The 72,089-nt window shown below is 47.7% G+C and overlaps 1 long non-coding RNA gene and 1 pseudogene across 1 annotated transcript; both read right to left on the reverse strand.

Annotated features, from left to right (window-relative positions):
- Nucleotides 1–2,836: 2,836 nt before the first annotated feature.
- On the reverse strand, nucleotides 2,837–4,820 carry LOC103637928 (uncharacterized). The gene is made up of 3 exons (XR_002265049.1): nucleotides 4,460–4,820; nucleotides 3,349–3,421; nucleotides 2,837–3,264 (listed from the first exon to the last, which is right to left on the reverse strand). It is a non-coding gene; the product is annotated as an uncharacterized lncRNA (long non-coding RNA).
- A 7,825-nt stretch (nucleotides 4,821–12,645) lies between these two features.
- LOC103637929 (uncharacterized) lies at nucleotides 12,646–27,238 on the reverse strand (annotated as a pseudogene).
- Nucleotides 27,239–72,089: the final 44,851 nt, after the last annotated feature.

The raw sequence follows: 72,089 nt of genomic DNA on the forward strand, positions 1-72,089 counted from the left end.
GGAAAATTTGCAATGCTAGATTTATCAAATGCACGTGCTAATCTCCTATAGTCGTTTTGCATACCCCCTATGATATTTTGCATTTGTTCTCGCTGCTCATCTACATAATTCTTAAGAGATTGCAGCTCGTTAGTATTACTTACATTAGGGATATCTGGTGTGGGTCGGAGCGAAGCCGAATCCGTCGCCCGATGTCGGACGACTTTGTTGTTCCTGTCCACTTTGAAGTTGGCCAAGAACTTTGCTTTTGCCTCCTGGATCATCTGCTCCTTGTGCTCCTCGAACTGGAGCTGTTCGTCGACCGACAAGGTTTTCCAAGTCGGCTCTATAATGTTGCTGGGGGAGACTTCAAAGCTATCCCTTGAACCGGCCATTGAGGGCCGATTTGATGAGTCTGAATGTGTCTTCCCCAGCAGAGTCGCCAAAAAGTATGTTGACGCCTTTTTGGAGCGCCAAACACTCAACAAGAACCGTGGCGGTGCCCTCTGCACAGGGGCGGACAGTCCGCAGCCTGGTGCGAGGCACGGCGGTGCTCTCTGCATAGGGGCGGACGGTCCGCGCGCAGGGGCCGGACGGTCCACGGCCTGGTGCGAGGCTAGGGCTCCTGCCTGACGACCGGACGGTCCGCGCCCTAAGGCCAGACGGTCCGCGCGTGCGCAGGGGCGGCGGAAGATCGCCGACGACGCCTGGATCTCGCTCTCGGGAGGGACCCCGTCGGGGAGGAGAGATCCTAGGAGTTGTCTAGGCTCGGGTCGGCCGACCTAGACTCCTCTAATCGACGTAGAGTCGAAGAGAAGCGGAGAATTTAGGGATCGAGAGGCTAAAGTAGAACTAGACTAGAACTACTCCTAATTATACGGAAATAAATGCGAAATAGAAGTGGTATTGATTCGATTGATGATGTACAAATCGGCCGTATACCTCTCTATTTATAGAGGAGGGGGACTGGACCCTTTACACAACTGATTTCCGACCCTAATTCCGCGAATCTAGCTAACAACCGTAGCACAAAACTTGGAACCCTAATCCGCTCTGCGCACGCGCGGACCGTCCGGCCCACAGGCGCGGACCGTCCGGCCTCAAGGCCGGACTGTCCGCACCTCATTTTGGTGCCAAACACGATGGGAAGAGCATGGTCATGACGAAGGTTGCCGCTGCTCCGAAGCAACGCGCAAGGGAGCTTCGGCTCAATCGCAGAAAAAGGAACCAACTTAAAGGGAAAAAGGCTATCTAGTCCTCGTAGATTTATCTATAAGTCAATAATAAATGTAAAGGGCATGAATGTAATTTCTCATAGGCTGCGTCTTGTGCCTATAAATAGATGAACAGTACCCCGTACTGTTCACGCTGACTTGTGCTTGCTCTTACGTCACACTTGTACTTTCTTACCTTCCATCAAGCCGAAGGTTCTTTTGTAATTCAATATTGTTCCTGTCTTTCCATAATTATATAATTAAGAATGGATTATTAATGTTACATGATTTTTTATGTTGTTTCCTATATGTCATATGTCTCTTCTTTTATTTGACATATACAACGATGATGAAGGTATGACCTTCATGACCTTCATCTGAAGATCATTATATCTTAAGGGAAATAACGCTTTGAAGGACGAAGGGCATTAACATTCAACATCTCGTGTTGCCTTGTTATTGATTCATAGCATTTGAGAACAAGTCTCCAACAGTGTGCTTCAATTTGGCATGTTGCGTCTGCTTCTTACTATGTATCTTGAATGAAACTGTCAACCATATTGAATCCTTTTAGCCAATGCCACAAGGTAGTCTTATAAAGATTCTTTTTTTTGTGTGAAACCAAGACATATTTGAGATGTCGTAATTTAGGACTGTCTGTCATGACTGCTGCACAGACAACACTGTTTATTCTAGGTTTTCAATTACCTTGTTTTGCCCAAATGTTCACATCCGCACCTGTTAAACATTCATGTGAAGAATCAGTCTTAGCTTTCTACATATGTGCCTTGTCCTTGAGATCTTATAATATGTAAATGTTTCGAAGTTGGTACGAAATTTAGGCTCATTACCTAGCCTCACATTCTAAAATGAAATGGTTCATCACTTAAGGCTATGCAGTGTCTTTTGCAGTAATATTTAACACATGTTTCTCCTGTAGTAGATTTTAACAGCCTTCTATGGTGAATAGTCTCTGTTACCTTTTTTGCTTAAGGCCATGTTCGGTTCACCGGGAAACAATCCAGCGAGGAATTTGTTCCAGAGAGGGATTGAGTTAATCCCCTTATGTCACTTAAACCCCTTGGGGTATAATCCCCTTCGGATTATAATCCCTGGCACTAAAATGTTGTTCGGTTAATCCAGTGATAGAGAAAATACTTTAAACAAGCGGCACTAACTAAACCAAGATTGCACCTTCAGCTTCATCGAGCGTTTTGGTATCTTTAGCCCCAGTTGTCCCTTCTTTTCTCTACAGAGACCAAAGAGTCAAATGTGAGGTACGACCGTATCATCATAAATGCCTCCTAAATAGCTAGTAGATTTGTCGTGGAAGCTTGCTGGTTGGAACCAACCGTTTGTATAGTGCAATTTTAGGTGTCTATTAGGACTACAACTACCACATATAATCTCATGGTCATGTGCAATGCCTTTTCAAACAACCAGCACAATAATCTCATGGTCTGTTAACACTAATAAGTTGCAAAATACTACATCGCCAGTGTACTGAACATGACGACATCATAGATTCAGATAATGATTCACTCTTTGACAGAACAAGTACATAAAAACCATTGAGAAGACATTCTTTCTCTAAAGATTGGAGCTGCTTCATGCATGACTAGACACTTGGAAGTCGGGAACTATCATAAAAAGAAAAATGCCATTGTAAATACATATAAGCAACTATAAGCTATTTAAACAAGGAGAATATTCAATTTATTGGTTTAAAAACAATGAACATAATGACTAAAACAAGTACCTCATGGTAGAACCAACTTTACAATTTAGTATATACCACATGACTCAATGTAGAGCAAAAAAAACTTGCCAACGATTTGAAAATTTCAGGCTCCATCTTGAACGCTACCCGACAGTTGTTCAAATGACCTTAAAGCAACTCCTGAACATGTTCTTCACCACTTAACTTTGATGTATGCCTTCGCTTCTTTTCCGTTGCTATGTTTGAACTAGAGCCCAATATATGTAGCATAGGGGAAAACAGTATCATATCATCATCATCCTCATCTCTTCTCTTTCTAAGGTGATCTCTTAGTGCCACATCAATTGGTAACTAAAAAGAAATTCATAAGAGAAAATAAATACCAACAAAAACAGAACATGATATAATAGAGAACATTTAGGATATAACAAGTACCTAAAAGAGAGAGTATAGAGTCCCAAGACAGTGGAAGTTCGTCTTCTCCAACTCGAACTGGTGCAGGGATAATCTAGAAATATAATAGGTTTTTGTTAGAAATACATCTAGACAAGTACAAGTAAAGATATGTACTCTGAATCGAAACATTAAACATTTTTTGTTATTTATTAGATACATCTAATAGAATAAACGAAATCTGGGAGAATAAATGAGAGCCCAATAATAATAAACAAAAGAGGAAACATATAAAGTATTGTAATGGTAGTGCTGTCGTGCTATGGAATGAACTAAGTGTAGCTCATTTGCCATGCCATAATAGGTGACTGAATTTAGATGGCTACGTAGTCTGCTATGGGATCAATGGAGGTTCGTTTAGGCTGAAAGCAGTAACCTCTAAATTCAGTTACTGCTCTCAGTGCATCAAATACTGATACTGGCTTGGCTGATACAACAGATTGTATGTTTATTTAAAACATGTTGTCTGTTTATTTAAAACTATACAACTGGTTTTAAACAGGTGACTGGTACTGGCTTGGCTGGCTACACCTACACCATCCATAAAAGCATCAAATACAGGAAACATAAGCAAGCTCGTGATACTGAACATAGTAATGAAATCAAATAAGAATTGCATACGAATTTGATAATGAACATAAACAAGCTTCAAGGCAAACGGAGGCCATTCAGCCTACTCATTGGCAATTATTATCAAGTGGAGGCCAGCTCATAAGGTTGTTTATGTTCAGTATTTTAAACGTAGGCCATCTAGCTAACGGAGGTCAGCTCATAAGCTGGAAACATAAGCTTGTTTATGTTTAGTATCAAATACTGGAAATGAAGGCCATCCAGCCAAGCTTGATATTCAGCAAACGGAGGTCATCCAGCCGACTCTGCCGCTGCGAGTCCAGACGATGTGGTCCTGCAGCAGGAAGTGGCAGACCAGACTTGTCGGCGTGGCAAGATTTCCGCATCGACTCAAGAACCCAAGAACACAACGAACCGAGAACTTAACGCCCAAAAAATAGATTTCTGCATCGACTTAAGAACCCTAGCACCAAGATTTCTAGTGCGTGGTAGAAAGAAAGGAGTTAGAGGAGGATGTGAGTACCAGCGAGAAACAGGCACCAAAGGGATTGCACGGATCCGTGTCGTAGCCGCCTCCCTGGACCGTCGTAGCTGCCGCCGCCACCTCACACCGTCGCACGTCTCTGCGTCGTAGCGCTCACGTGTCGTGGTTTCGTTCGATTGCACGGATCTATGTCGTAGCCGCCTCCATCGACCGTGTAGCCGCCGCCACCTCGCGTCGTTGCGCGGCTGTGTCGTAGGGATCACACGCTCGCTTGTCGTGGTTTCGTTCCACTACCAGGAGACGAGGGAGATTTCCCGGTGAGGGTTGGGCTGAGATTAGCTGGGGTGGACTGGGGTCGACGCCCGGGCGGGGTTAAACGAACAATTGTTTTGTTGTGGGCCGACATCTTTCCAGACCGGGTTGATCCAGGGGGAAATCGGCCCGAACCCCGCCGGGAATAGCTTAAACGAATAAGGCATAATACACACAGGAAAATCCATTATATATCTCACGTACGCTGAACCTCGATTTGTAATGTAACCGGCCAGAGCAACTCTACTTTGCATGCTTTCAGTATCTGCAAGACACAAGATAGCCCACATTTTATGTTTTCAGCTGCATATATATAAAACCAATAATCTTGAACATCATTGCATGCAAAAAGGTATATCATGCATGTAAAAAACACTGATCTGTATACTAGAACTATATATAGTTTTGAAATACTTTTGTCTCGATCGAAACACCCTCTCCTAGTTTGTTGCACTGGTAGTTATCACGGTGTTTTGGAGTATTATTTAAGTATCACGTTTTGAGGTACTTTGTCCCTAAACTAAACACCCCAAAATTGTTCACTCCGGGACTGTTCACCATGGACGAGGAGACAGGAGAGCAGCTGCACAGCCACACACGCACAACGCACCTCGCCCATATAGCCGTCGCCGCCAGCAACTGCTCCGATCGATCGCGAGTCACCAGGATTATGACGCCGGCCGCGGCGTCGCCTATTTGTTGGCGAAGGATAGTCTGGATAGATATCTCCTACGCGCATTATTTAGGCTGCGTTTGGGACGGCTCCTTAACAGCTCCGGCTCCGGCTCGCGGGCGGAGCTCTCCCAAACGTCCTCACGGAAACGGCTTCTAACAGAGAGCAGGAGCCAGAAGTGCCCCAGGAGCCGGAGCCCCAAATTTCTGGCTTCGACCTGCTCCCACAGGCAGCGCCTTTCTCTCCGATCCGCCGTCCTCTTCGGGGCCGTTTGGGAGGGCTCCGGCTCCTATGAAAATGGCTCCAGCTCCGGCTCCTCTGAAGGAGTAGCTCCTCTGCAGGAGCCCGTGCTTTTTGCAAATTGTTTGGTAGAAATCAGCTCCTTGTATATGTTGTCCTCATCATCATCAACGTTAATGAATTTATACATCACAATTCATATATCACTTGAATATTTGAAAATCAATATTCGAAAAGCATTTGCACATCACAATTAATAAATCAATATTCGAAAAGCATTTGCACATCACAATTCATAAATCAATATTCGAAAAACTTTTGCACATCACAATTCATACACAAGTCATATATCACTTGGATGATTACCTAGAAAGAAAGATCGCTCTTGCGATGTCATCACGAAACCTATCCATCGTACGATCATTAGAGTATGGACATGATGAATAAGTTGTATTTCTATATCTAGAAGGTATAGTGGGCACATAATCTGGATTCCGGTCGCACTTATGGAAATCTTTGTCTTCTCGATGGTTCTCACGAATATAATTATGAAGGCACATGGTAGCTGCAACAATCATCTTTTGCTTTTCCATGGAGTAGCTTGGCATCTTAAGAAGTATACGCCACTTCATTTTCCACACACCAAATGTGCGTTCTACGACGTTCCGAATACTTGAATGCAAATGGTTAAAATGTTCTTGCTCACCATTTGGTGGAGGTCCCCTTCTCCAATCAGGAACATGGTACCGTTCACCCTTGTATGGAGCTAAGTACCCAGGACGATTGGGATAGCCCGCATCTACAGTATAATATTTTCCTAGAACAATGTCCAAAAGTATATACTTTTTAGCACAAAGAAAAACGATACTTCTTATTCTACTGATTTATATATATGACAATAAAAAAAATACCTGATGGAGGGTGTGGAAACAAGTCTGCATCACGCTCCAATGCATTAAACAATACACTTGTGTCATGCATTGATCTAGGTTGTCCAATAGATGAATATGTGAACCGTAGGTCAAAATCAACAACAGCAAGCACATTTTGGGTTGCCCTTCCACTTCTACCAATGTATCTAATTTGGTCATGTGAGGGTGGTACTGCTGCAACGTGAGTGCCATCTATTGCACCAATGCAATCTTTGAAAAAAGGCATCATCCTACGATCCTTGGTAATTCTAGGGTGTGTAGTACAAAAGTTTGGATCAATTGGCCTTATATATTCCTCACACATACCCACCACACAATGCAATACCTCCTCAAATTTTCGGCTAATGGTCTCTCCAGAATGCTTAAAGACATGTTGTGCACCACTATTAGACCAACCATGACCACATGTAACCAAGAAAATGGCAAGAGACTCCATTGAATTGATATGAAGAGAAGATTTGAGCCCATAGTTACTCACTAGCAAGTCATGCAAACTATAGAAAAGAGATGCATCCATCCGGAACATCTTGTGGCTTCCTCCTGGATTAGTCAACGTTTCCCTCACCCAAGCATATCATTGCGAGTCACCAGCAACTGCTCCGATCGATCGCGAGTCACCAGGATTATGACGCCGGCCGCGGCGTCGCCTATTTGTTGGCGAAGGATAGTCTGGATAGATATCTCCTACGCGCATTATTTAGGCTGCGTTTGGGACGGCTCCTTAACAGCTCCGGCTCCGGCTCGCGGGCGGAGCTCTCCCAAACGTCCTCACGGAAACGGCTTCTAACAGAGAGCAGGAGCCAGAAGTGCCCCAGGAGCCGGAGCCCCAAATTTCTGGCTTCGACCTGCTCCCACAGGCAGCGCCTTTCTCTCCGATCCGTCGTCCTCTTCCTCTCCCGCAGTCCTCTTCCTCTCCGATCCGCCGCCGCCCTTCCTCAACACCTCGCTGCTCCTTCTCCAACGCAGCTGCGTCGACGGCCATGGACCCCCGCGCTCGCTCCGACGCAGATCCACTCCCCCGCAGCCATGGATCCGTGGTGGCCGGGTCCGGATCTGGTGGGCACACGTCCATACGGGCGCCCCCCATCCACGGCGCGCTCGGGGCTGGCCGAGGCTATGCCGCCGGCCTGGCCGCCGCACACGGCGGCGTGCACGGGCTATCCTTCACCAACTCCACATTCTTGCCCACCGCCCCCTCCATCGCTGCGTTCTTCCATGGTGCGGCGCACGGGGGTGGACCACGGTGCGTTCTTCCAAACACATATTATCATGCCTGAGTCATGGTGGAAGAAGATGTCTAATGTAGGTCTCTCATTCATTTTCTTATTGTTCCATTAATTTGCAAATAATAGTCCTCACACATTATCATTGCCATACAATATATGCAGGTAGTGAAAGGTTCATCCAAGTTTAGGCATAGAGGCCTTTTAAATTTAGATAAACTAGAAATAATGTTTGAAGACATTCGCAACACTGGTGATGACCACTGGAATCCTTGTAGTGGTGTTGCACCTACCCAACATGAGCATACTCCAGTGTCATCGTCACAAATCAACATTGATGATGATGAGGAAGAAGTTAACTATAATGATGATAGTGAGCCAGAGGATGTGACACCCACAAGCTCTAGATCAGTGAGAGCAAGAGTGACCTCACAAGGCAAGGGGAAGAAGCGAAAAACCAGTGGTGGCCGATGGTTTCAGGATAAGATCGGAGAGCTTGTTGCTATGAATGAGAGGACCACTGCTTCTTGTGAATCAATGGCATTGGCTAGTAAGGAGCCAAAATCTGATTTTTCTATTAAAGAAGTCATGGCATTGGTGAAGGCATGTGGTGCCACCCCTGGGACAAATGAGCATTTCATTGCGACATGTCTCTTCACCAAGAAAGCTGATAGGGAGATGTTCATGACTTTAGACACTCCTGGAGAGAGGTTTGAATGGTTAAAAAGGAAGCATGAATGGATGTCTAGAAATGATGTGGCTAAGTAGAAGTTTCAGTTTCAGTTTAGAAAAACAGTTTCATTTTCAGTTTCAGTTTAGAAAATACAGTTTTAGTTTCAGTTTGGTTTCAGTTTTAGTTTCAGTTTGGTTTCAGTTTCAGTTTAGAAAAACAGTTTCAGTTTAGAAAATACAGTTTCAATTTGGTTTCAGTTTTAGTTTTAGTTTAGAAAAACAGTTTCAGTTTCAGTTTTAGTTTAGAAAAATAGTTTCAGTTTCAGTTTAGTAAAATGCAGTTTTAGTTTCAGTTTAGTAAAATGCAGTTTAGTTTAGTTTAGTAAAATGCAGTTTAGTTTAGTAAAATTCAGAATTGTGGTTTTAGTTTCACAAGGCAAAATTCAGTGCTGCTGCCGCCCTATCCCCTGCCTTTTGTTTCTCCTGGAATGGGAATAGCTCCACTCAAAATTCAAAATTGTGAACCAGATGGTGCTGATGCAGTTTCACAGCTGATGCAGTTTCAGACAGATGAATAGCATGGGCAATAGTTGGTCTCCTTGCCAGACTCCTGATCTACCAAATCTTGTCACTCAAATCTTGTCACTCAAATCTTGTTCTTGGAAAATATTATTTCACTTATATTGACAAGAATGAGGCAAGGACCACAAGACAAAGTGGATATGCTTGGGTGAGGGAAACGTTGAGTAATCCAGGAGGAAGCCACAAGATGTTCCGGATGGATGCATCTCTTTTCTATAGTTTGCATGACTTGCTAGTGAGTAACTATGGGCTCAAATCTTCTCTTCATATCAATTCAATGGAGTCTCTTGCCATTTTCTTGGTTACATGTGGTCATGGTTGGTCTAATAGTGGTGCACAACATGTTTTTAAGCATTCTGGAGAGACCATTAGCCGAAAATTTGAGGAGGTATTGCATTGTGTGGTGGGTATGTGTGAGGAATATATAAGGCCAATTGATCCAAACTTTTGTACTACACACCCTAGAATTACCAAGGATCGTAGGATGATGCCTTTTTTCAAAGATTGCATTGGTGCAATAGATGGCACTCACGTTGCAGCAGTACCACCCTCACATGACCAAATTAGATACATTGGTAGAAGTGGAAGGGCAACCCAAAATGTGCTTGCTGTTGTTGATTTTGACCTACGGTTCACATATTCATCTATTGGACAACCTGGATCAATGCATGACACAAGTGTATTGTTTAATGCATTGGAGCGTGATGCAGACTTGTTTCCACACCCTCCATCAGGTATTTTTTTTATTGTCATATATATAAATCAGTAGAATAAGAAGTATCGTTTTTCTTTGTGCTAAAAAGTATATACTTTTGGACATTGTTCTAGGAAAATATTATACTGTAGATGCGGGCTATCCCAATCGTCCTGGGTACTTAGCTCCATACAAGGGTGAACGGTACCATGTTCCTGATTGGAGAAGGGGACCTCCACCAAATGGTGAGCAAGAACATTTTAACCATTTGCATTCAAGTATTCGGAACGTCGTAGAACGCACATTTGGTGTGTGGAAAATGAAGTGGCGTATACTTCTTAAGATGCCAAGCTACTCCATGGAAAAGCAAAAGATGATTGTTGCAGCTACCATGTGCCTTCATAATTATATTCGTGAGAACCATCGAGAAGACAAAGATTTCCATAAGTGCGACCGGAATCCAGATTATGTGCCCACTATACCTTCTAGATATAGAAATACAACTGATTCATCATGTCCATACTCTAATGATCGTACGATGGATAGGTTTCGTGATGACATCGCAAGAGCGATCTTTCTTTCTAGGTAATCATCCAAGTGATATATGACTTGTGTATGAATTGTGATGTGCAAAAGCTTTTCGAATATTGATTTATGAATTGTGATGTGCAAATGCTTTTCGAATATTGATTTATTAATTGTGATGTGCAAATGCTTTTCGAATATTGATTTTCAAATATTCAAGTGATATATGAATTGTGATGTATAAATTCATTAACGTTGATGATGATGAGGACAACATATACAAGGAGCTGATTTCTACCAAACAATTTGCAAAAAGCACGGGCTCCTGCAGAGGAGCTACTCCTTCAGAGGAGCCGGAGCTGGAGCCATTTTCATAGGAGCCGGAGCCCTCCCAAACGGCCCCTTAGACGAGCGAGCGAACTAGCTAGTAGCTTCAGCTCCGCGCGGGCTGGTCGGTGCGCGGCCGGACAAATTTAAAGCTAGAGATCGTCGGAGCTGGACGGAAAGCGGGGTCTAGACGGAAGCGTGCCCATAACCATAAGAGGGACGGGGTCAAGGGCGAGCTGGCCGGGGAGGAGGCACGGGCGCAGGCGCACGGCAGGGCACACCGAGTCACCGAGGCGGCAAGTGAGGCGGAGGAACGTACGGGGCTGCTACGGTGCCGATGCCGACACCTACCTACGGCTACGGTACGGGCCTACGGGGGCGGATGCGAGGGCGCACGGCTAGGCAGCCGGTGAGGTAGTTCTGCCGGTGAGGTAGTTCAGCCGGTGAGGGCCTACGGTACGGCACGGCTAGGCAGCCGGTGAACTTACTTAGCTCTGTAGAGGGTGAGAGCCATGACCATCAGGCCGACTAGCGCCGCCGCCGCTCCAGCCGCGACCTTGGTGATGAGGAGGCGCAGGAGCTCCTGGATCGGCCCGTCTCCGGCGACGACGGCACCACCGCCACCACCCTCGCCGCCGCCGGCGCGGCGGTGCGCGACGATGATCAGCGTCATCCCCGAAAAGAACGTGCCCGTCGCCGCGGCAAGCAACGCGGGGGGATCATCAGGCAGGCCGAGCGCGCGAGCCTGCGCACCGTGATCCGCCGCACCACCACCGGCGGCCTTCGTCGTCCCGAACACGATGAGCTCGAGCGTGCCGGCGGAGACGCATAGCACGAAGATGAGAAGCCCCGAGACCGAGCGCCGCGCGTTGCCCGCGCCGGCCACGGGGACGGCGGCGACGTGGCGACCCATCACCGTCAGATGGCCGTAGGTGATTGCGACGGCGAGGAAGAGGACTGCCGCCGAAGCTAATAGCGGCAAAACCTCGGCCGCGATGTGGAGCAGTGGGGCTTCAGCGGACGCCATGGTACTGCCCGCAGCGGGCTGCGGGTCCAGGAAGGTGAGGGCCGCCAGAGACACAGGTTGACGAAGCTGAATGCGGTTAAAGCGTCGACCATAAAGGTATATATAGACATGAGTGAGAGAGCCAGAGAGAGGGAGAGGGGATGTGGGCGCTACCGCGCTAGACCGAGTTTCCGTTCCGTTCCGGTTGGTTGTGTCATTGTGTGGTGCCACGTAGCGGTAACGGCCAACCCTGGATCGGAGTATGTGACGTGGATCGCTTACGTGAGTGAGAAATAAAAAAGGAAGTTCGCCGCAGAAAGCGAACGACGAGGAAGCGTGCCTTGGATTTGAACCTAGCTCGACGAGGAAGCTTCCTCCCTCCCCGGATCGAGGATTTGAACCTAGCTCGACGAGGAAGCTTCCTCCCCGGCCGGATCGACGCGGTGGTGCTGCCGCCCAGACGACTCCCGTGGGTGGAGCTCCCTGACACGGCGATGCTGCCCCGGTAGCTCCCGCGTGCAACCTCCACCACCCAGCGGCGAAGCTAGCAAATACTGATTATCTATTAAACCTTCACTATATAACTCTTGCTATTAACATTGTTTTTCTATTAGATATTGAGAAAATCATCAGGACTAGCTGACCCTAAAAAAAGTCCGGCTTGGCCTCTGCTCCACCCACCTTCAGGGCTCGTTTGGGAAATACGGTATCAAGTGACCTTGGTCATTTAGCACCGGCAGGGTCTGTGGTGTCCGGTGGGTTTTGGGTGCCCCGTGGCCATTTGGAAACTGTTTGGCTTGTGCACCAAAAGCAAACCGATACAAGCATTTTGACTGGATCAGTTTTCGCTGAACAAAAACAGATACAAGCCAACCGAGAGTAATTCAATAAAAATTCAGTAACTAATCGACATATTTTAAAATTAGTAAAACGTGAGTAATTTAAAACGTTTAAAATATGTAAGCCAAACGTAAAAATTCAGTAGGATCAGTTTTAAAATAGTAATTTAAAACTGTAGACTACAAGTAGAGCAGACCGTCCAAACGTTTCAGTGGATCAGTTTTCTCAAAACAGAGCATGATGACAAGTTGACTACAAGTAGATACAAGAGACTGGGTTCAGACACAAGAGGATGTAGTTCATGAGACATGGCTGGCGGCTTCTTCTAGATGGCTCCCTTCCCTATGGATATGCACAGAAAATTGGCATAAAATTAATGAAAAATGAAGAGCAATAAAAAAAGACGACACACCACAACTCTGACTCTGCGAAGTTAACTCACCCTACAAGGTGCATAATCAGTTTAATAATTAGTATTCTTTCCATGCATCCATAAGAACAAAGTGCAGCAGAATCTACAATAGAATCTGAACCAACTTGAGAATGAAAGTCATCACCTTTCTAAATCCATCTCTCAAGTATACCTAAGTTTATTTCTAGCTAGCAGTGAACCAACTAACAAGTATTTTTTTTCTTTTACCATGGGTTTAGAAAGGTGAGAGGCAATACCTATATTTTGCACCGAAGCCATTAGTCACACCTTGTCCATTTCTCAAGTAGATGTAATCCTACTAAAATTAGAAGGCAAGTAAACACATAAGTTTTTGTTTAGACTTTACAAATGTTTTTAGAGAGGATGGAAGGGCATATATACATACACACACACCTTATCTTCCTCCGAAGCCAAATCAGCCGCACGTTGTGAATTGTTAGCTTCAGAAACGTCTCTCGATTCAATTCATTCTCAAACACCTCTGCTGCAATGGCCTTCTCCTCATCTGTCAAGTCCTCCATAGCTTCAAATATGCGGATACACCTATCCATAGACTCCTCTCCACGAGTCTTCTTCTCAAGGAACGCCTCCATAGTCTTATCTGTTTGGTTCTTCTTGTGCTCCAAATAGTCATCCAAAACACTTGCAACTTGACTTTTCTTCCACTTTTTTCCGCTTCCATGTACTCACATACCAGAAGGTGGTGACTGAACTTCACAAGCCTCTCGATCCAAAGTTAGTCCAGCAACATTAGTCTCACTGCCCACACTTGGTCCAGCAACATTGATCTCGTTGCCTGCTCGTGGTACATGTAGCACTGGTTCATCAACAGATGCTACATGTAGCATCGGTTCAGTAGAAATGAAACTCATGTCACCTCTAGCAATGCTCCCTATAAAAAAAGTCAAAGTGTTTCTCCTTAAAAACTCATATCAGTTTAGTAGAAGTCGGAAAGATATATGACTTTACCTTCATACAAGGCCTCACAGCTCTTAAATAGAGGAAACCCATTCTTGCGATGCTTCTTTAATTTGGGGAATTTCTGTTGAATACAACATATATTTAGTACGAAGGCATGTTTTGGAATGATACTACTTTATCAAAAGAGAGAGAATAACTTACACGTGCACACTTCTCCCACAAATCTGGTTTAGCTAATATAATCCCCATAGTCTCATTCCATCCTATACCACTCTCATTCTTTGCGTTGCTTATGGCCTTGTAGCTTGCTTTCAAATCTTTCTCCTTGTCTTGAAGTTGTTGCTTTGTGAAATGTGCTGAGGGGAATTTCTCATTGAACTTACAAGTGATGCTTCTCCAACCATCTGAGGTCCAACCATTCTGTCCCTTAAATCGGACATCAACCTTGTGCTCAGTTAATACTTCAATTAAACCCTTCTCATATAAGAAGTTCCAGTTCACCCTAGATGCTTCATTTGCCATTACTATTTTAAATTACACATAAAAATTAAATTGTGTGCAAGAAGTACATAAATAAGATACAAATATTAGGTGCATCAAGTACATAAATAACGATACAAGTGCTATCACATCAACTAAACATTGTGTGCAACCCACATCTGCATCGCAATGTCATCCCTTAAAATGTTTCCATCAACAGACTCCGAGCCGGTAGGGTAGTTGATTTCTCCCTCCGGGACATCGACATATTGAGACGGTTCAATGTTGCTTGGGAGGTGATCTAGCCACCCTTCCTAGCCATTATGCTGTTTAATTACATTATGAAAGACAGCTGCTGCCGCTGGAATCTTAACCTGAGACTGAATAGGATAGAAAGTTCTGACTTTTATAATAGGAAACCTCTTCTTCAAGACACCTATAGCCCTCTCTATATGGTTCCGAAGGATTGCGTGGCGATGGTTAAAGAGCTCTTTGTAGTTGGCATAGAAACGTCGACTCCTAAACTCGCTTAAGTGGTACTGAACTCCTCGATAAGGGGTAATGAATGATGGTGTATTTGCATATCCACCATCGACAAGATAAAACTTTCCTTCTGGCACATGGAATCCTCTGTCAAGTGCTGAACAAAGAACCCCGGCATCTGATGTGGATCCTTCCCATCCACACGAAATGAAGGTAAAGTTTAGATTAAAATCTCAAGCTACCATAACATTATGGGATAAAGACCCTTTCCTATTTCTGTATGGAGCAACCTTGTCTTCTGAAATAGTGATAGGAATATGAGTACCGTCTATGGCACCAATGCAATTCTGCATGTTCGGAAAGAGACAATTAGAGGCACACAAACCTAAGAAGGAATTAGAAATTCTTGGGTTTTATGTCTACCTGGAAAAAAGGCATGAAACGAGAGTCAGTTGCAATTTTGATGTGAGTCTGTACTGAACTTGGAAGCTTTACAAACCTACTTGTCAAGGCTGGAATTATATCAAAGACTTCATTTATCTTCCTGTGAATGGTTTCACCACTGTGTTGAAACCATTTTTGCAAATCTTGATTAGTAGCATTATGCGAGATCATGTACATAAACATGCCAAACTGTTCTTCAACAATAACACCTCGTGTGTCACGTAGAAGATCCACGGCTCTAAGAAAAGCTACTATCGCTCTGAAAATATTTGGCTCCATCCTAAACTCAACTTTGCTCCAAATTTCATGCCCTTCTAGAACTTCCTTAATCTTCATAGCGCCGGTAAGAGAAGAAGTATGGACTGCCCTTTTCTCTTCTTGCATGGCCGCGAGAACAGTAGGGACATTTATAAAGAAGAGTTCATCATCATCTTCTTCCTGGTCTAAAAGAAATTGTCTAGCAGCCTCCTCCCAGGAACTCATTATCTATTATATAGAGATATATATAATTATCATGACCAGCTCAACGTTCAGATATATAATTCGAACACAAGAAACGCTAATTCAAACATAGAAATGAAAATGAAGTGGAACTTTTATATGAGCAACAACTAATATACCACCAACAGCATCTAATATACCTTCAGGTTTGAGAGGATTTCTTAGTTGTTATACCCTGTCCCTTCAGCCTCTCAATTGATATATCCAGACTACACATAAATAAATAAAAACTAGTAGCAAGGTACTTGCCAAGGTAAAACCATCAGGACTTCCTAAACTCAACTTTGCTACAGAAAATGCAACTTTACCACAACATAATTCCTAAACTCAACTTCCTAACCATCAGGACTGTCCGGTGCGCCATGCGACTGCAGCCTTCCAACGGCCACTTTGTGGTGGTTGGGGCTATAAATACCCCAACCACCCGCACATTCAAGTCATCCAAGTTTTCCACCTTCCAACTACATTACAAGAGCTAGCATTCAATACAAGACACACCAAAGAGATCAAATCCTCTCCCAACTCCACACAAAGCTTTAGTGATTAGAGAGAGTGATTTGTTGTGTTCATTTGAGCTCTTGCGCTTGGATTGCTTCTTTTCTTTCTCATTCTTCTTGCGATCAAACTCATTTGTAAGCGAGGCAAGAGACACCAATTGTGTGGTGGTCCTTGCGGGAACTTTGTGTTCCGATTGATTGAGAAGAGAAGCTCACTCGGTCTAGGTGACCGTTTGAGAGAGGGAAAGGGTTGAAAGAGACCCTGTCTTTGTGACCACCTCAACGGGGAGTAGGTTTACAAGAACCGAACCTCGGTAAAACAAATCCTTGTGTCTCACTCTTTATTCGCTTGAGATTTGTTTTCACGCCCTCTCTCGGACTCGTTTATATTTCTAACGCTAACCCGGCTTGTAGTTGTGATTAAGTTTGTAAATTTCAGATTCGCCCTATTCACCCCCCCTCTAGGAGACTTTCAATTGGTATCAGAGCTCGGTACTTCATTAGAGCCTAACCGCTCGAAGTGATGTCGGGAGATCACGCCAAGAAGGAGATGGTGACCGGCGAGAAGCCCGCTACAAGCCACGAGAAAGCTCCATCGGGAGAGTCCTACAACAAAGGGAAGGGGAAGGAAAAGGAATCCCCTTCACACAAGTCACGTCGGAGCGGTGACAAGAAGAAGAAGATGAGGAAGGTGGTCTACTACGAGACCGACTCCTCGTCGCCATCCACCTCCGGCTCCGACACGCCGTCCGTAACTTCTAAGCGCCATGAGCGCAAGAAGTTTAGTAAGATCCCCCTACGCTATCCCCGCATTTCTAAACATACGCCATTACTTTTCCGTCCCATTAGGCAAACCACCAACGTTTGATGGTGAAGATTATGCTAGGTGGAGTGACTTGATGTGATTTCACCTAACCTTACTCCACAAAAGTATATGGGATGTTGTTGAGTTTGGTGTATAGGTACCATTTGTAGGGGATGAAGATTATGATGAGGACGAAGTGGCCCAAATCCAACACTTCAACTCCCAAGCCACAACTATACTCCTCGCCTCTCTAAGTCGAGAGGAGTATAACAAGGTGCAAGGGTTGAAAAGTGCTAAGGAGATTTGGGACACGCTAAAGACCGCGCACGAAGGAGACGAGGTGACCAAGATCACCAAGCGGGAGACAATCGAGGGGGAGCTCGGTCGCTTCCGACTTCGCCAAGGGGAGGAGCCACAAGACATGTACAACCGGCTCAAAACCTTGGTGAACCAAGTGCGCAACCTCGGGAGCAAAAAATGGGATGACCACGAAATGGTTAAGGTTATTCTAAGATCACTTGTTTTCCTTAACCCTACTCAAGTTCAATTAATTCGTGGTAATCCTAGCTATACACTAATGACTCCCGAGGAAGTAATCGGGAATTTGGTGAGCTTTGAATTGATGATCAAAGGCTCAAAGAAGATCAACGAGCTTGATGGCCCCTCCATGTCCGAAGCACAACCGGTCGCATTCAAAGCGACGGAGGAGAAGAAGGATGAGTCTACATCAAGTAGACAACCCATCGACGCCTCCAAGCTCGACAGCGAGGAAATGGCGCTCATCATCAAGAGCTTTCGCCAAATCCTCAAGCAAAGGAGGGGGAAGGACTACAAATCCCGCTCCAAGAAAGTTTGCTACAAATGTGGTAAGCCCGGTCATTTCATTGCTAAATGTCCATTATCTAGTGATAGTGACAGGGGCGATGACAAGAAGGGGAGAAGAAAGGAGAAGAGGTACTACAAGAAGAAGGGCGGCGATGCCCATGTTTGCCGGGAGTGGGACTCCGACGAGAGCTCCACCGACTCCTCCTCCGACGAGGACGCCGTCAACATCGCCGTCACCAAGGGACTCCTCTTCCCCAACGTCGGCCACAAGTGCCTCATGGCAAAAGACGACAAAAGGAAGAAGGTAAAATCAAAGTCCTCCACTAAATATGAAACCTCTAGTGATGAGGATAATGCTAGTGATGAGGAGGATAATTTGCGCACCCTTTTTGCCAACCTTAACATGCAACAAAAAGAAAAGTTGAATGAATTAATTAGTGCTATTCATGAAAAGGATGATCTCTTGGACTCTCAAGAGGACTTCTTAATTAAAGAAAATAAGAAGCATGTTAAGGTGAAAAATGCTTATACTCTAGAAGTAGAAAAATGTGAAAAATTGTCTAGTGAGCTAAGCACTTGCCATGATACTATTGCCAACCTTAGAAATGAAAATGCTAATTTAATTGCTAAGGTTGATTCAAATGCTTGTGATGTTTCAATTCCCAATCTTAGAGATGATAACATTGGTTTGCTTGCTAAGATTGAAGAATTAAACATTTCTCTTGCTAGCCTTAGGAAGGATAATGAAAAATTGATTGCTAAGGCTAAAGATCTTGATGTTTGCAATGTTACTATTTCAAACCTTAGAAGTGAAAATGATATATTACATGCTAAGGTTGTTGAATTAAAATCTTGCAAACCCTCTACATCTACCGTTGAGCATACTTCCATTTGTACTAGATGTAGAGACATTAATGTTGATGCTATCCATGATCACCTAGCTTTAATTAAAGAACAAAATGATCACATAGCTCAACTTAATGCTAAGATCAATGAGCATGACTTAGAAAATGAAAAATTTAAATTTACTAGAAGCATGCTCAATAGTGGGAGACGCCCCGGCATCAAGGATGTCATTGGCTACCAAAAGGGAGACAATGTCAAACTTAGTGCCCCTCCTAAAAGATTGTCCAACTTTGTTAAGGGCAAAGCTCCCATGCCTCAGGATAACGAGGGTTACATTTTGTACCCTGCCGGTTACCCTGAGAGTAAAATTAGGAGAATTCATTCTAGAAAGTCTCACTCTGGCCCTAATCATGCTTTTATGTATAAGGGTGAGACATCTAGCTCTAGGCAATCAACCCGTGCTAAATTGCCTAAGAAGAAAACTCCTAATGCATCAAATGATCATAACATTTCATTTAAAACTTTTGATGCATCTTATGTGTTAACTAACAAATCCGGCAAGGTAGTTGCCAAGATTGTTGGGGGCAAACACAAGGGATCAAAAACTTGTGTTTGGGTACCCAAAGTTCTTGTATCTAATGCCAAAGGACCCAAAACAGTTTGGGTACCTAAAACAAAGAACTAAACTTGTTTTGTAGGTTTATGCATCCGGGGGCTCAAGTTGGATAATCGACAGCGGTTGCACAAACCATATGACAGGGGAGAAGAAGATGTTCTCCTCCTATGAGAAAAACCAAGAGCCCCAACAAGCTATCACATTTGGGGATGGAAACCAAGGTTTGGTCAAAGGTTTGGGTAAAATAGCTATATCTCCTGACCATTCCATTTCCAATGTTTTTCTTGTAGATTTGTTAGACTACCATTTGCTTTCCGTATCTCAATTATGCAAAATGGGCTACAACTGTCTTTTCACAGATGTAGGTGTTACTGTCTTTAGAAGGAGTGATGATTCAATAGCATTTAAAGGAGTGTTAGAGGGTCAGCTATACTTAGTAGATTTTGATAGAGCTGAACTCGACACTTGCTTAATTGCTAAGACTAACATGGGCTGGCTCTGGCATCGCCGATTAGCACATGTTGGAATGAAGAATCTTCACAAACTTCTAAAGGGAGAACACATTTTGGGACTAACAAATGTTCATTTTGAGAAAGACAGGATTTGTAGCGCATGTCAGGCAGGAAAGCAAGTTGGTGTTCATCATCCACATAAGAATATCATGACGACTGACAGGCCACTCGAGCTCCTACACATGGATCTATTCGACCCGATAGCTTACATAAGCATCGGCGGGAGTAAGTACTGTCTAGTTATTGTGGATGATTATTCTCGCTTCACTTGGGTGTTCTTTTTGCAGGAAAAATCTCATACCCAAGAAACCTTAAAGGGATTCTTGAGACGGGCTCAAAATGAGTTCGACTTAAGGATCAAGAAAATTAGAAGCGACAACGGGACGGAGTTCAAGAACTCACAAATCGAAGGCTTCCTTGAGGAGGAGGGAATCAAGCATGAGTTCTCTTCTCCCTACACGCCACAACAAAATGGTGTAGTGGAGAGGAAGAATATAACTCTATTGGACATGGCAAGAACCATGCTTGATGAGTACAAGACTTCGGATCAGTTTTGGGCCGAGGCGGTCAACACCGCTTGCTACGCCATCAACCAGTTGTATCTACACCGAATCCTCAAGAAGACATCATACGAACTCCTAACCGGTAAAAAGCCCAATATTTCATATTTTAGAGTCTTTGGTAGCAAATGCTTTATTCTTGGTAAAAGAGGTAGAAAATCTAAATTTGCTCCTAAGACTGTAGAAGGCTTTTTACTAGGATATGATTCAAACACAAGGGCATATAGAGTCTTTAACAAGTCCTCAGGGCTAGTTGAAGTTTCTTGTGACGTTGTGTTTGATGAGACTAACGGCTCTCAAGTAGAGCAAGTTGATCTTGATGAGATAGGTGATGAAGAGGCTCCATGCATCGCGCTAAGGAACATGTCCATTGGGGATGTGTGTCCTAAGAAATCCGAAGAGCCTCCTAATGCACAAGATCAACCATCCTCCTCCACGCAAGCATCTCCACCAACTCAAAATGAGGATGAGGCTCAAGTTGATGAAGGAGAAGATCAAAGAAATGAGCCACCTCAAGATGACGATAATGATCAAGGGGGAGATGCAAATGATCAAGACAAGGAGGATGAAGAACCAAGGCCGCCACACCCAAGAGTCCACCAAGCAATCCAACGAGATCACCCCGTCGACACCATCCTCGGCGACATTCATAAGGGGGTAACCACCAGATCTCGTGTTGCACATTTTTGTGAGCATTACTCTTTTGTTTCCTCTATTGAGCCACACAAGGTAGAGGAAGCACTACAAGATTCGGATTGGGTGGTGGCGATGCAAGAGGAGCTCAACAATTTCACTAGGAATGAGGTATGGCATTTAGTTCCACGTCCTAATCAAAATGTTGTAGGAACCAAGTGGGTCTTCCGCAACAAGCAAGATGAGCATGGTGTGGTGACAAGGAACAAAGCTCGACTTGTGGCTAAAGGATATTCACAAGTCGAAGGTTTGGATTTCGGTGAAACCTATGCACCCGTAGCTAGGCTTGAATCAATTCGCATATTACTTGCCTATGCTACTTACCATGGCTTTAAGCTTTACCAAATGGACGTGAAAAGTGCCTTCCTCAATGGACCAATCATGGAAGAGGTCTATGTTGAGCAACCTCCCGGCTTTGAAGATAGTGAGTATCCTAACCACGTCTGTAAACTCTCTAAGGCGCTTTATGGGCTCAAGCAAGCCCCAAGAGCATGGTATGAATGCCTTAGAGATTTCCTTATCACTAATGGTTTCAAAGTCGGAAAGGTCGATCCTACTTTATTTACTAAAACTCTTGACAATGATTTGTTCGTATGCCAAATCTATGTTGATGATATTATATTTGGGTCTACTAACAAATCTACTTGTGAGGAATTTAGTAGGATCATGACACAAAAATTCGAGATGTCAATGATGGGGGAGTTGAAGTACTTCTTAGGATTTCAAGTGAAGCAACTCTAAGAGGGCACCTTCATTAGCCAAACGAAGTATATTCAAGACATTCTAAACAAGTTTGGGATGAAGGATGCCAGGCCCATCAAGGCACCCATGGGAACCAATGGGCATCTCGACCTCGACACGAGAGGTAAATCTGTCGATCAAAAGGTATACCGGTCAATGATAGACTCTTTACTCTATCTATGTGCATCTCGACCGGATATTATGCTTTCCATATGCATGTGTGCAAGATTCCAAGCCGACCCTAAGGAAGCTCACCTTACGGCCGTAAAACGAATCTTGAGATATTTAGTTCATACTCCTAAGTTTGGGCTTTGGTATCCTAGGGGATCCACTTTTGATTTAATTGGTTATTCGGATGCCGATTGGGAGGGGTGTAAGATTAATAAAAAGAGCACATCGGGAACTTGCCAGTTCTTGGGAAGATCCTTGGTGTCTTGGGCTTCAAAGAAGCAAAATTCTGTAGCTCTTTCTACCGCCGAAGCCGAGTATATTGCCGCAGGTCATTGTTGCGCGCAACTACTTTGGATGAGGCAAACCCTTAGGGACTATGGTTACAAATTAACCAAAGTTCCTCTTCTATGTGATAATGAGAGTGCAATCCGCATGGCGGATAATCCCGTTGAGCATAGCCACACTAAACACATAGCCATTCGGTATCATTTCTTAAGGGTTCACCAATAAAAGGGAGATATCGAGATTGCGTATATTAACACTAAAGATCAATTAGCCGATATCTTTACCAAACCACTTGATGAACAAACCTTTAACAAACTTAGGCATGAGCTAAATATTCTTGATTCTAGGAATTTCTTTTGATGTGTTGCACACATAGCTCATTTATATACCTTTGATCATATCTCTTTCATGTGCTATGACTAATGTGTTTTCAAGTGAATTTCAAAACAAGTCATAGATGTATTGAAAGGGAATTGGAGTCTTCGGCGAAAACAAAGGCTTCCACTCCATAACTCACCCTTCGCCATCGCTCTGAGCATCTCTCCATCTTTGGTATAATCTTCACTCACATGTTTTATTTGCCAAAGGGGATAAAGTAATTCAAGGGCTCTAATGATTCCGTTTTTGGCGATTTATGCCAAAGGGGGAGAGAGCATGAGCCCAAAGCAAAAGGACCGCACCACCACCAATTTCAAAAATTTTAGTCTTTCAATTTGGTTTTAAAGAAGTTTTTTCAAATTGATATCTTATTTGTGATATAATTTCAAATTGGTATACCCTCTTCAAAATTAACATCAAAACCCTCTTAAACACTAAGAGGAGGATTTTATCAAGGGGGAGTTTTGTTAAGTCAAAGGAAAAGTATTTGAAACAGGGGGAGAAAATTTCAAATCTTAAAAACGCTTCTCAAAATCTTATTCATTTACCTTTGACTATTTTCAAAAGAACTTTGAAAAGAATTTACAAAAGAATTTGCAAAAACAAAATAAGTGGTGCAAGCGTGGTCCAAAATGATGAAAATATAAAGAAACAATCCATGCATATCTTATGAATTTATATTGGCTCAATTCTAAGTAACCTTTGCACTTACAATTATGCAAACTAGTTCAATTATGCACTTCTATATTTGCTTTGGTTTGTGTTGGCATCAATCACCAAAAAGGGGGAGATTGAAAGGGAATTAGGCTTACACCTATTTCCTAATTAATTTTGGTGGTTGAATTGCCCAACACAAATAATTGGACTAACTATTTTGCTCTAGTCTATAAGTTCTACAAGTGCCAAAGGTTCACAATAAGCCAATAAAAAGACCAAGAAAAGGGTTCAAACAAGAGAGCAAAAGGCAACCCGAAAGGCACCCTGGTCTGGCGCACCGGATAGTGTCCGGTGCACCAGGGGACTCCAAGCTAAACTCCTCACCTTCGGGAATTCTCAGAGGCGCCCCGCTATAATTCACCGGACTGTCTGGTGCACCACCGGACAGTGTCCGGTGCCCCAAGGGAGAGCGACTCTGAACTCGCCAGCTTCGGGAATCCGCTCCGCTAAAATTCACCGGACTGTCCGGTGTGACAGTGGAGCAACGACTACTTCACGCGCAACGGTCGACTTCAACACATTAAATGCGCGCCTGCGCGCGCAGAGGAGCAGAGCACGCGCGGGTGGCACACCGGACAGCCTACAAGTCCTGTCCGGTGCACCACCGGACAGCCATGCGGACCCACAAGACAGAGCTCCAACGGTCGAACCCCAACGGTCTGACGTGGCTGACGCACCGGACAGTGTCCGGTGCACCATGCGACTGCAGCCTTCCAACGACCACTTTGTGGTGGTTGGGGCTATAAATATCCCAACCACCCCCACATTCAAGTCATCCAAGTTTTCCACCTTCCAACTACATTACAAGAGCTAGCATTCAATACAAGACACACCAAAGAGATCAAATCCTCTCCCAACTCCACACAAAGCTTTAGTGATTAGAGAGAGTGATTTGTTGTGTTCATTTGAGCTCTTGCGCTTGGATTGCTTCTTTTCTTTCTCATTCTTCTTGCGATCAAACTCATTTATAAGCGAGGCAAGAGACACCAATTGTGTGGTGGTCCTTGCGGGAACTTTGTGTTCCGATTGATTGAGAAGAGAAGCTCACTCGGTCTAGGTGACCGTTTGAGAGAGGGAAAGAGTTGAAAGAGACCCGGTCTTTGTGACCACCTCAACGGGGAGTAGGTTTTCAAGAACCGAACCTCGGTAAAACAAATCCTTGTGTCTCACTCTTTATTCGCTTGAGATTTGTTTTCACACCCTCTCTCGGACTCGTTTATATTTCTAACGCTAACCCGGCTTGTAGTTGTGATTAAGTTTGTAAATTTCAGATTCGCCCTATTCACCCCCCTCTAGGCGACTTTCAGGAATCACCAGAGTGTGGATCTAGGAGATGCTCTGAGATGTGGTGTGTTGCCCCTGACATGTTGTGGTGCTCCGAGATGTGCTGGGTGAGGGCGGTAGGTGAGGGTGGCGGCGGTGGAGCCCTATCCCTGTCCTATGGTTGAAGGAGCCCTATCCCTATCCATTGGAGGGTGGCGGCGGTGAGTAGAGGTGAGGACGAGAGAGATAGGCGTAGGACGGTGGGGGGCACACAAAACCGATGGTCAAAGGAGTGGAACCCTATCCCTGTCCAAACCGGTGGTGCGCGGGGTAAGGAAACCTGCATGGAGTCCTTCCAAACGCGCAGACAACGAGGATGTGTCTTTTTATCTGTGTTCCGCCCGTCCCGCCGAAACCGGCCAGTGTTGGTGTTCTCAAACGAAGCCTCAGCTGTCGGTGCATACTACAGTACTAGTGCCATGAAGATTTATAGAGACGACTGGTAATCTATTTATATTTCACGGAACTGGCAGCACTAAGAATAAGTATAAAAATGGCTTTGCCAATAAAAATGGTTCTGTCCAGTGGAAATTAATTTATGGTGATGGTTGAGTTAAGAAAACCACCCATACAAATTTTCAGAAAATCTATATAATAGCCTTCTCTAGCCCGATTTTCTGCCACACGGAAAACCCGCCAGTGAAATGCACGATTTGTAGAGGCGTTTTTTTTAAAAGAAAAGCCAGTGCAACGGTGTTTTCGCACGCTAGCTGTTACTGAGTTGAGCCGACCGCTTCATAGTTACGTGCCCTCGATAACCAAAACCGCATGTAGAAATTAGTATCCAACACAGACATAAAACTGTTTTCTAGTGGTAGCCGACCCACAAGTTCGTCTAAGGTAACAACACAAGAGAGGATGATGTACAGGCCCTATTTGTGTACCGTCAAAATGGCTGGTTAGTATGTTTCGGTAGTATTGTCGGAAATAATGTAAGATGTAAGTGGGCTATATAGGATGCCACGTCAGATTTACATTAGGATGCAATAGAAAAGAAAATAGATATCTCCATTCCAATTTATAATTCATTTGATTTTTTATCCTAACCGACTCGTTTTATTAAAAAAATCATCATTTAACATATCATAAAATTTAAATATGTCTTCAAATTTTTAATTTTTTTTTTTCAAAAAATTGAATAAGACAAGTTGATCAAATTTGATAAAAAAGTGAAATAAATTATAAATTGAGACGGAAGGAGCAGAAGATAAGCCAGCTAAGACCTTACCAGCAGCCAAGACACAGACTTAAAAAGTTCCTAAGAGAATGACATAGACTACTATGTAGTAATAATGTGATATGTATTAAAATCTACAGTAACTAGTACTGGAGTGCATGGCACTTATATGTACCCACCAGCAAGCGACCAGTTAAATTATTAGCCATGTTTTGGGGCGAGATTTTCAGTGGTCATCATTAACTACCAAGTGAACTTTGTACATGTGTGAAGGTCAGTTGTTGTATTCCCTTCGACGACTCCAATATGATTGTTGAGCACCATATTTGACACCTGGATATGGTCGGACGGTCCTTACCCTCGCCGCCAGATTAGCACGGACGAGAATACTTGTAACTCTAGTGTTTAGTGCTGGATCGACGTCAAAAGTGATGTACTCCAAATTTCTTTTCTGATTGTGTGGTGGTGATAAACTTCAAACTTTCCAAACTGTTCCGTCATATGAATGGACTATAACTGGGATCGTCAGTTGAATTCGGTTTCTTCTTGACAGGCAAAAAAATGTTTCTTCTTCTTTTTCGTTCTTTTTTCCCCGAATCATTATATCTTTGCCTTCAAAGACCCTAGAACATTAGAACAAGAACTCTTTTCCTAGGGGGAGGCTGAAACGGCCAAACCTACACTCCAGATCCGAGTGCTTTCATCAGCAGGCGCAACCAAATTAATTCAGCGAGACGAGCTAGGTAGCACCGTAGAAGGCAAATTTATCCCCAAACAAACGAAGACAAATGTATGCCCGTAGCAGGCGAGAAAGCTTCAATCCTCAAATGAGTGTATCTATCTATATACCCACAAAGTTTACACAGCTTTTCTAGCGAGAATTCAGGTCTAAGCCAGAAATCGCTCTAGCTAGCTAAGGACTCACAAAACAAGGTAAGCAAAAGGGGCAGAAGTGAATTAACCAGCAAAAGCTCTAGCATCTGGGACACAATGGCCGAGCTGGGGATGCCAGCTACCACTACCAGGACAGAACAAACAGTAGTCGACCTAGAGCAGCTTTGCAAATTGCAAGAGAACAACGCTTTGCAACAATGGAGATATATAGGGAGCGCAGACGGACCTGTCGTTTTGTCATGGCAGCGGAGGCGCTCAGGCCATGGGCATGCTGGTTTCTGACGCCGTCTTGATGATGTCCATATATCTCCGCCGCCCGTGGGTATTGCAGCAGATCAGCGAGGAAGGCGACGGAGAGTAGTGAGGAGCTAGATGTGGGAAGCTCTAGCTCGTATGATATGAGCCAGCAGCGCACGTTGACTTGAATTTTTGCAAGCCCTACGCTCCTCGGCAGTCGGCACCCAACAACAACTAGCAAATAACAAGTGGGCAGTGCACCTATCACTCCGCAGCCCGCAGCCCGCAGCCCGCAGCAGTACAAGAATCACTGCAGGTCCGTCGGTGCAATATATCGCTCTGCCTAACCGATCCAAGTAAAGATATTATCACTATATGATTAATTGGTTGCCTGCATATTCTTATCCGGAGCGACCACGTGTGTTTGACTTTATCGGAGCATATGTTTAGTTATCTGCATATGAAAGATGTGTAATCAGGACGCAACATAAGTTATTTTGTAGTTATTTGGTTGCATCCCCTCGTACGCCCTAAATAACCTTCTACATACGAGCTGGTTACGGGCGAACGGTGCACCAATCAGGCGGTATATAGCTCCTCACGTGCACGGTGCACCTCCGTCGTGGTCGCCCCCTACGGGTCGTGGGGCGAGCCAGGCTCGCTTGCCTACGCCGCGCTGGTGCCGCTCTTGTGTTCCCTCCGCGGGTTCGAGCGCGCAGCGGCGCCCGCGGACAGGAGGAGGGTGAAGGTGGCGGTCTGGGCGCTCTCCACTGTTCACCGTGGTGTTCGCGGCAAGGGTGCCCCTGCTGATGTCGCTCTAGTCGACGTCGTGATCTGGGCGCTGGCGACCGCCATGACCGGCGATGTTGGTGACTTGTTTTCAATTGCTGCATGGAATTAAAAATAAGACAATATGATGTTAAAAAGTATAGGCCTTCGTCCTTGAAGTGTTATCTCTTCGGAATAACAACTCAATGACAAAGGTTGCGTATAATCGAATGGAATACACGAAGTATGATAAAAAATATGAGAACTCATCTCATGTGCCTTAATATTTTATTTCTCTTCTCATACAAGTTTACAATCATATCTTCAGCTTCTTGATGAAAGCTAGCACGAAGGTGTTCGGAGGCTAAACTATACGAAGCTGTAGCACCTGCTAAAGGTACTTTATGCGGGATACTGTTCATTTATTTATAGGGGAGACGAAATGACCTAATACAGGATTACAATTGTGCCTTTTACTGTTTACAAATTCCATTAGGGCAGTAGCGTATTTTCTTCATCTTCGGTTGCACGGGTTCAAGCCTCTGTCGCCTTCTCCTTTGGCTTGCACCTAAAGCCTCTCTGCTGCCGCCGAAGCCAAGGGCGTGTCAAGGGGTGGGGCAATGGGGGCGATGGCCGCACCTCAATTTTTGTAATCTTTTATACCTGGTTTAGATATACAATAAAATAATCATTTTTATATAGTAAGTTGGATCAAATTTAATAAAAACTAGGCTTTGATCTATTTTTTCTCGATGCTCCACCGCTCAGCCCACTCCGCAATTGAACTGTTTGATTCCTTCCTCTAGCGCTAGCTCACTCACGGTTCGCTCGCTCCTTTGGTCATCAAATGATCAGTTGGGTGACCTAACTTGCCCGCTACCAGCGTCACCTTACCTCCTCGTCACTTGTCAGCTTGTCGTCTCATGCTTTGTCTGGGTACTCTAGTATTCACCCCAATCCACATGTATTGAGGTGTATTTGAGTGTAAGTTAAACTAATTTACACACCAATCCACCTCAATACATGTGGAATGAGATGAATACTAGAGTACCCAAATAAAGCCTCATCAGGATCTTGCGTTGCACGCAGTGCCGCTACCTTGCCTCGTAGTTCGCACCCTTAGATGGGTAGGTTATCGGTAGGATTTTGCCTTGGCACCATGACACCACCTGTGCTCAATATCTCATTGGGTCTCATTGTGTCGTTGCAACGCGGCAATGGCTACCGCCGCCATGTACCACCGCATTGCCTGCCCTCGCTAACCCCCGCTTGCCCTCACTAGCCCTCGCCTATTGTCACCTCACCGTTACCGTTTCACGTTGGACTCACTGACGCGGGACACACCACACTGATGCGCCGAAGCAGTCGCTCTGCCCCAGCACACCGCCACCGTTGACATGCCTCTTTACCCTCTCCAACTCCCATTTAGGATGACCAAAAAGGTTTTTTTATATTCATGTCATTTTAAAACACTTTTTGTATTATCACTGAACCACCGTAAATATTATTATTATGAAACTATTTTTATCTAATAGTCTAATCTAGTGATTTGCATCTTACTATATGGCCTCACCTACAGTTTTGTCCGGCGTCTGCCACTGGCCAAAGCTATTGGCTTTGGCTAATATTCTTTCACTCGCACGAATGTGCGAAGCTTCACTGCACGCCTTCCCGTCAGAAGATTTGTTTCATCCATCAATAGAGATATTCCTAAAACGAGTGATCTTCGGCATAGAAGACTTCCAACAGGTAGGGGCTTGTGGGCGCTCTTTATTAGCAACTGACGGCGGCTACGCCCTGAATCTGAATCCATGCATGCATCGAGCAGGGGGGCTTTTTGTTGGCTCATGCTCATGCTGACAAGTTGTCACGGTGTCATTGTGCGGCAGTAAGGCTCGGTCGATCGAGGGATTTTACCGGGAGACGACGACACTTAGGTAGTGTTTAGATGGATGGATGAGGAAGAATGAAGAGAGATAGAGTGGAATCATTCTAAGTTGATATATATTTGGTTTGGAGGTCCAGAGTTAGGGTCAAGAAATATTCATCCAAAATAGTGGATGAGGTCATCCCTCAAAAAATAAGGGACAGGGTCAATCCAGGGTTGATCCTGTCCCATCCTTCATTGACACCGAACCAAACACATCGTTAGCAACCCAAATCTATGGACACTGCCATGCCATTCACCACCGTACCCACTACCCACAACTGAGCAGAAACTACGGAATTTTACGCGGAAACACCGTGCTCCGCAAGCCTCGCATTTGCCACACAACGCGTACAGGAAATAGCGAGCAAGCAACGTCGTGGTAGTTGTAGGCGGCGGAGCACGGGCGGTTGTCGCTTGCTGTTGGATCCCATCACATGCGGCCGCCACCGGTATCAATTCTTTTGTCGTTTTAATTGTTTCTTCTGCAATACTCGAACCTATTCTCTCGTCTCATGTCTGTTACGTAACTGTCTTCGGGCCTCCAAATCGGACAGAGACTACTGCAGTGTAGGGAGATGTTTCGCATTCTCTAAAACCTTTTCTCACATGCATGTCTCAGTGCCTCGTCGTATACGTGTACAAACGGGCCGTCCAGCCCGATCTGGAACTGGTGAGCACAGAAAAAACTAGCCAAAAAACGGGCTAAATGGATCTAGCATTAAACAGACCGGGATGGACGAGCACGGATGATTCATTTTTTTCTGTCCGAACTTGACTCGCTTATTTTTGCGCTCGGGCCCGTATAAAGTGGGCCAGGTCAGACTCTTACATGACCACAAAAACGGGCTTCAGGCTACACTTTGGGTTTTTGTGTTTCATGTACATCTATACCTCGTCGTATATGAGTGTGATCTACGTACTCTTTTTTTTTTGAACCACTAGCATTGTCAGCTTTCCTTTTTGTTCATTTCGAGTTGTTAGTATGATATATATCCAGTGATCCTGCTGGGTTGGTGGGTGGTCGCTGTCGGTTGGCGATCTGGTAGGAGGCCTGTGCAGTGCACCTGGCGTTCGGGGCGCTTGCCGCTTGTTGAGCACCAGCGAAAGTACTCACTGACTGATGACTGTCTAGCTAGTGCAGCGAAGAGATGTCCTTTGGCTAAAATCCCCAACTCGGTCCTGTTCAAACGGATCCGCATGTGCGAAACAGAGACGGGGATGTTCAAAGTGGTCACACTGAAAATTCGTGGGGTCTGGCCTTCCGGGCTGGGGAAGTGAATGACGCCATGTGCGGCGACGCAACAGGTAGCTCCTGCTACGTTGCTGACAGTCTGAGGTCCCGCGCAGGCACAATCTATGGAACAGAAGTGACAAAATTCCAAGACCTCATTCTCGTTGTCAGTGTCGAAAATGGTTAAAAAATAGGTAGAGGAAAACAAAACATCATCGTGGCTACTTTAAAAGATGCAAGTTGCTTGACAAATTGAGGTTGAATGCGAAGCCGCGTTATCTTGGTCCCGCGACGCGACGAGAACTAGTCCGTGTCCGTGCAGACTGTGATCGATGGCCTTGTGTTCTAGTCACCCGTACTAAAAAAAAACTCCGCTCATAAAGCCCCAATATCCTCAAGACTTTCTCTGTCAGCCATCACAATGTGGCCATATTTGTCACTGTTGGCGTCTATTTGGTCCACGGCTCTGGGCGGGCTGGACGGTGTGCGACCTGTCAGCAGAAGAGGTTTCTTTCTGCGTGCTGTTTGGACGGTCCATGTTATGATGTGAACGGTTCGCGACGACGCAGAGTCATCTTCTTCTCCTCGTAGGACCAAGATCATGTCTCCTATGGAGAGAAGGGGTGCTCCGAGTCAACAGGTCACCTGGGACGTCCCCAGACGGCGTAGACTGCCTAGAAATTAAGAGATCAATTCGAGAAATAGATCCTGAGTGAAGTAGACGAAGTAGATCTTGCCCCTCAGGAGGAATAAGATCATAGGATCATCTTGGGGTTAGCAGGCCACACAAGATGGATCTAGACAACGTAGAATCGAATAGGGGTGAAGGTGGATATGCGGAACACTACAACTAAAGTTATATTACATCTACTTCTAGGGTAGGAAAGGTAAATAAAGTAGATAGGTTCGATTGGAATGTGTTCGGGGTTCTCAATCACTTGTACCCCTTTATATTTATAGGGGATGGGGTCTGAACCTGTTTCTAGGCGAAAACCAATAGATCCCACGTGATTAGATGGATAACCACGTATAAGATAAGGATAATCATCCGAGTTAATATGATCGCAGGGCGCGCGGTCTGTCCGCTAGTTTTGGTGCTCAACAACCACGATGACAATATGCGAACACAAGGTTGACTTGTCCCTTGTAGTTCGGGTTGAAGATGAGTGATTGTCAACGGGTAGCACTCTAGGTTCTAGTCACCCATACTAAAAAAAACTCCGCTCATAAAGCCCCAATATCCTCAAGACTTTCTCTGTCAGCCATCACAATGTGGCCATATTCGCCACTGTTGGCGTCGATTTGGTCCGCGAGACCGTGGCTCTCGGCGGGCTGGACGGTCTGTGACCTGGCGGCAGAAGGGGCTTCTTTCCTGCGCGCTGTTTGGACAGTCCGCGTTATGGGGTGAACAGTCCGCGATGGCGTAGAGTCGTCTTCCTCTCCTCGTAGGACCTAGATCCTATCTCCTGGGGAGAGAAGGGGTGCTCCGAGTCAACAGGTCACCTGGGACGTCCCCAGACGACGTAGACGCCTAGAAATTAAGAGATCAATTCGAGAAATAGATCCTGAGTGAAGTAGACGAAGTAGATCTTGTCCCTCAGGAGGAATAAGATCATAGGATCGTCTTGGGGTCAGCAGGCCACACAAGATGGATCTAGACAATGTAGAGTCGAATAGGGGTGGAGGTGGATATGCGGAAGACTACAACTAAAGTTATATTACATCTACTTCTAGGGTAGGAAAGGTAAATAAAATAGATAGGTTCGACTGGAATGTGTTCTGGGGTTCTCAATCGCTTGTACCCCTTTATATTTATAGGGGATGGGGTCTGAACCTGTTTCTAGGCGATAACCAATAGACCCCACGTGATTATATGGATAACCACGTATAAGATAAGGATAATCATCCAAGTTAATATGATCGCGGGGCGCGTGGTCTGTCCGCTAGTTTTGGTGCTCAACAGCCACGATGACAATATGTGAACACAAGGTTGACTTGTCCCTTGTGGTTCGGGTTGATGATGAGTGATTGTCAACGGGTAGCACTCTAGGTTCTAGTCACCCGTACTAAAAAAACTCCGCTCATAAAGCCACAATATACTCAAGACTTTCTCTGTCAGCCATCACAATGTGGCCATATTCACCACTGTTGGTGTCGATTTGGTCCACGGCTCTGGCGGGCTAGACGATCTGTGACCTAGCGGCAGAAGGGGCTTATTTCCTGCGCGTTGTTTGGACGGTCCGTGTTATGGGGCGAACAGTCCGCGATGGCGTAGAGTCGTCTTCCTCTCCTCGTAGAACCTAGATCCCGTCTCCTGGGAAGAGAAGGGGTGATCCGAGTCAACAGGTCACCTGGGACGTCCCCAGACGACGTAGACTTCCTTGAAATTAAGAGATCAATTCGAGAAATAGATCCTGAGTGAAGTAGACGAAGTAGATCTTGTCCCTGAGGAGGGATAAGATCATAGGATCGTCTTGGGGTCAGCAGACCACACAAGATGGATCTAGACAACGTAGAGTCGAATAGGGGTGGAGGTGGATATGCGGAAGACTACAACTAAAGTTATATTACATCTACTTCTAGGGTAGGAAAGGTAAATAAAATAGATAGGTTCGATTGGAATGTGTTCGGGGGTTCTCAATCGCTTGTACCCCTTTATATTTATAGGGGATGGGGTCTGAACCTGTTTCTAGGCGATAACCAATAGATCCCACATGATTAAATGGATAACCACGTATAAGATAAGGATAATCATCCAAGTTAATATGATCGTGGGGCGCGTGGTCTGTCCGGTAGTTTTGGTGCTCAACAGCCACGATGACAATATGTGAACATAAGGTTGACTTATCCCTTGTGGTTCGGGTTGATGATGAGTGATTGTCAACGGGTAGCACTCTAGGTTCTAGTCACCCGTACTAAAAAAACTTCGCTCATAAAGACCCAATATCCTCAAGACTTTCTGTGTCAGCCATCACAATGTGGCCATATTCGCCACTGTTAGCGTCGATTTGGTTCACGGCTCTGGGCGGGCTACACGGTCTGTGACCTGGTGGCAGAAGCGGCTTATTACCTGTGCGCTGTTTGGACGGTCCGTGTTATGGGGCAAACAGTCCGCGATGGTGCAGAGTCATCTTCCTCTCCTCAGAGGACCTAGATCCCGTCTCCTGGGGAGAGAAGGGGTGCTCAGAGTCAACAGGTCACCTGGGACGTCCCCAGATGACGTAGACTGCCTAGAAATTAAGAGATCAATTCGAGAAATAGATCCTGAGTGAAGTAGACGAAGTAGATCTTGCCCCTCAGGAGGGATAAGATCATAGGATCGTCTTGGGGTCAGCAGGCCACACAAGATGGATCTAAACAACGTAGAGTCGAATAGGAGTGGAGGTGGATATGCGGAAGACTACAACTAAAGTTATATTACATCTACTTCTAGGGTAGGAAAGGTAAATAAAATAGATAGGTTCGATTGGAATGTGTTCGGGGGTTCTCAATCGATTGTACCCCTTTATATTTATAGGGGATGGGTCTGAACCTGTTTCTAGGCGATAACCAATAGATCCCACGTGATTCGATGGATAACCACATATAAGATAAGTATAATCATTCGAGTTAATATGATCGTGGGGCGCGTGGTCTGTTTGCTAGTTTTGGTGCTCAACAGCCACGATGATAATATGCGAATATAAGGTTGACTTGTCCCTTGTGGTTCGAGTTGATGATGAGTGATTGTCAACGGGTAGCACTCTAGGGTAGTCAGTGGACTGACCAGAGTGTGAGATTATGCTTGTGCAACCATGTCGATCGACTTGTGGTGTGCATGTGTGGAGCATAGGAACGGTGGTCGACGGATGAGATGAAGGTCATGCAGACTCTAGCTGATGGACCAGAAGCGGTGAAGGGTGAGTGTTGGGTCTTGACTAACGGATCAGAGCAGCCAGGTGACCAGCCATGGTGGATGACACCTGGGACACACATTTGCGCGAGGACGTGGTGGAGTGGACCGTTTGCTGGCATGGTCGAGGACTGGCGAGACACGCGTCTGATCGTGGAGGACGTGCATGAGGTGGAGTGATCATGACAGGTTTGGTGGTTTGGGCCCCAAAACCACCCAACGTTATGGATGGCGAGTTTTGTTGAGTTTGAGCCTCAAAATCGGCGGTGGCGGCACGTGGCGTGATCGAAAACCTAGAAGTTGGTCCATTTCACCCCCAGTGGACTAGATAGGCTCTATGTAAATAGGGGTAGTTTAGGAAGTGAGAATAACCCTCTATAAATAGAGGGGAGGGTTGATTAGTTCAGTTTCTCTTGGATGCCATTTGTTTAGAGCACTCATTCTAGAGCTCCTAGTTTTCTCTCTAAGTAGACACCAGTTGAGTCGATGGATCTGCATCAATTTTGTACTTCGACTGTGTTCTTGATTTTCAAGTTTAATCAGAGGAAGGGTCGTCGGTCTGGCCCACAAGGCTATTTGGCTTCAAATCTCAGTTTGTACACTTGCTGGAATTTCTAAAATTTTATAGTCTTGGTTATCGCTTTCCCTGATTTTGTGTTTTTGGTGAAAAGCCTTTGATTCTTTTGAGAGAATTTGGTTTGGGGATTGATTGGTGGTGAGTTGCACTCTTCGGACCACTGCATACACCTAGTTGTTGCTGATTTTGGTCGCGATTTGAGAAAAAACTCAGTTTGAACTCGTTCTAGAAAACCATCTCAATCGTAGTTCGTTTGATTCAATTTTGAATTCAAGAACAAAATTTCATACTACTAAAAACAACACTTGTTGACGATACTGTATTGGACCGGTTTGGACTTTTCGGTGGCCGATTTGCGATCCGTTTGTTTTGCTGGTCTCATGTGAGTATTAGGAACGTTTTGTAATCATGAGATCACTCGTTCGCTGATGTGTTCATGGTTTGAGCACTTTCTTCATCTCAATTGAAGTGAAGTGTTCATTTTCAGTGTTTGGAAGCAAAATCTGATTAGCTCCCATTCACCCCCTCTAGCCGCCTCACCGGTCCTACAATTGGTATCAGAGCTGGTTAAGGATTTCCCTTCCCTAATTGATTCGAAATCCACGTAGGCGACATGGAACGAGGTGTTGGCAAACCTCCATTCTTCGATGGAACCAATTACCCGTACTGGAAGATTCGCATGTCTATGTATATTTAGAGCATCAATTACCAGGTTTGGGAAATTTGCCTCGATGCGAATTTCGATGCTACAAGTGACTGAATCACTCCAATTCAAATGTAGTTCCATGATTCGAACAACAAAGCTCGAAACACTTTGTTCTCGTGCCTCTCGCTTGGTGAGTTTGAGCGAGTTGGACATCTGACTATGGCTCATCAGATCTGGTCTACCCTCGAGAGATTCCATGAGGGCAACAATCATTTGAAGACCATACTGTTGGAGACGTACAGGCGAGAGTACGAGAACTTCACACAGTTGGCTGGAGAGACCATTGATTCTATGTTCTCCAGGTTCCGGTCAATTGTGAACAAGATATGTGCCAACAAGGCACAGCTACCCTATAGTGATCATGAGAGAGCGCTGAAATTACTACATGCTCTAGATTGGAGCATGATATATCATGGTTTGCGATAATTTGTCTCAAAAAAGTAATGTTTAGAGTGATATAAAAACACTATGTTTGTGGCATGATATTTTAAAATCACAATATTTTAAAACTATAGTTTTGAAATACTTTACTTTCAAACACCCTCTAATAGCTTTGTGGTTATCATGATATTTTTTAAGTATTTAAAACTTCGCTCTAACATAAAGTTCTTGTCGCTAGCAAGAAGAAATCTTTGATGGCGAAGTGAAATTGCATGTGCAAGTTTTTAATCTAGCAAGAAGAAATTAAATGGCATTAGATGACATAATGAGATATTATCTCATATAGTCCTCTATTAGCCAAACTACATGCTGCAAGAAACTCTCGTGTCGTCACTCATCAACTTGTCCAGTTTGCACTGACCGCTCTTCTATACAACTGCTTGCATTCTGGTTTTGGTTTGCAGATGATGGATCCAGTAAGTGGATCAAAGTAAAAGAAGGAAAAACACTTCATAAGATGCTGCAGGATAAAGGCTATAATGTTCCTGCAATTTCTGGTATGTTCCTTCAATCCTTATATACTCTACATAAATAGTTCATGCAGCATTTTTAGTATCCGATGGAGGATAATACCATCACCCCGCATGTAGTGTTCTTCGTTGTTTCAAGTAAGCCCACAATCTATGAAGACTTCAAGCAGGCGGGAAACTGGTCTTTGCCATAAAACAGAACTGTACACCAATAAAGTGTTTGTTTTGAGAAATGAGCTAGTTCATCATATTCTCACTTCTCGCTTTTTTGTTTGGTTTGTAGAATATAATAAGTTGATATGTCACCACCTCATTCCTCGTAGTTAGTTAGTATTAATATGAAAAATGGGCTCATCCTACCAAATTTAAGAAATAGACTCATAATCCACCTCATTTGGTTCAGCTTAAATGGATAGAATGATTCCTTGAATCAAACACACCCTAAGATTCAGCTTAAATGGATATTGGAGACAACAACCAAGAAAGCAGAAGATGGCCTATTGATCATGGTCCTTTGGTTTAAAAGGAACGTGCTTCTTACAGTATCTGCAGACTGACAGTCTTTAGTTTCCCAATGTTTTTCATATATTGTATTTTTAAAAGTTAAAAGAACACTTTTGACCACTGTGAATTGATTTTGAGGGGGGAAATGGACCATCGATTTGTAGCAATTGCTCATCCGGTGAATCAATTCGTAGTAGTTGCTCGGCCGCGAGGCTCCTGCCTCTTGAGTATTGAGTGACAAGACTCCTGCACGCCGACGCCGATTGGGCCATGGCTCCGCGCACCTGCGTGGCAGTGTTGCGGCGAGCAGTGCGCCGACACCGTGGCCGTGCGCCCGTCCGCTGCGGCCCACAACGAGGCATAGCACCGCACATGGGCTTCTCGTACCTTGCCACCTTCCACAACTACCCCTTGCTGCCCTGCTTGGATTCACCATCGCACAGACACACATCACAGTTCATCAAGTTCTTCGTCACACGATATGCATCATTCGTGCTCGATTCCCTACTCCTCTTGTTCTGCTTCCCCTGTCGATGGGCGGCGCCGAAGAAGAGCGAGGAGGGCACGACGGAGAGGTGGACTACGCGGCAGAACAACGCGAGGTCCCTTTGTCTCGTCAGCCGACAGTGTCCAGGATGGCCGGGAGCGTGCGTGGAGGGATGAGGCGTGACGCGAGAAAGAAGACAGCTTGGACGGAGAGCACCAGCACCAGTCGGGAAGTGTCGAGGCTACCGAAGCGCACAACAGGATGCGGAGGAGAACGTACCTTCGCCATGGCTGTGGGGACTGCGTCGCCGAGAAAATGCCGGAGAGTATCTGGTGTAACGACAAACTAATATGCACTACCGGAATCGCCGCCTTTGCCGAGTGCCTGAAGCACTCGGCAAAGCTGTAAAAACACTCGGCAAAGGCTTTGCCGAGTGTCGCACTCGGCAAAGAAGGCTCGGCACACAGTGCATCGGCAAAGCCTTCTTTGTCGAGTACTTTTTCTCGGGCACTCGGCAAAGAGGTTTGCCGAGTGCTAGACAGCACTCGGCAAAGAAAAGCAGTCGTTACGGCGTCGGGTGACGGAGACGGTGTCTTTGCCGATTGTCCCCGGCGACACTCGGCAAAGGAGTTACCTTTGCCGAGTGTTGTCGGTCAGACACTCGGCAAACAATCTATCTTTGCCGAGTGCCACCTGGGACACTCGGCAAAGAACCCGCTAGAGAGGGTCCCCATGTCAGGTTATTTGCCGAGTGCTTGGCACGGCACTCGACAAAGCGTGCTTCTTTGTCGAGTGTCAAGGACATTGCACTCGACAAAGAATCTATACCGGTGCCCAGGTCTTGGTTCTTTGCCGAGTGCTGTGGTATTGACACTCGGCAAAGAACCTCTTTGCCGAGTGTAACACTCGGCAAAGTGACCAGTAGGCTCCTTTTTTATTTGTTTTTTATATTCCATCCAAACAAACAAAAGATATCACATATACATCACATATATACATAAGATATCATCACAAACATAAATAGCCAACACAAACAGTATTAACACAAATTCTGACATAAGTTGAGAGGTTCTCAACACAAACAAGATTAATAGTAGTCCAGAAGTTCAGAAGTATCAACACAAGTTCACAAGCTCTGACAAGTATTCAACATAAGTTTTGTGTTCGAAACACTAAAAACATAACTCGACACTCATGGAGGTGGGCGGTTGGTTTGGTGCTGCGTTGGGCTGAACCCTTCAGGAGGGTTGTTGGATGCTGCACCAGATTGGCCCTGCACAGAGAAGAGATTGCATCTGTTATACTAGATGCATTACCAACATCTAACTACAATTTTGATACTCATAGGAGTATGGAACATAGCAGGGTCAACTGCAGGGAACAATGGAGGTGGCGGAGCGAAACCCTGTGCCACGCTAAGGCTCTGCATGTACTGGAACATATCTGACATCCTCTGATCAGTCGCTGCCCGCTCCGCCATTATCCTCGCCTCCATCTCTTGATGTTCCCTCCTCTCTTCTTCTAGTTGGGTCTGTAATATTACAAGCCAACGTTATAGTAACTCAAAGAGAAGGTATATAACTGAAGGAAGGACGAGTTACAGAAGCACTAACCTCGAGTTGTTGTATGCGATGCTGTGAGCTGTCGTGCTGAGGTCGTATAGCTGGAATCGAGCCGTGCTCCTTGCTCTCACCTGAGACAGAGTGGGAGTGGAGGACGAGTCGATTGCTCCGTTGGCAATCCAGTACCGCCCATGTCTCTTGCCTCCTCCGACCCTCATGAGCACATCGGGGTCGATCGGCTCGGTGCTTGGAACATAGTCTGGGCCATGGACCTCCTGTGCCATGGCGGTGTAGTCAGGAAGGCGGCTGTAGACGGCGAGGTTGGTGTAGGCCTCGAGCCCGTCATCCGGGTTGTAGGTGACATCGGACGTCGCCTTACCCTTATGGGCCATAGCATAGGCCGAGAAGGTGGAGCAAGGCCGGCCACCATGTGACGTCGACTGCAATAAAACCAACGAGATAGTTAGAAATAATATCTAATCCAGTGCTATATACCTAAATAAAAAAAGAGGGCATACCCATGCTTCTGCATATTGGCCCAGGCTCCGACTGCCTTGGTGGTGGGAGGGACCTTGCATCATCATACGCCGTTCCCGGCTAGCGTTGTGCGCCTCGTCCCACTCAGCCGAACACCACCTATCCACCATCTGTTCCCAGCATAGAGGATGTGTGGCGCACCAATGTGGAATCACCTACAAAGTAAACACGTAAAGTGCATATCAGAAGATAAAATAAAATTCATGCATGGAGTACTGGTACCAAACATGCATGACTTTACCTGCAGGTACTAGTCCCTGGTCAACGACATGGTTCAGGCTTGAGTTTTGGTCACCCTCTCCCCAAGGACGGAGCCGTGGTAGGTGACGATGGCCTGGATTCAGGCCTCATAGTGCATGTCCATGACGAGCTTCTTACAGCTCGTGGTGGCCACCACATCCGCCCTAGCCTTGTATCCAGCCTCGCATTTGAAGAAATCCTGCATACAAAAATGATGTATCCATACATTATTTCTAGAATTTGCAACGAATGCGACATATTTTACATTATACTAAGACTTACCCATAGCTCTTGCTTCACCCGCTCTGCCTTGTTATTGAATTCCCGGTCGTCCCGGTCTACTGCATCGGGGGCGACGGTGTAGTGGTCGAAGGTGAAGGCTGGGCCCGTCACTCCGGCGTACTCCACCAGTCCAGGGAAGTGTTCCCTCCACAGCAGGCCGAGGATGGCATTGGGGGGGGGCGACGATGACCCCCAGCATAATCCACAATCGTCCAAGACCTGTCCAAGTGATAAATAAAAAGTATTAGTTTATATTATGATTTTGAACACATAATATGAACAAGAATGAAGAACATAAAGTTACATACCTCTCCCCATTCGGCCGAATCAGCGATCGCCTGTCCCGAAGTATGGGACGCTGAGGGAGACTCGCGGGGCCTCGCAGGTAGATGCTCCTCGAACTTGAGCTGCCAGAACCTGAGGCATCCTGCTGCTGGTCGTCGTCATCCTGAGGCGCCGCCTGCTGCTGGACAAGGTCGTCGTGCTGCGCCGCCTGCTCTGCCTCATCCGCCGTCCTACTCTTCCTCCCCCTCCTCCTCAGCCAATTACCGCCGACCATATTTGTCCATAATTCTGCAATTAAGAGTAAACAAATAAGCACATATAAAAAGATGTATTTAAAAACAGGTGCGAAATAAAAAGTCATATAGCATTACATCGATTAAAAATAATCTTCATATGTGTCGGGGTTAGCCGGATCATAACTCTCATCATCACTATCAACCATTTCAATCTCAACACCATCGGAAGATGCAAGTTCGTCATTAATGTCATTGCCTTCAAGGATTACTAAGTCATTATCATTTTGCACCTCATCATCCTCCTCATCAACAACCATTTCAATATCTACGTCCATTCCGATAGCTTCGGTTAAGTCTATCTCAAATCGCCCTTCTAGCCCATCTTCTTGGAAGAACTCTCCATCATATGTGTCCGGGTCTAAGTTGTAATCTTCATCATTAGGAACAGGTAACCTCCCGTGCGGCGATACCTTATACACAACATCCCAACCCTTAAGATGTTCTTTCGTTTGGCACGCATATGGGAGATAATACACTTGTGTGGCCTATTGGGCCACGATATAGACATCGTCTCCTGCTAAGCTGGAACCTTGTCGAATTTCGACTATCCCAAGATTAGAATGTGTCCATCTCGTCACTTGAGGGTCAAACCAATGACATTTGAATATCACTGGAGTAAGAGGTTTGGAACCATAAAAATTGAGCTCATATATTTCTTCGATTCGTCCAAAATAATCGACATTGTCAAGGCCAGGCATAAAGACTCCAGAACACGTTGTTTTCCGATTGGGTCGACTTTTGTCGTAGTTTGTTGTGCGAAAATGGTATCCATTGACGTCATACCCAGAATATTTCTTGACCCTATAAGCAAAGTCGTTGGCTACTTGTCTCAACTCGGCACTCATAGATGGATCTCTTTGGCCCTGCAAGTATTCGCAAGTTAAAAGACGCTAAATTGAGTTCAAAGACGTATCTCTTTTACAAACTAAGCATGTACCTTACGTTTGAACCAGGAAATGAAATCGGGCAACCCATTTCTCGCACCCTTTCTAAGAAGAGTGTCATATTCCTGTGGAGTGGGGTCCCTTGATCGATGCCAGAATTCATGAAGGAATTGTTCCATGTATGGCGTCACCTCTTCAAGGTTGGTCAATACATATAGCATGATATGCCGCCACTCTTCATGTGTCAGGGTCTTGGTGGTCGAGCCACTTGCGCTTCCGAGTTGGCCTCGAAATATGCTAAGGTTCGATTCAATGTCGCCATCATTGTAACGAGGGGGTGGATTATGCACGCTCGGCAGTTTGTCACCATAATAAGTTGTTGTGAAGTTTGAGACCTCCTCTAGAATGTATGCCTCTACAATGGAAGCCTCAATTTTGCATTTATTTCTACATTTCTTTCGAATAGTCTTTAGACATCTCTCGATTGGATAGCACCAACGTCCCTGCACGGGGCCCCCCATTCGTGCCTCATAGGGGAGATGAAGAATCAAATGCTGCATTGGATTGAAGAAGCCGGGTGGAAATATCTTCTCAAGCTTACACAGTAACACGGGTGCCAATCTTTCCAAATCTACAACCACGGTCCGAGATAACTCTTTTGCACAAAGCTGACGGAAGAAATAACTCAATTCTGAAAGCGCTAGCCAGACATGCTCAGGGACATAGCCTCGTACCATCGCAGGAAGAATCCGTTCAATCCATATGTGGAAGTCATGACTCTTCATCCCTAAGACTTGCATAGTAGATAAGTTCACCCCCCTACTCAGGTTAGTTGCATACCCATCAGGGAACATCAACATCTTGATCCACTGAAGTACTTCCTTCCTCTGGGCCCTGCTTAGGACGAAATCGGCCTTAGGTCTTCTCCACGTCTTTCCGCCACTTGGCGGCTTCATCTCTAGGTTTGGTCTATCACATAACGCTGCCAGATCCACTCTTGCCTTCACGTTATCCTTTGACTTATCAGGAATGTCCATAATTGTTGCCCACAGTGCCTCGGCAACATTCTTTTCAGTGTGCATCATGTCAATGTTTTGTGGAAGGAGCAGGTCGTCATAATAGGGGAGCCAAGTCAAGCCAGACTTATGTGTCCACATATGTTGCTCACCATATCCCACAAAACCACCTTCTGTATTGGCCACGAGCCCATCTATCTGTTGACGAATTTCGGCACCAGTCATCATTGCAGGTGGGCGGTCTGTCACTACGACACCTTTCGTAAAGTTCTTGATGTCTAGGCGGAATGGATGGTCAGCAGGGAGAAATTGTCGATGTTTATCGAAGGACGAATATTTGCCACCCTTTTTCAACCAAATGAACCTGAGAGCTTCCTTGCAAACTGGGATGGGAACTTACCGTGAACACACCAGGCACAGAATAGCCCATACGCCGTGTTGGAACTTTCTCTCCTGAGCAAGTTGATCCAACGGGGGAGTGAGAGCAACGTAAACAAGGTTTCAATTCGAGATGGCAAAAGCTCTATTAATCTAGCCTCTCAAGGGCACTTTGCGGGGGTATTTATAGGTATCTGAGTGCCCAGCATCCTGAGTTAAGGACGCATGTGCCCTCAAGCGCCTAGGTTATCCTCGGAATATTCCCATAAAGCAGGGTTATAGACTGTAATTACAGGGAGACCTTTACAAATTAGGCCCGTAATGCGCAGCGGCCACGCAGGGCCTGTTACAATGGGCCGGATCACACGTGGGCTTCCATGTTGGACGAGGCCGCGAGATGGGAAGACCTCGTCACAGGCCTTCGTCCGGCGACGCGTGGGACGAAGGGTAAGTCTGCCAGTCGTCTTGTCTCCGTTGGTGCAGCGAGGCTGGTGAAGGCATCGAGCGAAGGGTGGCGTCTTCGCCTTCGCCCCAACATTTGCCCTCCGAGGGACCAGTTCGACTAAGTCATCTGGTGCCGAAGGCGTCGCTAGATGGTGGAGACGCTGCCCTCGCTCAAAGTGGTTCCGCGGGGGTTTTTGACATGACCGTTGATTGACGCCGCACTGTTGGATTGCGGGTTTTCCGAAGCGTCGTGCCCTGTGTATATAAAGGGGGCGAAGGCGGCGCAGATTGAAATTTACCTTTCTGCGCGCCGCGAAAACCCTAGCCTCACTTTCAAACTGCTCGGTTGCTCGTCTGCCCTCCTTGCTCCTGTTCATCAGAGAACTGGCCCGCGTGAAGCAGACCGCACGCCGCCGTCGACGGTACGTAGCCATGCCGTCTTCCTCCTCGTCTGCTGCAACCACGCCAACAGCCGGGGCGTCTTCTAAAGATCTCTCGGGCACTGTGGCGGCGGCGGAGTTGCGACCGGGTGATACAGTGGAATTCGATGTTTCGCGGATGTCGTTGGCCCACGTGCAAGATATGCAACGGTTGGGGTATTTTGGCAGCGGGGTTGGTCGGGTCCCGGGGGCGGAGGAGGTCCCCGAGCCCGAGGGCGAATTGGTTGTTTTTGAGGTGTTTTTCATCGCCGGACTTCGCCTGTCGGCGCATCGTTTTGTGTCAGAGGTTTTGCAGAAGTTCGAAGTCCAGGTTCATCAGTTGACACCAAACGCCGTGGTGGCGTTGGCGAAGTATGTATGGGCAACGACGTCATATGGTGGCCAGCCTTCGGTGGAGGTCTTCGCCAAGCAATACTGTCTGCACTGGCAGAAGAGAAAAATTGGACAGAAGATTGCGCAATTTGGATCGTGCACTTTCACGCCGAAGTCCGGGTAGACTTCGATGGAATTTGTGGAGCTGGTCCCCTGTGCCCGGAATAAGTGGGGCAACTAGTGGGACTACTGGTTTTATGTTTCGGAGGCTGAAGTCGAAGATCACCCAGGGCTCCCTGCCGCCATTATGTGTTCGCATTATTATGTGGCGTACCCATCGTTTGAAGTGGCGGAGGATGATGAAAATGAGAGGGCCCTTCGGATTGCTGTCCACACGAGTAGTGGGCGCGATCTAGTTGAGGAATTCATAGGGTATGGGGTGTGGCCTTTGGCGCATGGATGGGCGCTGGGCGAAGTATGCCCTCGCGAGATGCCCTTTCTAGGTGGACGGAAGGTGTGAAGTCCGCGTTTTGCTTTGGATTTGCGAGGGCGGAATCCTACCGCGGTTGTGCGTGAGGCAGAGGATGGGGCAGTGAGAATTGTTGGGCGCTATGTGCCGAAGACGGAGGCCCAGCGGAGTTGGGATATACGTGGATCCAACGACCGCCTGAATAGGGTCTTCGAGTTGAATTGTTTGCCGTATGGCGGTTACCCTGGGGAGGATGTCGTCGATCGCCGCGGGAAAAAACCAGCGGCTGTGACTGAGGATGACCCCGCGCCGGAGGCCGCCCCAGCCACTAAAAAGAGGAAGCTAGGTACTGCGGTGGGAGAACTGGGAGTCTCCGATAGTTTTGCTATGGAGTTAATGGGAACATGCGCGGCCCCCGGGGGAAGGATGTCTTCACCCGAACTCCGGGAGTCTTCGGCGCGGATGCTGGAGGTTACCGAGGGTCGATGGCCCAAGGACGTTCCTATCCCCCGCGCGACCGGCGAAGACTTTTTTACGTCTCGCATGGCTCGTGACTTGAGAGTGTTTCCTTACGGACGAAATATTGCTGCTATTGTGTCGGCAGTGATGAACAAGGATCGCCAGGAAGCTGCGCAGAAGCGCCGGGCGGTCATCAGGCTCCCCGAAGCTAGGCCGAAGAGGGCGCGGGGGACTGCGAAGGCTACCGTCCCCGGCGGTAGCCAGCCGACGCTGGCGGCGAAGCCGGCCGCCCCTGGGTCCAGCAAGGTGCCGGAGAGCGTGAAGGCGGCCGGCGTCGGCGGAACCAAGTCTGCCCCGGACGGAGCTGCGAAGGTCCGGGAATTGCCTTCGCCGGGGAAACGCGTTGTCGACTTCGGCACAAATATTAGCGTGGACGACTATCTCGTTGGTAAGCATTTTTTTGACTCGTGATACGTTGCAGGATCGGGCGAGGGGCAACTTGTTGTTGTTCCGCCTGCGGTGGCGACCACGGCGTCTGACGCGGTGCTTGGGGTGAAGAGTAGCACTTTCAGCGCTGGCGGCGAGATTTCGGCGGTCACTGCCGTCAAGGACGAAGCGGGCACTGTGTCCCGCCGGCTGAGGGAGGCGTCGTAGCAGCTGAGTCAAGTAAGTTGAGCTGGACTTCGGTGTTTACCACTTTCATGGGGATTGTGGTTTCATGTGTGTCTGTTAGGCGACCGACTTCGCCGACCGCGTGGTGTCGGGGGCCCTTACTGCAGATGTGTCTGCCGAAGTCGAGAGACTTCGGGCGCAGCATGCTGACACCGTCCGGGAAAAGTCGGCTGTGGATAGCAAGTGCCGCAAGCTGGCGGAGAAGGTGGCCGCCCTGGAGGGCGAGAGGACGGACCTCCGGCGCCAGCTGGTGGAGGAGAGGAGGGAGACCAACCAGACCATCGCCAAGGCGCAGGCGGAGGCCAAATTAGCGCGGGTGGAGGGGAGTCTCGCCAGCCAGCGCGCCGAGGAATGGGACGTGCGGTTCAACGCTTTGCAGGCCCGCATGGAGAGGGCCGAGGCCTCTACACGCTCGGAAGTTGAGCGGACGCGCAAACAGCTCGTGGACTCATACCGCGAGCTGGGTGCGCGGACTGCTGACTTCGAGGTGCCCGATCAAGAGGCGGGCATTCGCTTCCTCGAGTGGCTGCAAGAGGAATTGTTGGCGCTGCCGACCATCGTGGAGGGATTCATGTCCTTTGCCTCCCTCGTCACCTGCGAAGGGGCTATGAACGCGCTGTCCCGCGAGGGATGCAGTCACTATGAGGTCTTCGACCAATCCAATGAAGACTTTGGGCGCGAGATTTTTAAGGTCAAAGACCCTGTGGTGAAGGACTCTGCTGGGGCCGTCTTCGACCGGATGTGGGGCCCCTACGGTCGGGAGGTGGTTAGGGAGCGGTCTGACCGGGGGAGGGATCAGGTAAAGTTTGTCTTTTGTTTAGTGTCGTTGAATGTGGGTATACGTGGTCTTGCTGAATCGGTGTGCTGTGTTGTAGATGGCGCGTGCCGAGGACGTGGAAGACTTCGGACCCCTGAACAGCGCGCAGCCCGAAGCGGAGGCCAACCCGGTGGTGGCCGAGGCTGAGGTCGACCCGGCACCGCCCCCGGAAACCGGTGAAGGCTCCCTCGCTGCCCCTGCGTCTACTGTGTCCGGTGGAGGTCATCGCCAGCCACTGTGCCGATGGTGGAGGATCCCATGAAGGCGGCGACGGAGCTGGCAGCGGAGGATCCCCCGAAGGCGGCGACGGAGCCGGCAGCGAAGGATCCCATGGCGGCGGCTGGGTCTTCGCAGGTGGCTTAGTGGGTGTGGGGTAGTTAGAGAATTTTGTCTATGTTACTGAACCTTGGTTGCTGCATAGGTTCAGGATTTTGGGCCTGCGCACGCAACCGCTACTGCTAATTTTGTGGCGGCTTCGACCGTGGTCGCTGGAAATGAATCGGATGAGTCTACGTCTAAGTTTTCTGATTTTGATGACTCTGGGAGTTCGGTTGAGTTGACGGAAGAGTCTTTGGATGAGGACTTGGATTACTTTGCGGCCTTGGATGTGGCTGCGGTGGAGGCTTCTCCGCGTGTTACGGATGCTGAAGTTTTGCGTGGTCCGAGTGCTGGGCGTAGGCGGCGAAGGGCGGTGGCGAAGCGTAGAGTGAGTGAAGTGGATGGCGGTCGGCTTCGCGTGGGCAGGGCTGGCAAGCGGGAATTGTTGTCCTCGCCGGTTGGGGCGAGTATAGGTGAGGGGGAATTGCGAAGTCTTTTTGAGGGTGAGGAGCTTAGGATAATGCTATTTAACTATAGGGAGATGGGAATCATTCCGAAGGTTGAACTAATGTAAGGTGTGATGCCCTAGATGTACGTGTGTAACTATAGTTTGTATGATGAGGCTGTGCGCCTTCGCGCATCCGGCTATGTCCATAGGGGCATTGCGCACTTGGTCTAGCACATTTATTATGTCGGTCCGGCTGTGCCTGTAGTCGGTCTTTGCGCGGACAGTTTCCTAGTGTAGACTTTTGCACGGATGTAATGCGCCTGCGATTTTGCGCGCTTGTTGAGCTAGTCCGGCTGCACCCCTAGGCGACTTTTGCACGGATAGTCTTTTGAGGAAGACTTCGGTTTTGCGCACTTGTTGTGCTAGTCTGGCTGCACCCTTAGGCGGCTTTTGCACGGATAGTCTTTTGAGGAAGACCTCGATTTTGCGCACTTGTTGTGCTAGTCCGGCTGCACCCTTAGGCGACTTTTGCACGAATAGTCTTTTGAGGAAGACTTCGATTTTGCGCACTTATTGTGCTAGTCCGGCTGCACCCTTAGGCGGCTTTTGCACGGATAGTCTTTTGAGGAAGACCTCGATTTTGCGCACTTGTTGTGCTAGTCCGGCTGCACCCTTAGGCGACATTTGCACGGAGTGTTGCACGCGAGGGTAGCTAGCACTGCCCCTCGCGGTGACTTTGTATTGGTCGAATGTCGAAGACCGTCGATGCGGTCTTTTTTTGACGTAGATTTTTGCGGAGGATTTTTCGCTTGTATATTACATGGCTCCGCCTCGTTAAAAACCTCACCCCCCGGGAGGAAAAGAGTGCGGGCTAGAATAAAATTGTTTTGCGAATTACAAGGGCGAGCTAGCCCTGAGGAGTCAAACAAAAAATTTGCGGAGATTATCAATGTTCCAAGAATGCTCCAAGTCCTTGCCGGATGGCGTTGTGAGCCTGTACGCGCTGGGGGACGCCTTCGTCTTGACGATGAAAGGGCCCTCCCACTTGGGCTCCAGCTTGCCCCGAGACTCTGTCCGAGCTGTCCGGACGAGTACGAGGTCTCCTTCGCTGAATTCCCTCGGGATGACTGTGTGGTCGCGCCATGCTTTTGTTTGGGCTTGGTATTTGTTTAGAGCCTGTAGGGCGAAGACGCGGTCTCCGTCGATGAGGTCCTTCGAAGTGGGCTCGTCCACGTCGGGGACGGCTGACGGGACTGTCCGTGGTGACCCATGTTTTATTTCTTGCGGGGTCATGGCCTCCGATCCATATAGAAGGCGGAAAGGGGTGAACCCAGTCGCCCTGCACTCAGTCGTGTTTAATGCCCAGACCGCTTCAGGTAACAAATCGGCCCACTTGCCCTTTTTATCGTCGAGGAGCATCTTCTTGATAGCTGTGAAAATTTTGCCATTTGCGCGTTCCACAACTCCGTTGGATTGCGGGTGGTATACTGAGGCGAAGGCAAGCTTGGTGCCAATGGAGAGGCAGAAATCCTTGAAGTCTTGGCTGTCAAATTGCTTGCCATTGTCAACTGTGAGTTCGGACGGGACTCCGAAGCGGCAAACAATGTTTTGCCAGAAGAATTTCTGGGCAGTCTTCGATGTTATTGTGGATACAGCCCTCGCCTCGATCCATTTGGTAAAATACTCGACAGCGACGAAGGTGAACTTGAGGTTCCCCTGGGCCGTGGGTAGGGGCCCGACAATGTCCAGGCCCCAGTGCTGAAGAGGCCATGTGTGGGCGATTAGCTTTGTGAATTGCGAAGGGCTTCCCGAGCGTGGAGAAAATTTCTGGCAGGCTTCGCAGGACCTTGTGACCCGATTTGCGGCGCAGATCATGGCGGGCCAGTAGAAACCTTGACGAATTACTTTTGCGACTAGGGCCCTGCGTGAGAGCCGCAAGTCCTGCTGTGGACTTCGCGCAGAATTTGGACGCCTTCGGTCTCGGTGACACATTTAAGCATGGGTTGACTGACCCCCTTCTTGTAAAGTTGTCCTTCAATTAGTGCGAAGTCTCGGCTTCGATGTTTGAGGCGCTTGGCCTCATTGATGTCAGTTGGATGATAGTACCCCTGCAGGAACAGGGTTATTGGTGCCCGCCAGTCTTCGGTCATGATAAGGTTGACTATGCGGTGGCCCTCGCTGTCATTGGTTATTTGGAGCCCCTCTGGGCTGCGGACGGCTGGCGTGCCGATGACATGGTAGAATACGTCGGAGGGCAGGGCCTCGCCTCTGGCGGCTGCCTTGGCCATTGCGTCGGTCTCCTCATTCTTGGCACGGTCCACATGCTGCAAGGTGAAACCTTTGAATTGCCTCTCGAGACTACGGATAGCTGCGAGGTACTGCATAAGTGCGGGGTCCTTCGCTGCGTAGTTGTAGCATCCCAAAAATCCTAACCCAGATTTGAAACCCTAATCTACCCTTTCCCCTCCTTTCATCCTCTAATTCCAAGACCTCCACTAAATTTTCTTTCATCATATGCATACATTTTGTTTGATCACAAAGCACCTCACTTAGATTCTATTTTCTAAACACTTAGAGTATCTACAAAATAATTTGTTCAAAAGAAAAAGGGGCAAAATGGGAAAATAGGAATTAGAAAGTAAAAAGAAAAAGAGAAAAGTCTTCTCCTCCCCCTGCTGGACCGAATCCCGGCCCAAACCCGCGGCCTCCCCTTCCCACGCGCCCGCGCTCCTCCTCTCTCGGCCCATCTTCGGCCTGCCTCCGCGCGCGCGCGCTAGCCCGCTCCACACCCCGCCTCCCTCTCGCTGGCAAGGCGTCCCCACCCGTCAGCCGCCCTCTCTCTCGCGCGCTCGCTCCCTCTGGCAGAATGGCCCCGCTGGTCAGTTGCTTCGTCGTCCTTCCGCCGTCCCCTCACCGAAGTCACCTCCGGTCGTCGCCTCCGTCCTCCCCTCCGTCATCTCGCCGCACAGGGAAGTTTGGCACCGCTCCGTCCTCCCCCCCCTTGACCAGCGTCCTCGCCGGTACCGCCCCCGTCCCCCATTGTAACACCCTGAATTTGGGGGTAGAATTTTTTCGTCTTTTCTTTCACCAAATTCAGGCGTTACCCTGTTCTTTTTCTCATTCCCTCGCTAAACCTTGATCTTTTCCAAAGTTATAGCGGAGTTCGGCTTGGAATTCCCGTGTAAAGAAAAACCCTAAATTACTTTATGTTGTTTGATGCACCATGCCGAACCATGCATTCTTTCGATTGCTTAAAAATGTAAGTGCATTCATCTAGGAAGATCGGATTTCAAAAAGGAGAAGAAAACCTTTTCTTTCTTTTTCTTTCTCTCTCCTCCTCTTTCTCTCTTCCGCGCCGTGGGCCGCCCTGGCCGGCCCAGCCGCCCCCCGCGCGCCCCTTTGGGCCCAGTTGGCCCATGCCGCCCCCCTCCCTTTATTTTTCCCAAAACCCCTCTCTCTCCCTCCCTTCTCTCATTTTCTCCCTAGCCGCCGCCCCTGCCCTAGCCGCCGCCCCCTGCCCCGTCGCCGGTTTGGCCGCCCCCGCCGCTCGGCCGCCCCGTCCCCGGTGAGGTCCCCCTCCCCCTCTCCTCCCTTCCCTCTCCCCTCCTCTCTCCCCCCCGGCCCAACCGCCGCCCAGCTCGGCCGCCCCATGGCCGGCTCGGTCGCCGCCGCCCCTGCGCCCCCTGCCCCGCGCCCCCGCCGGTTCGGCCGCCCCAGCTCAGCCGCCCCCTGCGCGCCCAGCTCGGCCGCCCCTGCGCGCCCAGCTCGGCCGCCCCCTGCGCGCTCAGCCGCCCCAGCTCGGCCGCCCCCTGCGCGCTCAGCCGCCCCAGCTCGGCCGCCCCCGCCCCTGCCCCAGGCCGGTTCAACCGCCCCCTGGCCGGTTCAACCGCCCCCCCCTTTTTTATTTTTTTTATTTTTTTATTTTATTTTCTTTCATTACTGTTATTTATTTTATTCTAGGCAGGTTAATCATTGTTCATGTTATTGAAATAGGAGACTTAATTTAGAATTCCGTTACGCTAGTTGATTCATATAATCAATTGTTTATCCAGTTCAATGTTGATCAACTTAAAAATGACTAGGTTTCCATTAATGCATGTAGCTAATTCTTTTGTTAGAACCAATTAAAAACTAGAGCACGTGACGTCTAGTTATTCACCAACCCGTAGCGCGTCTTGGGCATAAGCTTTAACTCTCGCGAGACCTTTTCTCATTTCTTTCTAACCATAGTAACTCATTATTATATGTGGTATTCTATGCATGTTTAATCTACTTGTTCTCTTGTATGGTGTATTGTTGGTTTCCTAATTTCAATGGATGGATGTATGTATGTTTGCACCCGCTTAGAGAACGATTCGGTCGAAGAGCCCGAGGAACTCGCAGGAGAAGCCCCTGAGCAGCAGTCGGTTGGTGGACGCAAGTGTCCTTTGACCTATCTCTGTCCTATTCATTATTTAATTCACCTCCCGCATTACACATTTATACCTAAGGATTGACTACCTTTTGTTATCCATGTCCTTGATTACCTATTTGGGTTGGATTATTATTGCCTAGCTTTATGCTATTGCTTAACTCTAATTAATGAACATGATGAGATTATCTATGATACGCTGTTTTCCCTTCTCTTATTATGATGTTGTACTTGTGGTCTTCAAGGGGGCTCGAGCGGTTTCTCGAGTGCCTCTCCGTAAGGACCTGTTCTATGGATGACCGCCCGGGAAAACAGTGCAACCATGAGGGTGGAATGGGGTGCCCTTAGCTGAATAATTAGAGGATCCGGGGTGTAGTTCGCTTCGCCGTCGTGCCGTCAATGGGGCTCGGTGTATGCGGCTCGCTCTGCCAAGGTTGATTTGTCCCTTGGGGAGGAGTGCGGTACATTTAGGAAACCTAACGGGCGGCTACAGCCCTGGGGAATCTTTGTAAAGGCTACATAGTGAAACCCTGCCTATTCACCTTGGTAGTGTTTAAGGGTTTGATCGGCCCGAGGCAAGAGGGAATCACGGCTTGTGGGTAAAGTGCACAACCTCTGCAGAGTGTTATGAAACTGATATATCAGCCGTGCTCGCGGTTATGAGCGGCCAAGGGAGCTCCAGTGATTAGTGGTGCTTGATCAGAGACATTATGGTACAGGTGGTTATGAGATCGATGGTTCTGGTTATGACTATGGTGCTGGTAAGTGGTATTCTTTCCGTTTGGAAAGGGTATATCGGGCTAATAACTTGGGTTAATGCTAAAACTTGGCTTTCTCTACTAGTAAGTAATAATCTGACCAACTAAAAGCAACTGCTTGACTTATCCCCACATAAAGCTAGTCCACTACAGCCAAACAGGATACTTGCTGAGTATGTTGATGTGTACTCACCCTTGCTCTACACACCAAACCCCCCCCCAGGTTGTCAGCATTGCAACCACTGCTCAGGAGAAGATGAAGCTGTGGAAGGAGACTTCTAGGAGTTTCAAGACTACGACGAGTTCTAGGCGTGGGTTAGCGGCAACCCCCAGTCGGCTGCCTGTGAAGGCCGCGTTTATCTACGCTTCTTTTCCGCACTTTGATTTATTGTAAGAACTATATGGACGTCTCAGACGTTTGATGTAATCAACTATTATTCCCTTGTAATACTATTTTGAGCACTGTGTGATGATGTCCATGTTATGTAACTGCTGTGTACGTGAATAACTGATCCTGGCACGTACATGGTTCGCGTTCGGTTTGCCTTCTAAAACCGGGTGTGACATAAGTGGTATCAGAACCGTGCTGACTGTATGTCACACCCGGTTTTAGAAGGCAAACCGAATGCGAACCATGTACGTGCCAGGATCAGTTATTCACGTACACAGCAGTTACATAACATGGACATCATCACACAGTGCTCAAAATAGTATTACAAGGGAATAATAGTTGATTACATCAAACGTCTGAGACGTCCATATAGTTCTTACAATAAATCAAAGTGCGGAAAAGAAACGTAGATAAACGCGGCCTTCACAGGCAGCCGACTGGGGGTTGCCGCTAACCCACGCCTAGAACTCGTCGTAGTCTTGAAACTCCTAGAAGTCTCCTTCCACAGCTTCATCTTCTCCTGAGCAGTGGTTGCAATGCTGACAACCTGGGGGGGGGGTTTGGTGTGTAGAGCAAGGGTGAGTACACATCAACATACTCAGCAAGTATCCTGTTTGGCTGTAGTGGACTAGCTTTATGTGGGGATAAGTCAAGCAGTTACTTTTAGTTGGTCAGATTATTACTTACTAGTAGAGAAAGCCAAGTTTTAGCATTAACCCAAGTTATTAGCCCGATATACCCTTTCCAAACGGAAAGAATACCACTTACCAGCACCATAGTCATAACCAGAACCATCGATCTCATAACCACCTGTACCATAATGTCTTTGATCAAGCATCACTAATCACTGGAGCTCCCTTAGCCGCTCATAACCGCGAGCACGGCTGATATATCAGTTTCATAACACTCTGCAGAGGTTGTGCACTTTACCCACAAGCCGTGATTCCCTCTTGCCTCGGGCCGATCAAACCCTTAAACACTACCAAGGTGAATAGGCAGGGTTTCACTACGTAGCCTTTACAAAGATTCCCCGGGGCTGTAGCCGCCCGTTAGGTTTCCTAAATGTACCGCACTCCTCCCCAAGGGACAAATCAACCTTGGCAGAGCGAGCCGCATACACCGAGCCCCATTGACGGCACGACGGCGAAGCGAACTACACCCCGGATCCTCTAATTATTCAGCTAAGGGCACCCCATTCCACCCTCATGGTTGCACTGTTTTCCCGGGCGGTCATCCATAGAACAGGTCCTTACGGAGAGGCACTCGAGAAACCGCTCGAGCCCCCTTAAAGCCACAAGTACAACATCATAATAAGAGAAGGGAAAACAGCGTATCATAGATAATCTCATCATGTTCATTAACTAGAGTTAAGCAATAGCATAAAGCTAGGCAATAATAATCCAACCCAAATAGGTAATCAAGGACATGGATAACAAAAGCTAGTCAATCCTTAGGTATAAATGTGTAATGCGGGAGGTGAATTAAATAATGAATAGGACAGAGATAGGTCAAAGGACACTTGCCTCCACCAACCGACTGCTGCTCAGGGGCTTCTCTTGCGAGTTCCTCGGGCTCTTCGACCGAATCGTTCTCTAAGCGGGTGCAAACATACATACATCCATCCATTGAAATTAGGAAACCAACAATACACCATACAAGAGAACAAGTAGATTAAACATGCATAGAATACCACATATAATAATGAGTTACTATGGTTAGAAAGAAATGAGAAAAGGTCTCGCGAGAGTTAAAGCTTATGCCCAAGACGCGCTACGGGTTGGTGAATAACTAGACGTCACGTGCTCTAGTTTTTAATTGGTTCTAACAAAAGAATTAGCTACATGCATTAATGGAAACCTAGTCATTTTTAAGTTGATCAACATTGAACTGGATAAACAATTGATTATATGAATCAACTAGCGTAACAGAATTCTAAATTAAGTCTCCTATTTCAATAACATGAACAATGATTAACCTGCCTAGAATAAAATAAATAACAGTAATGAAAGAAAATAAAATAAAAAAATAAAAAAAATAAAAAAGGGGGGGCGGTTGAACCGGCCTGGGGCAGGGGCGGGGGCGGCCGAGCTGGGGCGGCTGAGCGCGCAGGGGGCGGCCGAGCTGGGCGCGCAGGGGCGGCCGAGCTGGGCGCGCAGGGGGCGGCCGAGCTGGGGCGGCCGAACCAGCGGGGGCGCAGGGCAGGGGGCGGCCGAGCCGGCCAAGGGCGGCGGCGGCCGAGCCAGCCAGGGGGCGGGGCAGGGCGCGCAGGGGCGGCCGAGCCGGCCAGGGGCGGGGCAGGGCGCGCAGGGGCGGCGGCGGTCGAGCCGGCCATGGGGCGGCCGAGCTGGGCGGCGGTTGGGCCGGGGGGGAGAGAGGAGGGGAGAGGGAAGGGAGGAGAGGGGGAGGGGGACCTCACCGGGGACGGGGCGGCCGAGCGGCGGGGCGGCCGAACGGCGGGGGCGGCCGAACCGGCGACGGGGCAGGGGGCGGCGGCTAGGGCAGGGGCGGCGGCTAGGGAGAAAATGAGAGAAGGGAGGGAGAGAGAGGGGTTTTGGGAAAAATAAAGGGAGGGGGGGCGGCATGGGCCAACTGGGCCCAAAGGGGCGCGCGGGGGGCGGCTGGGTCGGCCAGGGCAGCCCACGGCGCGGAAGAGAGAAAGAGGAGGAGAGAGAAAGAAAAAGAAAAAGAAAGAAAATGTTTTCTTCTCCTTTTTGAAATCCGATCTTCCTAGATGAATGCACTTACATTTTTAAGCAATCGAAAGAATGCATGGTTCGGCATGGTGCATCAAACAACATAAAGTAATTTAGGGTTTTTCTTTACACGGGAATTCCAAGCCGAACTCCGCTATAACTTTGGAAAAGATCAAGGTTTAGTGAGGGAATGATAAAAAGAACAGGGTAACGCCTGAATTTGGTGAAAGAAAAGACGAAAAAATTCTACCCCCAAATTCAGGGCGTTACAAACCTATCCCCCTTAAAAGAATCTCGCCCTCGAGATTCAGGGTTGGCTAGCAAAGAGCTCAGGGTACTTAGCCATCAGATCATCTTCACGCTCCCAGGTTGCTTCTTCCTCAGAGTGGTGATTCCATCTGACTTTGCACATTCTGATGGTCTTCCTTCGGGTGACTCTGTCTGCAACCTCAAGGATTTGCACTGGCTTCTCAACGTAGGTCAAGTCCTCCTAGACTTCAAGACCTTCCACTGGCAACTGCTCTTCTGGCACACGCAAGCACTTCTTCAACTGAGACACATGAAAGACATCATGCACAGCAGACAAATTCTCTGGCAAACTGAGCTGATAGGCCACTTCTCCACGTCTTGCAAGAATCTGATACGGACCAATGTAGCGGGGTGCTAGCTTGCCTTTCACTCCGAACCTTCTGACTCCTCTGATCGGTGACACTTTCAGATAGACAAAGTCTCCGACTTCAAAACTCAGCTCTCTTCTCCTTGTGTCTGCATAGCTTCGCTGTCTCGATTGCGCTATCTTCAGATTCTCTCGGACCATCTTGATGTTCTCTTCGGCTTCAAGCAAAATGTCTGGCCCAAACACTTGCTTCTCTCCAGGCTGATCCCATTGCAACGGAGTTCTGCAACTCCTTCCATAGAGCGCCTGAAATGGTGACATCTTCAAACTGGCCTGGTAACTGTTGTTATAGAAAAACTCTGCATAGGGCAATCGCTTGTCCCATCCGGACTGATCTTGCAACGCACAGGCTCTCAACATGTCTTCAAGAATTTGGTTGGTCCTTTCGGTCTGGCCATCTATCTGCGGGTGATAAGCTGAACTGAAATTCAGATGCGTGCCCAAGGCTTCATGCAACTGCTGCCAGAAATGAGAGGTGAACTGCGTTCCTCTGTCTGATACTATCTTCTTTGGCACACCATGAAGACAAACGATCCGAGACATATACAATTCTGCCAATACTGCACTGCTGTAATTGGTCTTGACAGGTATGAAGTGGGCTGACTTGGTCAAGCGGTCCACTACTACCCAAATGGAATCGTAGCCGGCTCTAGTGCGAGGCAATCCGACTATGAAATCCATACCGATTTCGTCCCATTTCCACTGAGGGATCTGCAACGGTTGCAACAATCCAGCAGGTCTCTGGTGCTCTGCCTTAATTCTTCGACAACTATCGCACATAGCCACATGCTCTGCGATTTCTCTCTTCATTCCGTACCACCAGAATTTCTTCTTCAGATCCTGATACATCTTCTCACTGCCAGGGTGAATCGAATAAGCTGTCTCATGAGCTTCCTTAAGGATCAACTCCCGAATGGACTGGACATTAGGAACACACAAGCGGTCTTTGAACCATATCACGCCTTCTGCGTCTTCTCGAAAATCTTTGCCTCTGCCATCTAGAATCAGTCGCCGAATCTCACTGATCTTTTCATCATTCTTCTGTGCTTCTTTGATTTCACGCTCTAAGGTAGGTTCCAACTCAACTGTGACTCCTCGCGAATTGTTCAGAAATCCGAGACTCAACCTGTCGAACTCCTTAGCCAACTCATAAGGCATCGGACGAGCGACCATCAGATTGACTTGACTCTTCCTGCTTAAAGCATCTGCCACTACGTTTGCTTTGCCTGGATGGTAATGAATCTCCAACTCATAATCTTTGATCAACTCTAACCATCTTCGTTGCCTCATGTTCAACTCTGACTGAGTGAATATGTACTTCAGACTCTTGTGATCTGTGTAAACATCACATTTCTGTCCATACAGATAGTGCCTCCATGTCTTCAGTGCGTGAACCACTGCTGCCAACTCTAGATCATGGATTGGGTAGTTCTTCTCATGAACCTTCAGCTGTCGGGACGAGTAAGCCACAACTCTTCCCTCTTGCATCAACACACATCCCAAACCTGTGTAGCAAGCATCACAATACACCGAGAAGGGCTTGTGCACATCAGGCAAGACTAGGACAGGCGCTGTAGTCAACTTCCCTTTCAGCGCTTCAAAGGCCTCTTGGCATTTCTGGGTCCACTTGAACTCAACTTTGTTGCCTAGCAACGCTGTCATCGGTTTTGCAATCTTCGAAAACCCTTCAATGAATCGCCGATAATATCCGGCCATTCCAATGAAACTCTTGATTCCTCGAGCATCTGTTGGCGCTTTCCAGTTCAGAATGTCTGCCACTTTCTTCGGATCCACAGCCAATCCTTCTTTGTTGATTATATGACCCAAGAACAGGACTTCACTGATCCAGAACTCACACTTGCTCAACTTTGCATACAACTGGTGCTCTCGCAATCTCTGCAACACCATCTTCAAATGATCCGCATGCTCTTCTTCGCTTTGAGAGTAAATCAGAATGTCATCAATGAATACCACCACAAACTTATCAAGGTAATCCATGAATACACTGTTCATCAAGTTCATAAAGAACGCTGGCGCATTGGTCAAACCAAAAGACATCACTGTGAACTCATACAAACCATACTTGGTAATAAATGCCGTCTTCGGAATGTCCGAAGGTCGGATCCTGAGCTGATGATAACCTGACCTCAGATCAATCTTGGAGAACACACTGCTCCTCTCAACTGGTCGAACAGATCTTCTATTCTGGGCAAGGGATACTTGTTCTTGATCGTGACTTCATTCAAAGCTCGATAATCGATACACATCCTTTTGGTGCCATCTTTCTTTTCCACGAACAAGACAGGGGCGGCCCAAGGCGAGGTGCTTGGCCGGATGTAACCTTTCTCTGACAGCTCATCAATTTGCTTCTTAAGTTCAACCAACTCTGGTCCAGATATTCTGTAAGCTCTCTTAAAGATAGGGGCGGTTCCAGGAAGAAGCTCTATGGCAAACTCAACTTTCCGCTCTGGTGGCATACCCGGTAAGTCCTTCGGAAACACATCTGGGAACTCAGACACAACCTTGATACTCTCAATTGGGTCTGCTTCACTGCTATCGACAACCATCTGATAACAACTTCCTTTCTTTGGCTCAGGCGGGACTAACTCGGTCACCACTTCCTCTCCTAGTGGAGACACCAACTTGATTGTCCTTTTATCACAACTGATAACTGCCTGATACTTATCTAGCCAATTCATCCCTAGGATGACATCTATTCCCTGAGTACCCATTACTATAAGGTTAGCGGGAAACGCTATCCCCCTTATTTCCACACTTATATTCAAACAAATGCTATCGGCTCGAATTCTACCACCGGCTGAGTCGATTTGAATGGGGGTTGACATGGTAGTAATTGGAAGATCATGTGCTTCTACCCATGATGCAGTAATGAAAGAATGCGTTGCTCCAGTATCAAATAACACTTCTGCAATATGGGAGTCGACTGGGAACATACCTACTATCATGTTGGGGGTCTCCTGAACTGCTTCCGCCTCCAAGTGGTTCAGTCTCCCATGATTGTAACGCGGCTGAGAGCGATTGCCTGCTCCAGGCTGAGGCACTTTCTGCTTTGCTGGGGCATTGGGGCCTGACTGCTGCTGGGCTGCCTTCTTCGGACATTGCATCACCCAGTGGCCTTGCTCTCCACAGAGCAAACATGCCCTGTTTCCAACCTGAGCTGGTGCTGCCTGACCGTTCTGCTGGTTTGCTGGGGCAGGAAGACGAGGTGCCTGCTGATTCTGCCTTTGAAACTGACCTCCTGACTGATTGCTCTGACGGTTCTGATACTGATGCTGAGGATACTGCCTTTGGAACTGCTGATGCTGCTGAGGTGGACGCTGGTTCTGCCTGAACTGCTGAGGTTGATTGCCTGAGAAACGAGGACGATTGCTGCTTCCAGGCTGGGGTCCACTGATCTTGCGCTTACAATCCTCCATCTCCTTACGCTTCCTCTCTGTCATGATTGCTCTGTCAATCAGGTGCTGGAATGTCGGAAAGGTGTGATTCATCAGTTGGTACTGCAGAGGGTCAACCAAGCCTCTCAGGAAACGGTACTGTCGCTTGGCGTCGGTGTTAACATCTTCAGGAGCATAGCGAGACAATTGCAGAAACCTGTCTCGATACTCACTGACAGACAACGGCCCTTGCTTGAGAGCCAGGAACTCCTCCTTCTTCACTGTCATCAGACCTGCAGGAACATGGTACTGACGAAAACTACTTCTGAACTCTTCCCAAGTGATGGCGTCAGGGTGGGCATGGGTGGCGAGGTAAGACTCCCACCATGATTGGGCTGCTCCTCTCAACTGACGGGGACCATACAAGACTTTCTCCCTGTCATCGCACTGAGCGGTATGCAACTCCCGCTCCACAGTGCGCAGCCAGTCTTCAGCATCCATGGGGTCAGAAGAATGAGCGAACGTTGGTGGATGACCTCTCATGAATTCAGCACGCTTGTCTCTAGGCATCTGAGGCTGAGGCTGAGGTGGGGCCTACTGCTGTCGCTGCTGCTGCTGAATGGCGGCCAAAGTCTGACCGATGGCTTGAACTGCCTGAGTCTGCATCAGAAACATCTGCTCGATGGACATCGGGGGCGGGGGCGGCAGGTGCTGCTGCTGGGGCACCTCATCCTGTTGAGCGGCTCGCTCCTGCTGAGCACGCCTTCCTCCTCTGCGCCTGTTCTCTGACATCTGCAGAATGCAACCACACATCAGAACTGATCTGGCAAATCTTGCAGCATAAGAAAAGAGTATAGAATCCTTCAACAGCACTGAACAGATGAGCATCTTCACTGATCTCCAACACAGACCACACAGCTTCTCAGATAAAGAGGAAAGTAGAATAAAGGGTTTCCCAACTATATAACTATCTTCATTAACATAATAGGTAAACCAAAATGCAGGGGATACCCACATTCTGGTGACAATCATTACAAAGATCCAAACCAAACATAGTTCATCATGACAAACATAAATGCACAGGATATAGCAAACTACCCTGTCTAACTAAGACTAACTAAAACTGAGACTAACGCTAAGACTGAAGCTTCTATGTATATATATATATTTCGTATTAATTACAAGATCCAACTCTGACGATCTATGGTTCTAGAGTTATCTTGGTCTTGCAGTCGGGGTTGCCATAAGACTGGGATCCACGCCGAGGTGAACGGTACAGGTGCTGAGTCCCGACGGGAGCGGGGGAACCATCCTCCAGGTGACGACGTTCCGCGCGCTCAGCCCGCAGCTGGGCGATCTCAGCACGAGCCCTACTCAGCTCGTCCAATGCATGGTCCAGCTACGTGTTTAGCACGGCGGCTAGGTTGACTGTGCTGCTCAACCTAGGATTGCCCTCACCGACAGGTGAGACAATCACGCCTCCTGTGCTGCCAGATGGACGGCGGGGGTAATACCTCAGGTCAAGACCGTCAGCTACCCCACCGAAAACCGAGCAGTAGTGCGAAAGCGCATGCCGTGCAGCATCTTGCATGGCTGCCTCAGCTGAGTCCCACTCAGAGATAGAATAGTGCTCTGAGCAGGCCTCCGCACCCGGGAGACTGTTCTCCGGACGGCGCACCAAGCAAGTTGCCTCCCAGCGGTCCGGGTAGACCCCGCGACAGTGCTGGTAGACCACACAGCGATACTCGATGGACCAAGTATGCCGGTTAAGTGCCCGACGTAGCAGGGTATCGAGCGCATCGTGGAAGTGACACCCGCGAGCAGCGTCGCGAGTGATGGATCGAGCAAACCATCCTTCCAGCTCATGGTTAGCAGAGAAGTCGGTGTCGTGGCTCGAGCTATCGTCGCCATCTCCGTCGTCTGGGTCTCCTCTAGCAGCTACTCCAGGGGCTGGGGCACCCTGTGGTGGTGCAGGGGGCGCCTCCAGGGGAAGCACAGGGGAGCAGCTCCTCACAGACTCTATCTCCTGGTGGAGCGAGAAGGAAGAGCCCTGCTGCTCCTGCTCCTGCTCCTGTCGTCGACGTTCCTGCTCCTCATGCAGGCGGTGGTGCAGTCTCTCCAAGTGGCTGGACTGTCCGGCCACAGGACGGCGAAGCGGACGCTCAGCAAGGCGGGAGGGTAAGAAAGGGATGACGGACTTTCGTGCAGTGTGTCTAAGTCGAGCCATCTATAAAAGACATCGCAAGCAAAAGGGTGAGAACAGAATTAATATGACCAGCAGGTAATGAACCATAAATAAATGAAGGATTAGGATAAAACATGATTTTCAGCAGGGTATAGTATATAGTAGAACATAGGTTTGGTCGGTATGACCAACTTTTGAAGGGATATCAAAGTCAAGGAAGGGACAGAGGTCTATAGTCCTTAGAACGACCATTCTACTCTAGGTTAGCGGTCCTACAGTCAGCACGGCTTTGATACCACTTATGTCACACCCGGTTTTAGAAGGCAAACCGAATGCGAACCATGTACGTGCCAGGATCAGTTATTCACGTACACAACAGTTACATAACATGGACATCATCACACAGTGCTCAAAATAGTATTACAAGGGAATAATAGTTGATTACATCAAACGTCTGAGACGTCCATATAGTTCTTACAATAAATCAAAGTGCGGAAAAGAAACGTAGATAAACGCAGCCTTCACAGGCAGCCGACTGGGGGTTGCCGCTAACCCACGCCTAGAACTCGTCGTAGTCTTGAAACTCCTAGAAGTCTCCTTCCACAGCTTCATCTTCTCCTGAGCAGTGGTTGCAATGCTGACAACCTGGGGGGGGGGGGTTTGGTGTGTAGAGCAAGGGTGAGTACACATCAACATACTCAGCAAGTATCCTGTTTGGCTGTAGTGGACTAGCTTTATGTGGGGATAAGTCAAGCAGTTGCTTTTAGTTGGTCAGATTATTACTTACTAGTAGAGAAAGCCAAGTTTTAGCATTAACCCAAGTTATTAGCCCGATATACCCTTTCCAAACGGAAAGAATACCACTTACCAGCACCATAGTCATAACCAGAACCATCGATCTCATAACCACCTGTACCATAATGTCTCTGATCAAGTACCACTAATCACTGGAGCTCCCTTGGCCGCTCATAACCGCGAGCACGGCTGATATATCAGTTTCATAACACTCTGCAGAGGTTGTGCACTTTACCCACAAGCCGTGATTCCCTCTTGCCTCGGGCCGATCAAACCCTTAAACACTACCAAGGTGAATAGGCAGGGTTTCACTACGTAGCCTTTACAAAGATTCCCCGGGGCTGTAGCCGCCCGTTAGGTTTCCTAAATGTACCGCACTCCTCCCCAAGGGACAAATCAACCTTGGCAGAGCGAGCCGCATACACCGAGCCCCATTGACGGCACGACGGCGAAGCGAACTACACCCCGGATCCTCTAATTATTCAGCTAAGGGCACCCCATTCCACCCTCATGGTTGCACTGTTTTCCCTGGCGGTCATCCATAGAACAGGTCCTTACGGAGAGGCACTCGAGAAACCGCTCGAGCCCCCTTAAAGCCACAAGTACAACATCATAATAAGAGAAGGGAAAACAGCGTATCATAGATAATCTCATCATGTTCATTAATTAGAGTTAAGCAATAGCATAAAGCTAGGCAATAATAATCCAACCCAAATAGGTAATCAAGGACATGGATAACAAAAGCTAGTCAATCCTTAGGTATAAATGTGTAATGCGGGAGGTGAATTAAATAATGAATAGGACAGAGATAGGTCAAAGGACACTTGCCTCCACCAACCGACTGCTGCTCAGGGGCTTCTCCTGCGAGTTCCTCGGGCTCTTCGACCGAATCGTTCTCTAAGCGGGTGCAAACATACATACATCCATCCATTGAAATTAGGAAACCAACAATACACCATACAAGAGAACAAGTAGATTAAACATGCATAGAATACCACATATAATAATGAGTTACTATGGTTAGAAAGAAATGAGAAAAGGTCTCGCGAGAGTTAAAGCTTATGCCCAAGACGCGCTACGGGTTGGTGAATAACTAGACGTCACGTGCTCTAGTTTTTAATTGGTTCTAACAAAAGAATTAGCTACATGCATTAATGGAAACCTAGTCATTTTTAAGTTGATCAACATTGAACTGGATAAACAATTGATTATATGAATCAACTAGCGTAACGGAATTCTAAATTAAGTCTCCTATTTCAATAACATGAACAATGATTAACCTGCCTAGAATAAAATAAATAACAGTAATGAAAGAAAATAAAATAAAAAAAATAAAAAAAATAAAAAAGGGGGGGCGGTTGAACCGGCCTGGGGCAGGGGCGGGGGCGGCCGAGCTGGGCGCGCAGGGGCGGCCGAGCTGGGCGCGCAGGGGGCGGCCGAGCTGGGGCGGCCGAACCGGCGGGGGCGCGGGGCAGGGGGCGGTCGAGCCGGCCAAGGGCGGCGGCGGCCGAGCCGGCCAGGGGGCGGGGCAGGGCGCGCAGGGGCGGCCGAGCCGGCCAGGGGCGGGGCAGGGCGCGCAGGGGCGGCGGCGGCCGAGCCGACCATGGGGCGGCCGAGCTGGGCGGCGGTTGGGCCGGGGGGGAGAGAGGAGGGGAGAGGGAAGGGAGGAGAGGGGGAGGGGGACCTCACCGGGGACGGGGACGGGGCGGCCGAACGGCGGGGGCGGCCGAACCGGCGACGGGGCAGGGGGCGGCGGCTAGGGCAAGGGCGGCGGCTAGGGAGAAAATGAGAGAAGGGAGGGAGAGAGAGGGGTTTTGGGAAAAATAAAGGGAGGGGGGGCGGCATGGGCCAACTGGGCCCAAAGGGGCGCGCGGGGGGCGGCTGGGCCGGCCAGGGCGGCCCACGGCGCGGAAGAGAGAAAGAGGAGGAGAGAGAAAGAAAAAGAAAAAGAAAGAAAAGGTTTTCTTCTCCTTTTTGAAATCTGATCTTCCTAGATGAATGCACTTACATTTTTAAGCAATCGAAAGAATGCATGGTTCGGCATGGTGCATCAAACAACATAAAGTAATTTAGGGTTTTTCTTTACACGGGAATTCCAAGCCGAACTCCGCTATAACTTTGGAAAAGATCAAGGTTTAGCGAGGGAATGAGAAAAAGAACAGGGTAACGCCTGAATTTGGTGAAAGAAAAGACGAAAAAATTCTACCCCCAAATTCAGGGCGTTACACTGTAGGACCGCTAACCTAGAGTAGAATGGTCGTTCTAAGGACTATAGACCTCTGTCCCTTCCTTGACTTTGATATCCCTTCAAAAGTTGGTCATACCGACCAAACCTATGTTCTACTATATATTATACCTTGCTGAAAATTATGTTTTATCCTAATCCTTCATTTACTTATGATTCATTTTTGCTGGTCATATTAATTCTGTTCTCACCCTTTTGCTTGCGATGTCTTTTATAGATGGCTCGATTTAGACACACTGCACGAAAGTCCGTCATCCCTTTCTTACCCTCCCGCCTTGCTGAGCGTCCGCTTCGCCGTCCTGTGGCCGGACAGTCCAGCCACTTGGAGAGACTGCACCACCGCCTGCATGAGGAGCAGGAACGTCGACGACAGGAGCAGGAGCAGGAGCAGCAGGGCTCTTCCTTCTCGCTCCACCAGGAGATAGAGTCTGTGAGGAGCTGCTCCCCTGTGCTTCCTCTGGAGGCGCCCCCTGCACCACCACAGGGCGCCCCAGCCCCTGGAGTAGCTGCTGGAGGAGACCCAGACGACGGAGATGGCGACGACAGCTCGAGCCACGACACCGACTTCTCTGCTAACCATGAGCTGGAAGGATGGTTTGCTCGATCCATCACTCACGACGCTGCTCGCGGGTGTCACTTCCATGATGCGCTCGATACCCTGCTACGTCGGGCACTTAACCGGCATACTTGGTCCATCGAGTATCGCTGTGTGGTCTACCAGCACTGTCGCGGGGTCTATCCGGACCGCTGGGAGGCAACCTGCTTGGTGCGCCGTCCGGAGAATAGTCTCCAGGGTCCAGAGGCCTGCTCAGAGCACTATTCTATCTCTGAGCGGGACTCAGCTGAGGCAGCCATGCAAGATGCTGCACGGCGTGCGCTTTCGCACTACTGCTTGGTTTTCGGTGGGGTAGCTGACGGCCTTGACCTGAGGTATTACCCCCGCCGTCCATCTGGCAGCACAGGAGGCGTGATTGTCTCACCTGTCGGTTAGGGCAATCCTAGGTTGAGCAGCACAGTCAACCTAGCCACCGTGCTAAACACGGAGCTGGACCATGCATTGGACGAGCTGAGTAGGGCTCGTGCAGAGATCGCCTAGCTGCGGGCTGAGCGCGCGGAACGTCGTCACCTGGAGGATGGTTCCCCCGCTCCCGTCGGGACTCAGCACCTGTACCGTTCACCTCGGCGTGGATCCCAGTCTTATGGCAACCCCGACTGCAAGACCAAGATAACTCTAGAACCATAGATCGTCAGAATTGGATCTTGTAATTAATACGAAATATATATATACATAGAAGCTTCAGCCTTAGCGTTAGTCTCGGTCTTAGTTAGTATTAGTTAGACAGGGTAGTTTGCTATATCCTGTGCATTTATGTTTGTCATGATGAACTATGTTTGGTTTGGATCTTTGTAATGATTGTCACCAGAATGTGGGTATCCCCTGCATTTTGGTTTACCTATTATGTTAATGAAGATAGTTATATAGTTGGGAAACCCTTTATTCTACTTTCCTCTTTATCTGAGAAGCTGTGTGGTCTGTGTTGGAGATCAGTGAAGATGCTCATCTGTTCAGTGCTGTTGAAGGATTCTATACTCTTTTCTTATGCTGCAAGATTTGCCAGATCAGTTCTGATGTGTGGTTGCATTCTGCAGATGTCAGAGAACAGGCGCAGAGGAGGAAGGCGTGCTCAGCAGGAGCGAGCCGCTCAACAGGATGAGGTGCCTCAGCAGCAGCACCTGCCGCCCCCGCCCCCGATGTCGATCGAGCAGATGTTTCTGATGCAGACTCAGGCAGTTCAAGCCATCGGTCAGACTTTGGCCGCCATTCAGCAGCAGCAGCAGCAGGCCCCACCTCAGCCTCAGATGCCTAGAGACAAGCGTGCTGAATTCATGAGAGGTCATCCACCAATGTTCGCTCATTCTTCTAACCCCATGGATGCTGAAGACTGGCTGCGCACTGTGGAGCGGGAGTTGCATACCGCTCAGTGCGATGACAGGGAGAAAGTCTTGTATGGTCCCCGTCAGTTGAGAGGAGCAGCCCAATCATGGTGGGAGTCTTACCTCGCCACCCATGCCCACCCTGACGCCATCACTTGGGAAGAGTTCAGAAGTAGCTTTCGTCAGTACCATGTTCCTGCAGGTCTGATGACAGTGAAGAAGGAGGAGTTCCTGGCTCTCAAGCAAGGGCCGTTGTCTGTCAGTGAGTATCGAGACAGGTTTCTGCAATTGTCTCGCTATGCTCCTGAAGATGTTAACACCGACGCCAAGCGACAGTACCGTTTCCTGAGAGGCTTAGTTGACCCTCTGCAGTACCAACTGATGAATCACACCTTTCCGACATTCCAGCACCTGATTGACAGAGCAATCATGACAGAGAGGAAGCATAAGGAGATGGAGGATCGTAAGCGCAAGATCAGTGGACCCCAGCCTGGAAGCAGCAATCGTCCTCGTTTCTCAGGCAATCAACCTCAGCAGTTCAGGCAGAACCAGCGTCCACCTCAGCAGCATCAGCAGTTCCAAAGGCAGTATCCTCAGCATCAGTATCAGAACCGTCAGAGCAATCAGTCAGGAGGTCAGTTTCAAAGGCAGAATCAGCAGGCACCTCGTCTTCCTGCCCCAGCAAACCAGCAGAACAGTCAGGCAGCACCAGCTCAGGTTGGAAACAGGGCATGTTTCCACTGTGGAGAGCAAGGCCATTGGGTGATGCAATGTCCGAAGAAGGCAGCCCAGCAGCAGTCAGGCCCCAATGCCCCAGCGAAGCAGAATGTGCCTCAGCCTGGAGCAGGCAATCGCTCTCAGCCGTGTTACAATCATGGGAGACTGAACCACTTGGAGGCGGAAGCAGTTCAGGAGACCCCCGGCATGATAGTAGGTATGTTCCCAGTCGACTCCCATATTGCAGAAGTGTTATTTGATACTGGAGCAACGCATTCTTTCATTACTGCATCATGGGTAGAAGCACATGATCTTCCAATTACTACCATGTCAACCCCCATTCAAATCGACTCAGCCGGTGGTAGAATTCGAGCCGATAGCATTTGTTTGAATATAAGTGTGGAAATAAGGGGGATAGCGTTTCCCGCTAACCTTATAGTAATGGGTACTCAGGGAATAGATGTCATCCTAGGGATGAATTGGCTAGATAAGTATCAGGCAGTTATCAGTTGTGATAAAAGGACAATCAAGTTGGTGTCTCCACTAGGAGAGGAAGTGGTGACCGAGTTAGTCCCGCCTGAGCCAAAGAAAGGAAGTTGTTATCAGATGGTTGTCGATAGCAGTGAAGCAGACCCAATTGAGAGTATCAAGGTTGTGTCTGAGTTCCCAGATGTGTTTCCGAAGGACTTACCGGGTATGCCACCAGAGCGGAAAGTTGAGTTTGCCATAGAGCTTCTTCCTGGAACCGCCCCTATCTTTAAGAGAGCTTACAGAATATCTGGACCAGAGTTGGTTGAACTTAAGAAGCAAATTGATCAGCTGTCAGAGAAAGGTTACATCCGGCCAAGCACCTCGCCTTGGGCCGCCCCTGTCTTGTTCGTGGAAAAGAAAGATGGCACCAAAAGGATGTGTATCGATTATCGAGCTTTGAATGAAGTCACGATCAAGAACAAGTATCCCTTGCCCAGAATAGAAGATCTGTTCGACCAGTTGAGAGGAGCCAGTGTGTTCTCCAAGATTGATCTGAGGTCAGGTTATCATCAGCTCAGGATCCGACCTTCGGACATTCCGAAGATGGCATTTATTACCAAGTATGGTTTGTATGAGTTCACAGTGATGTCTTTTGGTTTGACCAATGCGTCAGCGTTCTTTATGAACTTGATGAACAGTGTATTCATGGATTACCTTGATAAGTTTGTGGTGGTATTCATTGATGACATTCTGATTTACTCTCAAAGCGAAGAAGAGCATGCGGATCATTTGAAGATGGTGTTGCAGAGATTGCGAGAGCACCAGTTGTATGCAAAGTTGAGCAAGTGTGAGTTCTGGATCATTGAAGTCCTGTTCTTGGGTCATATAATCAACAAAGAAGGATTGGCTATGGATCCGAAGAAAGTGGCAGACATTCTGAACTGGAAAGCGCCAACAGATGCTCGAGGAATCAAGAGTTTCATTGGAATGGCTGGATATTATCGGCGATTCATTGAAGGGTTTTCGAAGATTGCAAAACCGATGACAGCGTTGCTAGGCAACAAGGTTGAGTTCAAGTGGACCCAGAAATGCCAAGAGGCCTTTGAAGCGCTGAAAGAGAAGTTGACTACAGCGCCTGTCCTAGTCTTGCCTGATGTGCACAAGCCCTTCTCGGTGTATTGTGATGCTTGCTACACAGGTTTGGGATGTGTGTTGATGCAAGAGGGAAGAGTTGTGGCTTACTCGTCCCGACAGCTGAAGGTTCATGAGAAGAACTACCCAATCCATGATCTAGAGTTGGCAGCAGTGGTTCACGCACTGAAGACATGGAGGCACTATCTGTATGGACAGAAATGTGATGTTTACACAGATCACAAGAGTCTGAAGTACATATTCACTCAGTCAGAGTTGAACATGAGGCAACGAAGATGGTTAGAGTTGATCAAAGATTATGAGTTGGAGATTCATTACCATCCAGGCAAAGCAAACGTAGTGGCAGATGCTTTAAGCAGGAAGAGTCAAGTCAATCTGATGGTCGCTCGTCCGATGCCTTATGAGTTGGCCAAGGAGTTCGACAGGTTGAGTCTCGGATTTCTGAACAATTCGCGAGGAGTCACAGTTGAGTTGGAACCTACCTTAGAGCGCGAAATCAAAGAAGCGCAGAAGAATGATGAAAAGATTAGTGAGATTCGGCGACTGATTCTAGATGGCAGAGGCAAAGATTTTCGAGAAGACGCAGAAGGCGTGATATGGTTCAAAGACCGCTTGTGTGTTCCCAATGTCCAGTCCATTCGGGAGTTGATCCTTAAGGAAGCTCATGAGACAGCTTATTCGATTCACCCTGGCAGTGAGAAGATGTATCAGGATCTGAAGAAGAAATTCTGGTGGTACTGAATGAAGAGAGAAATCGCAGAGCATGTGGCTATGTGCGATAGTTGTCGAAGAATTAAGGCAGAGCACCAGAGACCTGCTGGATTGTTGCAACCGTTGCAGATCCCTTAGTGGAAATGGGACGAAATCGGTATGGATTTCATAGTCGGATTGCCTCGCACTCGAGCCGGCTACGATTCCATTTGGGTAGTAGTGGACCGCTTGACCAAGTCAGCCCACTTCATACCTGTCAAGACCAATTACAGCAGTGCAGTATTGGCAGAATTGTATATGTCTCGGATCGTTTGTCTTCATGGTGTGCCAAAGAAGATAGTATCAGACAGAGGAACGCAGTTCACCTCTCATTTCTGGTAGCAGTTGCATGAAGCCTTGGGCAGGCATCTGAATTTCAGTTCAGCTTATCACCCGCAGACAGATGGCCAGACCGAAAGGACCAACCAAATTCTTGAAGACATGTTGAGAGCCTGTGCGTTGCAAGATCAGTCCGGATGGGACAAGCGATTGCCTATGCAGAGTTTTCCTATAACAACAATTACCAGGCCAGTTTGAAGATGTCACCATTTCAGGCGCTCTATGGAAGGAGTTGCAGAACTCCGTTGCAATGGGATCAGCCTGGAGAGAAGCAAGTGTTTGGGCCAGACATTTTGCTTGAAGCCGAAGAGAACATCAAGATGGTCCGAGAGAATCTGAAGATAGCACAATCGAGACAGCGAAGCTATGCAGACACAAGGAGAAGAGAGCTGAGTTTCGAAGTCGGAGACTTTGTCTATCTGAAAGTGTCACCGATCAGAGGAGTCAGAAGGTTCGGAGTGAAAGGCAAGCTAGCACCCCGCTACATTGGTCCGTATCAGATTCTTGCAAGACGTGGAGAAGTGGCCTATCAGCTCAGTTTGCCAGAGAATTTGTCTGCTGTGCATGATGTCTTTCATGTGTCTCAGTTGAAGAAGTGCTTGCGTGTGCCAGAAGAGCAGTTGACAGTGGAAGGTCTTGAAGTCCAGGAGGACTTGACCTACGTTGAGAAGCCAGTGCAAATCCTTGAGGTTGCAGACAGAGTCACCCGAAGGAAGACCATCAGAATGTGCAAAGTCAGATGGAATCACCACTCTGAGGAAGAAGCAACCTGGGAGCGTGAAGATGATCTGATGGCTAAGTACCCTGAGCTCTTTGCTAGCCAACCCTGAATCTCGAGGGCGAGATTCTTTTAAGGGGGATAGGTTTGTAACGCCCTGAATTTGGGAGTAGAATTTTTTCGTCTTTTCTTTCACCAAATTCAGGCGTTACCCTGTTCTTTTTCTCATTCCCTCGCTAAACCTTGATCTTTTCCAAAGTTATAGCGGAGTTCGGCTTGGAATTCCCGTGTAAAGAAAAACCCTAAATTACTTTATGTTGTTTGATGCACCATGCCGAACCATGCATTCTTTCGATTGCTTAAAAATGTAAGTGCATTCATCTAGGAAGATCGGATTTCAAAAAGGAGAAGAAAACCTTTTCTTTCTTTTTCTTTTTCTTTCTCTCTCCTCCTCTTTCTCTCTTCCACGCCGTGGGCCGCCCTGGCCGGCCCAGCCGCCCCCCGCGCGCCCCTTTGGGCCCAGTTGGCCCATGCCGCCCCCCTCCCTTTATTTTTCCCAAAACCCCTCTCTCTCTCCCTCCCTTCTCTCATTTTCTCCCTAGCCGCCG

The sequence above is a fragment of the Zea mays genome, chromosome 9, assembly GCF_902167145.1.
Source record: "Zea mays cultivar B73 chromosome 9, Zm-B73-REFERENCE-NAM-5.0, whole genome shotgun sequence".
In the NCBI taxonomy this organism is placed as follows: domain Eukaryota; kingdom Viridiplantae; phylum Streptophyta; class Magnoliopsida; order Poales; family Poaceae; genus Zea; species Zea mays.